Raw genomic sequence first — 72089 nt, forward strand, 5'->3', positions numbered from 1 at the left:
CTAGGTTTAAAAGCATGATATTAAATTTTATGCACACTATGATTAAAATAATATAAATATTCAAATACAACAAATGTGAATGATAAATATGAAACAGCAGTAGATTAGTGGGTGGTTTATTTTCCTTTTTTTTTTTTTTTTGCGTTACGTGGGCCTCTCACTGCTGTGGCCTCTCCCATTGCGGAGCACAGGCTCCAGACGCGTAGGCCCAGTGGCCATGGCTCATGGGCCTGGCCGTTCTGCGGCATGTGGGATCTTCCCGGACCGGGGCACGAACCCGTGTCCCCTGCATCGGCAGGCGGACTCTCAACCACTGCGCCACCAGGGAAGCCCTATTTTCCTATTTTTTAACTTTAATGTTCTCATATTACTTTTATATTAAAAAATTTAAAACAGTTCATGATAAACTGCTTTACAGTAAGTGGGATATAAATGCCAACATTCTTTGAAAAATGTTTATGGCTGAGTAGCCATATAAACATTAGAGCTTTTGGTGTACAAGCTGAACATTTGGGGGTTAATTTTCTGGCACTCACTTTCTTCCTGAGTACACTTATTTCTAAAGGCCCTCTAAATCTCAGATTTTATGTTTCTCAGTGCTCCATCAATATTAATTAAGTTAAGCTTGGTTTCCACTGATTTTCTTTGTCTATTTGTGGACCACAAAATGCTAAACCAATCAGTTTATACAAACCGATCAATTCAATGAAAAAGTCAAGGTGCTAATTATGCATTATATTGTCTCAAAGAAAGCTAAATGGATTTTGGTTCTTTAAGGCATTCTTTCACACTTTGGTTAAACCTTGAGGTGATGTATAGGCACCGATGAGGATCCGGCTATCCCTAAAAGGGTAAAAAAGAACCTTTTAGAGCTCTCTGGGCCACTCTGTATTGCAAACCACACTAATTTCTGATCTTATTATAACTCTGGATGGCTCAAATGGAAAGAATTATTAGATCTCTGCTAAGTGTACTTCTTATTAACCCTAAGAGTAGCTTCTTTGACCATTCTTTCCAAAATAGCCAACCCCCTGCTCTAATGCCACATCCCATAATCTTATTTTTGTATAGCACTTATTGCTATCTGAAATTATTTTATCAACTTGTTCACTTTTAATCATCTTTAATCACATGATCTTATCTGTCTTACTGACTGCAGTATCCACTGGATCTAGAATACTGTATAGTAAACAGAAGGTGTTCAATTAAAAACTGCTAAATGAATGAGTGAATGAATTTGACACCAGTAATGCTAAGGAATTAGCCATAACAGGACTGAAACCTATCATCCAGGACAAGATGAAGGTTAGGGAAGGCACCCAAATCCAGAGTTTGGACCAAAGACTATAGCGCAATGGGATGAAACAATCTCAATCCTCATTGTGGAAAATGGTTGGCACCAGGGTATTCAACAAGATGGTCTTATACCCTGAGAAAACCATAATTCAAAAAGAATCATGTACCAAAATGTTCATTGCAGCTCTATTTACAATAGTCTGGAGATGGAAACAACCTAAGTGTCCATCATCGGATGAATGGATAAAGAAGATGTGGCACATATATACAATGGAATATTACTCAGCCATAAAAAGAAATGAAATTGAGCTATTTGTAATGAGGTGGATAGACCTAGAATCTGTCATACAGAGTGAAGTCAGAAAGAGAAAGACAAATACCGTATGTTAACACATATATATGGAATTTAAGAAAAAAAAATTTCATGAAGAACCTAGTGGTAAGACAGGAAGAAAGACACAGACCTACTAGAGAACGGACTTGAGGATATGGGGAGGGGGAAGGGTAAGCTGTGACAAAGTGAGAGAGTGGCATGGACATATATACACTACCAAACATAAAATAGATAGCTGGTGGGAAGCAGCTGCATAGCACAGAGAGATCAGCTAGGTGGTTTGTGACCACCTAGAGGGGTGGGATAGGGAGGGTGGGAGGGAGGGAGATGCAAGAGGGAAGAGATATGGGAACACATAACTGATTCACTTTGTTATAAAGCAGAAACTAACACACCATTGTAAAGCAATCATACTCCAATAAAGATGTAAAAAAAAAAAAGATGATCTTGCACATAATGGGAAATCTATACTATTCTGTGATTAAGGAGTAGAGTAAAGAGGTAAGGCAGTTTCATCATCACAATTCTTAGGCTCATTTTGGAAACTCTCAGAAATCACCAAATCTCAGAGGTAGGTGAGGGTTGGCAGCTATTCTACAACTTGGTAATAAAAGAAAGTCCTGGGACTTCCCTGGTGGCACAGTGGTTAAGAATCCGCCTGCCAATGCAGGGGACACGGGTTCGAGCCCTGGTCTGGGAAGATCCCACATGCCGCGGAGCAACGAAGCCCGTGCGCCACAACTACTGAGCCTGCGCTCTAGACCCCGTGAGCCACAACCACTGAGCCCACGTACCACAACTACTGAAGCCCACACACCTAGAGCCCGTGCTCCGCAACAAGAGAAGCCCGCACACCGCAACTAGAGAAAGCCCGCGTGCAGCAATGAAGACCCAATGCAGCCAAAAAAAAAAAAGTCTCAGACCAAATCCTGCTACACACATAGACATTTATTAACAAGCAGGCAAGAAGAGCCATATAATCCCAAACTAAAGAATCTTCGATTCTGTCCTTTCTGGTGGTCCATAAGTAACATGCATAAAATATTCACCTGAGACAAATACAGTATTATTGTAGTGGTGGGGGTAACCACCCACTATAAAAAGATGATCGGGAATATTCCGGAACAACAACTGGGTTCTGGGTTTAGGGTTAAACATGTGCCAAAACTAACGATAAATGTTAAGGACTTGCTAGATTCTTATACCTTGCTTACTCAAAGATGGGTGGTGTCTTTAAAGTACTTTAGCCACCATCTTGAATACCACCAACTGTACTTATGACCACCCATTTCTAACATTTCTTAGCCAAGTTCGCAAACTATAAATTTCACTAATGAAAATCCATTTCTACCATTGATTATGCTAATTAGCAAAACTTCTAGTATTGATGGAAGATAAATGTAGTGAAGATACTTGTAGTAGTAGCCATCCCTGGAATGGCTTTTCTTAGTCATCGTTACCTCACCATTCCTGGGATGTGGATTCTTGATTAGGATCACTGATTGCTCCTAAGGGTAGATTAAAAGTGACACATTTGTATCAAGCAGTCTACACTGAAGTATTTTAAAGAAAATTACAGATGTTGTAAATGGTGTCTCTGTTCATAACCAAGAGGGCCTTAGCTAGGGAAGCTAGAGGTATAATGAGGAGGTATACTGGAAGAAATATTGAAAGATATGAAGCCACAAGGACAAAGTAGGGATTTAAGACAGGCAACAATCTCATGTCAGGGCAGAAAGCTGCTCAGGCAACTGAGTAATCCACAGAAATGGTACTAATATAAGTGGGTCCTACCTAGAAGAGGGAAAAAAGGCAGAGATGAGACATTTAATCAGGAGCAACATGGATAAGCAGAACTTCTCTCCTGGGGCACAAAGTCTTTAATCTTGGCACTGGTGAGCCTGAAGAGTCCTGAAAGTCAGCAATTATGTGAAATCATGTTTTAATAAGTCCCACAACTTTATGAGGGAAACGAAGAGAAATGATAAGTGTCGCAGTTCCTTGAGCTTATATGTACATAGGAATATACTCTTATCTGGAGTCCAGGTTACAAATCACATTTCATTGTAACTTTTTTTTATTTGTAATCCACTATATTTATGAATTTTAAAACATCCTGAGATGTGTCCACAGGATGCCAAGGATTTCATAGCATATAAAATGTTAAGAATCTGTGTGTATATGTTGGAAGACCTCCATGAGGACTCAGAAGTTGAGTGAAGATAAACCTAGGAGTAGGTTAGGGGTGGTTATCAGAAGATCCCTGAACCTGCAACAGGTGGAGACTAAGTGGATGCTGGTGTACAAGGCAGGAGCCAGTCCCACCATTTATATCCAAATGAAATCAAGGAACATTTAATCATAAGGGGAAAAGCTGCCACAAGAGGCTAATATGAAAGAGGTTGGACTGAATGAATATGAACCTCATCTAACAAAGCAGCTCATCTTCTGCTTTTAGTGTCCACATCCCAAAACTGTCTTTCAAGCCAACCTCTAGACACAAATTCCAGGGCAAGTAGTTTATTTAGGGTGTGATCTCAGGAGACACAGTAGAGGAGGGGGGAAGTGAAACAAAGAATGGCATCCAGGCAATAAAATGTTGTGTCATTATTACTGTGGGCAACTGGAACTTAATCTCACTGGGGGACCCTGGGACCCAGAGTATAACAACACCTCAGAGATAATGCCACCTGAGGGACAAGGGCACTGAGATGTTTATGCACCAACTTCAGTCAGTCACTGGTCAAAGGCTGTTCTTACAGGGAGGCATTTATGTCTTGGCATTTCTGGCCTCGTGTTTATATGGTAGAGTAGAAGTGCTGAGGAGGTGAAGTCCAGAGAAAGCCCAAGGGCAAAGGCAGGCAGATGCTAGCAGTTGGCAGGGCACTGAAATGTGAAGGGCTGAGGGAATATGGGTGTGGTGGTGGGGAGGAGATCTACCATACTTGGTAAGTAACAGTTGCAATGAACTTTATATAATGGAATGTCAGAAGTCAGATGAAGGGGAAATTCAGATCTTTGTGCACCCTCCCTCCATGTTTCAGCTTTCTTAACCACTGCTGTGGCCTTCCTCCTCTGTGGTGAAGAGAAAGAAGAGGTAGAGAGTCCACAATTTCTTCTCCAAAATGATTTTTATACTTCCTGGAGTCTGAGCAGCAGATCCTTGGCTGTAACCAGAAGTAAACATTGAGGCTGTACCCAAAGACTGCAGTGCTATTTGTCTTCATTACCAGTGGGGGTAGAGTGTGAGTGGAATGAACTGAAGGTTGAACATATAAGGCACTTAGAGGGCCGCTTCTTACCAGGCAGAGGAGGGAGAGTCTTCTGTTCAGCTCAAAGCTCACACTGTTCTCCATCCTCTTGGATGACTCAGGAGAATGGATCTTTTCAAAGGCATTAAAGGGACCTGCGGAAAGAAAAATGGTTTTAAAAGCATGATGAAATTTAAAGAAAAACAAAATAAAACTCCTGGCATCTGTGCCCTGAAACATCATCCAACTCCTATGATAAGTGCGTCAAGCACAGCCTTTCACTTGGGAGTGCTTGTGGTCCTGGCATTCTTCCCTCCTTGAAACTAGAGAGAACCATCCCTATGCCCAGGTCACTGAATGATAAAGTTTATGTTGCTACTACTGACACTGATTTTGCCCTGACCACAAAATGTGAGAAAGAGCTGGATTTCTGTGAGAAGCCACCAAGACTTGAATTTTAGAAGGTGGATTTTTTTTTGAACGATACATTATTATTATCACCCAAACCGCTCTTTTCTGGACAAGTGTATGAAGCCTAGAAAACATCTTAAAGCTGTAATCATAGGGGGCTAGTCTGTGCTAAATGGAATATCATAAGCTTCTTGCTGTAGCTGGGCCTCCAAAGTTTCAATCAGGTCAGAAGAGAAGGAATTAACCCTTTATAATCTGAAAAATGGGGTTTTGAAGATGATTTTTGCCCTTTAAAAAGAATTTTTTTTTGTCTTCAAGACTATCCAGAAAAGTCTTTAGAACATATATGGGCTCAGAAGCAAGGTTTCTTGTGACTGTATGTGTCTAAGTATTTCTATTGACCCTTTCCGGTCAAGGATCACTAAAGAGAAGAACATCTTAACCAGAAATGGCAGTGATGATTCACAAATACAAATGGAGGGTTTTTTTCTCACTAAGTAATTGAAAATAGTTTTTTATAGCCATTACTGAAACGCTTCTCTCAGTTCTAGAGGTCAGAGTTTACCTGCTATTATTCCCTAGGAAAGTACCTCGTATTTTTAGTAGGCTCTTTGGTTTGAAATGATAATAAGACAACCTGTCATTTTAAAGAAGAAAAGTCACTGATGATTTATTGGGGATTAGGTAGGCTTCATTTATCTGGGTGGTGATGCTGAAATGGGGAAAGAATATGAGATATATTCCATCCCAAATGGCCTCTGATAATGTTCAACAGAGTGTCCATCTGTCTTTCTGGTGGTCCAACTACGGGTTTCACAATGTTTTTATTTTTAAGTTTTTGTTGTGGCTTTGATTTGCGTCAGCTTCTAAGTACACGCACACATGGATTTGACTCCACTGAGGTGGCTCAACCTGGCCTTGAAGAAGTCACTTGGTAACAGAAAAAGTTTGCTTAGCTGTAAAATGATGGCTTCTCTGAGGTCCTTTCCTCAATTACAGCCAGTGTTCTGTTTATACTATTTACCTTTGCACCTATCTCCTGGTGAATAAGCTAGTCAGAGTGGAGAGGGAGGCTCTGAAACGGTGGAAGAAGGGAAAATAGAAGTGAGGAATATTTTACTGCTTTCTTCTGGAAAGAGTTATTTTTATTTTTCGCTCAATTCTGATTTACAGTATATAAAAAAAAGAAGTGGCTAATCTACTTCATTATTTCTTTTACACCTAAGAAGGCTATATGAACATTGTTTCTCAGGCTCATAAAGGAAAAAGAAGAAAAAGTGTATCTATTGCTATCTCATTTTCCTCAACAGCTGAAACATTTTCTCTAGGATTCCAGACCAGAATACGAATGTGAAGTTGAGAGGAAGATGTATTTGGAATGGGATATCAGCAACTTTACTACAGGACTAGACCTGCAGGGACATGCATCTCCTTTCCCTTATTTCCTCAAAAAGTAGAGTGTTGGACGTTGAAGACAGATTTCCAGTATACTCTATCAGTGTGGTAATGATTAAGCTGACTGGGCCAATATATATTTCTTCTAATAGACTAGGAAGGTACTTTTGGTTTCAGGACAACTAGTTAAATGGTTTTCTTTTTTTATTACCTCTATACAAGAAGGGTCTATGCAACAACTCTTAAGTTAGTTGCACATAAGCACACATAGCCCTTTAACATGGATTTCTTACTTATAAGTAAAATTTGGGTAGGTATAAGCCTACAGATTGTTTTGAAAAAGTTATAATTGCAATTTGGCACAGTTGAGAGTTGCTCACTACTTGAACAACAGAAAGACTATCAGTCATCTTTTTATCATATTTTCAGAACTCACAGAGAAATGTAATTTTAAATATTGGGCCCTTAATGAAGACCCAGTTTTTCAGTAGTAAAACAACACAGTTGAAAATAGTACCCCATTAAGGTTTTAAACTGTCAGTCTTGATCCTTTTTAATTTGAATTGTTCTTCTTTCAGTTTATAATATGCAAACAATGTTATCATTAATATTCACTCAATCTGAGGCCTTCAGTGTAGCCAGATGCTAGCAGAGCAGCATCTCTGTGGAACCAAATACTCTCTGCATTAAGAAAACTGTCCATAATGAGTCTAGCTAAATTGCAGATAAAATGTAACCCCATCTCACATGGACTTAGCATTTACAGGAAAATTCATTAAATTAGCTCCAGAAAGAAAAGCAAAAGGGCACATTTATCTACACTGATGGAAATCATAGATATTTTTTTTAATGGAGACTCTAAGAGCCAGGGATGGATGGGATCCCAGTTTCTAAATGTCTATACATTGGAGACAGGATTGATTAGTCTTATTAGTCTGTGCTTTGTGTACTTAAAACATCCCAAGTTTCTTGTGCTAAAAGATTTATACATCATTTTATATTTATAACTCATTTCTATTCATTACTCTTCAGGACAGATGCAAGCAGGTTGTTCTGCTACTGGCCCCAGGTTTCAGAGAAGATGACAGCTGCCACTGAGAGATTATGTGATGGGATAGAAGCTTGCAAGTGGCAGCAGTAGGATTTTAACTGAGTTTTTCATGTCTCTTAGAATATGTGGTCAAAAGTGAAAGAGAAACTTTGGAGGTTCAGAAGATTTTGCTCAGATTAGATAAATTCCCCCAAACCTTGGTAGCTAGAACTTTACCCAGTATTGCTAGATCCTTAGAAGTCTACACTTGCCCTCAGAGCCCCCTTGGGGCTATGTGTTGTGGCTACTAAATTAGGAGAGTAGGTATAGGAAATGGTTGCTCTCGATCAGCCCTGAACCTTCTCTCTATGTCATCATTCCCTGACACCCTATATTTAAAGATGGAGAGAAGAGGCCAACATAATAATATAATGTTAAGAGTTACCTATCAGGAAACAAAATGTAACTGTGATTTTCACCCACTCTCAAGTAAGAGGAAACAAGTGGGTGCTCCATTACATTGATTATCTTAAGACTCATTATGTTGGAAATTTCACAGCAAAGGAAAGTTAACCATCACCATTTCTTACTGTAAGAATGGCTTTGCTCCCATATATGTGCTTTGGGAGCAACACACCATGAAACTGTCTTGGCATTTTTTCTAAAAATATTTTTTTCTGAGAATACTGTTCTGTGAAGTTAAAAAAATTTAATTGTGGTAAAATACACATAACATAAAATTACTATCTTAGCCATTTTAAGCGTACAGTTCAGTAGTATCAGGTAAATTCACATTGTTGTGCAACCAATCTCCAGAACTCCTCATCTTGTAAAACTGAAACTCTATATCCATTAAACTACAACTGCCCATTCCTCCCTCCTCTCAGGCTCTGACAACCACCATTCTACTTTTTGTATCTATGAATTTGACTACTCCAGATACTTCATGTAGGTGGAATCATACAGTATTTGTTTTTTTGTGACTCGCCAGTTATTTCACTTAGCATAATGTCATCAAGGTTCATTCACGTTGTAACATATGTCAGAATTTCCTTCCTTTTTAAGGCTGAATAATAATCCATTGTATGTTTATAACACATTTTTTTAAATCCATTCATCCACAGATGGACAGTTGGGTTGCTTCTACTTTTTGGCTATTGTGAATAATACTGCTATGAACAGGGTTATACAAATATCTCTTTGAGACTCTGCTTTCAATTATTTTGGATATATACTCAGAAGTGGAATTGCTGGATCATAATTCTATTTTTAATTTTTTGAGAAACTGCACATCTGTTTTCCATAATGGCTGTACCATTTTACATTCCTACCAGTGGTGCGTAAAGGTTCCAATTTCTCTACATCCTCATCAATATTTGTTACTTACTGTTTTTTTTAATAGTAGCCATCCTAATGGGTGTGAGGTGGTATTTCATTGTGGTTTTGATTTGCATTTAACTAATGATTAGTGATGTTGAGCATCTTTTTATATGCTTGTTGTTTTTTTTATATCTTCTTTGGAGAAATGTCTATTCTAGTCCTTCGACTGTTTTTAAATCAGGGTTTCTGTTGTTGTTTTTGTTAAGTTGAGATCTGTGAAGTTTTGTGGTAAAAGGACCTCATGGTCAAAGAGTATGGGAAACGCTGATTGTTTTATCACCTTAAAGACTGCCGTATACCTGCATCATGTTAAAGGCTCTGAGAATTACTGTGGTAAAGAAAGTTGCTAACTCTGTGTAACACGGTATTTTCCATACATAACTACCGTGGAATCATTTTACACTGAACATTTATTCCCATCTTGAGCCAGTGGGGAGCCACTGAATGCAATCTGTGAAAAGCTCTTCTAAGGGTTTAAAACAATAGTTCATGAAGAAACATTTCCATTTGAGAAGTAATAACTGTTATAGCAGGCTTCAGCATGCCGTGTCTCCCACCCAGACAAGCTTTTCTCTTTCATCACCTTGCAGATCTTTATTGAGTACTGACTCAGTGCTGGGGATATGGAAAAAATAAGTTTTAGCCACTTACTTCAAGAATCTCGATGGGGAGGTAAATAATTACAGTAGAATTTGGTAAAGATGTGGTGATAATGGTAAGACACATTATCTTAGGTTGTTTGGTCACAAGTAACAGAAAGCAAGTCAAACTAGCTTTAGCAAAAGAGAGGGGTGTGTTACAAGGATACAGAGGGGTCTTGTGAAACTCAAGGGCAGGAATGCAGCCAGTTTAAGGAAATATCTGGAAAGCAGCTAGGACTCTCTACTTGTCCTTTCTTCTCTCTGAGGATCTGTATAAATTTTCTACTATGCACAATATTCTTTTTATACGACTGCCATAAAGCCTTTTACTTTACATATTATAGTTGTATGCACTTGCAGAGAATATTTTGTTTTTTTTTTTAAGTTCCAATTCTAAATTCCAAGGAAAGAGAATAACTAGCTCAGTGTGTATCAAGTATCTATACATGGTTCAGTCAACTGTGGCCAGGGGGATGGAGTCGCTTATCAAAACATGACTGCTATGGACCTAACATCCTCTCTTACTTCATCTCCTGTCACTTCTGACATCCAGTCCCTGCTCTGCTGATGCCATAATGATTGTCTATTGAGAAAACCAAATATAATTAACATAAAAATTTTAATACTGATAAGGTAATTCTGAATAAACATTCAAAGGCTTACCTACATACCAGCAATAAATAATTCAAAATGTAATGGAAAATTACAACCCATTTAAATAATAAAAATACAATTTAAATAAACATTATTCTTAACAAGAATATGCAAGACTAAAATTTTTTTAATTTAAATGACAAGCCATTGATCTTGGCCAAAATACCTAAATTGGGTTTTCCAGAAGTTGAATTTTGATACTCAGTTACTGCCATCCTTTATTCCTCTCTCTTTTATACCAACTTGGACAAAAAGTGAGAGTAGTCGTTGACATGAACCACCTAGCTTCAATGAGACAGACAGCGGATATTCATTTGCTGACTTAGGCTGTCACCTGCCTTTATGTATGTTAGCAACTTGAACTAATTGTTGAGGTAATGAATAAGTAAGAGAGGATTTAGGCAATTGCAGGAAAGATAGATTAGCTCCCAGAAGCCAGAGAACGATAAATCAAAGTGGAATCCAGGTCTAAGAAGTTTGCAGAGAGCAAATTCATCACATACATAAAATATTTTAGTTAAATACTACTCACCTGAGGTTCTGTCTTTTCCCGATTTGCAATTTGAGAGGAAATTTGTAGATACAGAGAGGGAAATGTTTGGGAATAACGTTTTACATATTTCACAGGGAAGCATCTTCATCTTATGGTTTTTTAGAAAATTTATTCTATGAATGATTTCCCCCAAATATTATATTTTTACTATAGACATTAGACTGTTTTAACTTAGGTAACAAAAATGCTAAATTTGTTATCCCATTCTTTAAACCTGTTATATTACTCTGGTCTGCTACAATTTATGCTTTTCATTCACATAACTCTTCCTCTTCAAATAGTTTAAATTCATGAGGCTAGACAGTACTGCTTTTCTCTTATCCTGTGAAGCTTTTAACTCTAACACTGTGAAGGCCTCTTATTTTTTAAACATGCGAATTTCTTGAGGAATACAGTTTCTTTAATCCTAGGTGCTTTAGGTTTTATTACATTTCTTACTGCAGGCATTGGAAAATTATCATTTTTAAATGGCAATTAAGTGGAAGTATCACATTGTTTGCCATGTATTATTTAGACTCAAATATTATTCTTTGGCCAAGTAGAGAAAAAAAGTAATTTCAAGAGCAAACTAAGTGACTTTTTCCCCTTTTCATCTGAACTTGGGTATACATAGTAACTCCAATGATTAAGGTTGTAACAGCAGAAGTGCATAGGTTATTAAAACTCTCCTAATTGACAGTTTTAACAGAGAAGCATATGATTGGCATCATCAAATCTCTTGAAGACATTTTAACATGCAGACAGATTCATTCACTTATTGAATTCAACAAATTATATTGTCAACTGATTTCCAGCACTGAGGATTTTCCATCTATTCTTTAAAACAGGGGTGAGCAAACTATGGCCTGCAGGACAAATCCATCCAATTACTTGTTTTTTTGTAAATAAAATTTTAGTGGAATACCACTGACACCACCAAACTCATTCATTTACATTTTGTCTCTGGTTGCTTTGATGCTGCAACAACAGAGGTGATTAGTTACAAAAGAGACCATATTGACTGCAAAGCTGAAAACATTTAATATATGGCCCCTTAGAGAAAAACTTTGTAGAGAATTCCAGTTCTAGGCCCAAAATATAAAGATCTTGGAAGTTGTCATTCCTGTCCTTATAACTCCTGTCCTTTCAGCTGAGCAAACTGAAAGTTGATTACTTTTTAAGGACTCATCAGAGAACTAAGGCCACACAGCAAACTGCCATTCCCAAATCTGGGGGGACAGGTGCATGCAGAGTTACTGTCAAGATCTGTTTACCTGGATCAGAAGCCACTGGGTCATTACTAGTAGGAACACTCAAATAGTAATCTTCATTAATTACCAGAGCTTAAGTATGGGCTAGCATGAGCACAGGAAAATTCTGGAGTCTCTGGGCACACCCACACTTTCATAGAAATTACCTCCAAAAACATCACCAGTGTGAAATGCTGAGAAAAATGCCCTCAAGGCTCTGGCAAGGGGAGGAGAAGTGTAACCATTTTGAAATATGCCCAGAGTGTTCTCTATAACAAAGGTCTTGTCCCACAAGGGGGACAGACATTCTCTCATTCCAGCTACCTTTAGCCTTCCTGTCTCACCCAAGGAGGGAAAACTAAGGAACACTCATGAAGGTCACAACCTAGGGACACAGGTCCAATAAAAGACTGAGATTTAATCATAAGGTAATAGCATGCTTGCCCTCCCCTACCCCTTATCACTACATCAAACAGGAATCCAATAAACCAGCAGTGAATCAAGCCGAATGAGCTACAAGACAGACTCTCTCTGAGAAGGAGTATTTAGGGAAGGTTAAAGGCTATAGGTGAGAAAAAGACAAGGACACAAGAGGAATTTGAATCCTCTGGCCTCTAGTGCTGCAGCAAACATTAAACACAGCCCAACTCCTAACCAGATTAACATAAAACATCACACTAAAGGCCTGTTTCCCTCAGCTTCTATTACTTGATAAATCATATCCAGCTTTCAACAAAAATTAAAAAGGCATTCTAAAAGGCAAAAAAAAAGTTCTGAAGAGACTACACAAATATCACAACCACATTCAGAAATGACAGAAATGTTGGAATTATCAGACAGGGAATTTAAAATAATTATGATTAATATCTTAAAGGTTCTAATGAAAAAAGTAGATAACATGCAGGAATATGGGTAATGTAAGCAGACACATGGAAATTCTTAGAATGAATTAAAAAAATACTAGAAAAATTTAAAAAGCACTGAAATGGAAATGAATGTCTTTGACAAAGCTGAGGAGAGAATCAGTGAGCTTCAAAATAGGTCCATAGACACCTCCCTAATGGAAACAGAATATTCAAGAACTGTGGGACAACTTCAAAAAGTGTAACATACTTGTAATAAGAAAACCAAAAGGAGAAGAGAGAACAGAGCAGAAGAAATATTTGAAGTAAGAATACCAAGAATTATCAAAAATTAATGACAGAAACCAAACCACAGATCCAGGAAGCTCAGAGAACATCAAGCAGATGAATACCAAAAATGCCATACCTATTTATATTATATTTAAACTGCAGAAACCAAAGACAAAGAAAATCTGAAAGAAACCAGAGGGGGAAAAACATTTTATCTATAGAGGAACAAGGATAAGAATTACAGTATACATCTTGTCAGAAACCATGCAAGCAAGAATGAAATATTTCAAGTGCTGAAAGAGTAAAACGCCAGCTCAGAATTCTATATCCAGCAAAGTTATCCTTCAAAAGTGAAAGAGAACTACTTTCTCATACAGACAATAACTGAGAGAATTCATTTCCAGCAGACCTACCTTGCAAGAAATATTTTAAAAAGTTCTTCAGGGAGAAGTGAGATGATATAGATTAGAAACTTGAATCAAAATAAGGAAAGGAAGAGTGTTAAAGAAGCAATAAGTGAAGGAAAATAAAATAGTTTAATTTTTAATTCTTTATTGAACTAAAATATGACTCTTTGTATAAAGTACTACTAGTAACAATGGATAGGTGAACTGAATGACAGCAATATCATAAGGGATGATGTGAGGGAGGAATTGGGAATACTCAGTTATAGTGCACCTACACTACAACTGAAGCCTTATAGTGTTATTTGAAGGTGGATTTATACTAGTTAAAAATATGTATTGCAAACGCTAGAAAAAACTGCTAAAATTTATAGAAGTAAGCATAATTGATATGTTAAGACTGGAGATAAAATGGAATCATATGAAATAACCAATTTAAACCAGAGAAGGCAGGAAAAAAGAGGAGAAAAAAAGAAACAAAATAAGTAAATCAATAAAAAGCAATTACATGATAGATTTTAACCAGCTACATCAATAATCACTTTAAATGTGAATGGTAAAGTGAGAGAGTGGCATGGGCATATATACACTACCAAACATAAAATAGATAGCTAGTGGGAAGCAGCCGCATAGCACAGGGAGATCAGCTCGGTGCTTTGTGACCACCTAGAGGGGTGGGATAGGGAGGGTGGGAGGGAGGGAGACACAAGAGGGAAGAGATATGGGAACATACATATATGTATAACTGATTCTCTTTGTTATAAAGCAGAAACTATCACACCATTGTAAAACAATTATACTCCAATAAAGATGTTAAAAAAATGTGAATGGTATAAATACAACAATTAAAAGACAGAGATTTTCAGAGTGGACTACAAAAAAAGACTCAACACTATGCTGTCTATAAGAAACCCACTTTAAAAATAAAGATTCAGATAAGTTAAAAGTAAAGGGATGGAGAAAGATGTACTATAAGAACACTAACAGGAAAAGATGGAGTAGCTACATTATTTTTAGATAAAGCAGACTTCAGAATAAGAAAATTATCAAGGATAAAGAAGGACACTACCTAATGATAAGGGAATAAGTTCTCTAAGAAGAGAATAATGTCTGTTCACCTAACAAGAGAGGGTCAAATATATGAGGCAAAAACTGGCAGAACTGAAAGAAGAAACAGAAATCCAATACTGTATTTGGAGACTAGACATCTGCCTACAACAGTAATTGATAGCTCAAGCAGTCAGAAAATAGGTAAGGAAAGGTTGATCAACTTGATCTAACTGACATTTATGAAATACTTCCAACAACAACAGAAAACACATTCTTCTCAAGCTCACATGGAACTCAACAAAACAGAACAGGTTTGGGGCCATAAAACACATATTAACAAATTTAAAAGAATTGATATCATACTCTGAGTTATATTACTCAGACTACAATGGAACTGAATTAGAAAACAATAACAAAAAGATAGCTGGAAAATCCCCCAATATTAGGAAATTAAACAACATACTTCTCAACACCACAAAGGTCAAAGAAGACTCAAGAGAAAAGAAAAACTCTTTTGAACTAAATGAAAATACAACTTATCAAAATTTGTGGGATACAGCAAAAGCAATAGTTAGAGGGAAATTTATAGCACTAAAAACACATATTAAAAAGAAGAAAGTGTTAAAATCAATAACCTAAGTAAGCATCTACTTTAGGAAATTGAGAAAGAAAAAAATTAACCCTAAAGCAAGAAGAAAAGAAATAATATAGATTAGAGTAGAAATCAGTGAAATTAAAGACAGGAAAACAGGGCTTCCCTGGGGGCGCAGTGGTTGAGAGTCCGCCTGCCGATGCAGGGGACGCGGGTCTGTGCCCCGGTCTGGGAAGATTCCACATGCTGCAGAGCAGCTGGGCCCGTGAGCCATGGCCGCTGAGCCTGCGCGTCCAGAGCCTGTGCTCCGCAATGGGGAGGCCACAACAGTGAGAGGCCCGCGTAACGCAAAAAAAAAAAAAAAAAAAGCAGTTATACTCCAACAAAGATGTTAAAAAAAAGACTTATTATAAAGCTACAGTAATCAAAACAGCATGGTATTGGCAAAATAATAAAGAGATAGATAAATGGAACAGAATTGAGACCCCAGAAATACACCCGTAAAAATATAGTCAACTGTTCTTTGACAAAGCATTAAAGGCAATTCAATGAAGAAAGGATAGTCTTTTTAACAAACAGTGATGGAATAACTGGGTATCCATATGCGTAATGAAAATATGCATTTTGATGCATAATGATGATCATAGTAATAATAATATAATGAGTCATCTAATCACAGACCCAACAACTTTCACAAAAATTAAATCAAATTGGATCACAGAGTTGAATATAAAACAGAAAACTATATAACATCTAGAAGGAAATATAGGAGAAAATCTAAGTGATCTTGGGTTTGTTGATGCTTTTTTAGCTACAACATAAAACACAATCTATGAAAGAAAAGTTGATAATTACAAAATTAATTTGAAAGCTTATGTCTACACAAAAATGGGCATCTGGACGTTTATAGCAGCCTTATTCATATCTGTCAAAAAAAAACTGGAAATAATCAGGATGTGTTTCAACAGGTGAATGGTTAAACAGACCTTGAGACCTCCAGATAATAAAATATTATCCAATGACAGAAATATATGAGCTATCAAACCATGAAAAGACGAATCTTAAATGCATACTGGAATCTAAAAGGAGCCAAGTTTATTCCAATCCTATATAATTCCCAAGTCTGAAATGGGCAAAACTATGGAGATATTAAACTTTCCAATGCTTTTCGGGGTTGAATAGATAAATCACAGGGGATTTTTTTTTTTTTAGGGAAGTGAAACTATTCTGTATGATATTATAATAGTGGATATGTGACACACGATTCATCAAAATCCATAGAAATTTGCAGCACAGAGTCAACCTTAATGTATCCAAATTAAAAACAAAATCATTTAGGAGGTCAAAGAATCCCAGGAGAGAATGCATAATGTGACAAGATAATCTAACAGCATTACAAATGTGTGAAACAACTTCACTGAAGGTGGGTGGAGGGGACTGTAGTGACCTGAGTAACTCTGGAAATGAGTAGAATCTATAAGATTAAAGGCATGGGAACATATGTATATATATAACTGATTCACTTTGTTATAAAGCAGAAACTAACACACCATTGTAAAGCAGTTATACTCCAATAAAGATGTAAAAATAAATAAATAAATAAAATAAAAAAAGATTAAAGGCAAAAGAAACCATACATACTCACTCCACTTTATCAATGTTTTGATAAAGATTTTTTACTATGGAGGTATAGGTTAAGAGTTCTGATACCACTATACATCTATACTGGAATTGAACAATGAAGTAAATAGACAGCAGATGGTGGGAGCCAGGTTTCTCAATGTTGGAGTGGGAGTTTACAGTTAAGCAAGGGGAGGAGGTTAGAATGATTTTTCTTCTGGTATTTGATTAGAGCTGGGGACATCAGTATAGACTTTCGTGCAGGTTAATATAGAGACAGATGGTTACGCATAGAAATAACTATAGATATGTGTGTATGCCCAGATTAGGGATACACATATATTCCCTTACTCTATCAGTTGAGAGAACATAGGAGCAATGATACCTCAGTAGCAAAGAGCACACCTAGCACCCAGCTCTTGGTTTCTAATACCATTCTCCAATAAATGGAACCAGGGCTCCTTAGAGAAAGGACTTGGGCAGGCAAAATAGAAGATGAGGCTGGAGCATCTTACAGTTCCAGAAAGTAAGCAAGTACTCAAAGAAAAAGGTACCCATAATGATTTGGATATTTGGATATGTCAAAGGGACATAGGAGCCAAAGCATCCTTTTCAAAAGGACATTTGAAACAGCTTCAAATGGCCAAAGCTGAAACAATTTGAGCAAATATATAAATCAATAAATATGTAAATATTGGATTAGAATCCAAAATATAATATAGATACCCACAAGTTCAATATATATATTGAATAGTTAACTAACTAAATGGAGGAGAAAAGACAAATCTCCCATGCAGAAGAATTCCAAATAATTTATGAAAATATTCCATCCTCAATTAATGGAGCATTACTCCCCACTCCTTAAGTGTGGGCTGCACATGATGACTTCCTCCCAAAAATCATAGTACAGGAAACAGAGAAAGCAAATACTACCTCAGTCAAGGGATCAAGGTCAGCATCAACAACGATGTCATATTGATAGTATATTGTAGCCATGATACTATGTGATGAAAATAACGGTTTACCTTCGTGATCCTCCTTCCAAAAACCTGTAACCCCAGACTAATCTTAAGAAAACATCAGAAAAATCCCAGTTGAGGAACATTATATATATCTAATATCTAATCAGTAGTTCTCAAAATTTTCAAGGTCATCAGAAAGAAGGGCATCTGAGGAACTGTCACATCTTAGAGGAATCCAAAGAGACATGATGACTAAATGTAATGTGGTATCCTAGATGGGATCCTGGAGCTGAAAAAGGACCTTAGATACAAAGTAAAGGAGTCTGAATGAAGTATGGACTTTAGCTAATAATAATGGGTCAATATTGGTTAATTAATTGTAACAAATGTACCATATAATGTAATATATTAATAATAGGGGAAACTGGGTGTAGTGTATACAGGGACTCTCTGTACTCCCTTCGTAATTTTTCTGTAAATCTATAATTTTTCTAAAATAACAAGTAAAAAAAAAAAAGAAAAAATAAAATAAAATAAAATAACAAGTTAAAAAAAATCCTTTGCTGACCCAAGTTTAAGTGAAAGAAAAATGAAAGGGATTGGTTTGCACATTGTTTTACAGGAGGATAAAAAAAAATGAATTTGTTAAAGGAGGATAACAAGATGGTTTCAGATTGTCCCCATCAACTGGAGAGTCTGTTTAAACCCTGATTCCCCTCCATGCAAAATTAACTATCTTTCGGCGTGGGAAGACAGCATATTGCATGGCATAGGAAATTGGAAAGAAATATATAAAGTATTGTGATGTTCAATGTAAAACAGTTACTTGCGAATATTTCACAGGGATTCATTACATATGTCCTTTACTTTAAAACCTGCAATTTAAATTCCCAGTTTTGTTATATTTAAAGAAGAGAAGTATTTGTTTATATAAGTGAATTCTTATCAAGAAATGGATGCAGGGGAAGCGGGTTCTTGTCCCGGTCCGGGAGGATCCCGCGTGCTGTGGAGCGGCTGGGCCCGTGAGCCATGGCTGCTGAGCCTGTGCGTCCGGAGCCTGTGCTCCGCGATGGGAGACGCCACAGCGGTGAGAGGCCCGCGTACCGCAAAAAAAAAAAAAAAGAAAAAAAAAAAAGAAATGGAATTAAATGTGAATAAGGGACCCTTTTGATAGCAGGCTAAAATTGGAAAAAAAATTATTGCATAAGGTAAAAGCAATGGAAAATTCAATGCTTTGTTTGAAGCAGCCCCACAGAGTTAATTCCTTCATGGTGCTGAAGGCTTTTGCTTTGAAATTCATTTTATTGACCTAAAGCTTAAACTGCAGTGTGACTCAAGGATAATTGACAGGAGGGAGAGAACATCATGCTAGCATTGTCACGTATGCCCTCACTCATTCCCTTGTTAAAAGATGCATTATGTAAATGCATCCTCCGCTGAAATTTGCTAGCATTTTTTTGGTCCCTGGTAAAGTATTACCCATGTTTGTCAAGGAGGAGGGGTAAAACCCACCCTTTCAAATGGTTCAGTGATTATGTCCCTACACTTTAACTTCTGCCTGAGATTCAAACCCACATAAAAGGTTTCAAAACCTAAAGGTAGTTGTACTCTGTACCTGACTTCTGTGTATAATGTAGGTTTAGAAAAAACAATAAGGCATATTTAGAATCAGGAAATAGATGTAATTAGACTCTGAGACATGTTTCTTTAGCGAAGTACTTTTCTAAAGTTACCTTGTAGCTGCAAAATCAATCTCTATCACACCAGCCAAAAAAATGATCAATTATCTATCCAGTTATGTATACGTCAATCAAAGCATATAAAAATCACAGACAGAGATAGGTGAAGAGTTGAAAGTAGCAACAGCATGATAGGCTATTCATTAATCAGAATCCAGATTATTCTTATTCTTCAATTAAACACTGTGGAAATTACAGGTGAAGGCATGGTTTTCTATCTTTGATGGAGTGGTTAAAGTATTTCTCAATGAAACAGATTATTCCTGTGAATGGTTCTTACAAAGCAGGTAAGAAAGTATCACTGCTGGAAGGAATAAAAAGAGTAGTGGGCTTTTATGAAAAATAGATACAAATGATGAATAAATTATAAATGTCTTTAGTTTATCTTTGCGTTGATGTTATCCATGCTTTAATATCAGCCTTTACTAATAGGAGCCCCTGAGAATTTGATTCTCTCTTTTAAGGCCATAGAGAGAACCCAATTAATACAGAGGGACACATAAAAACTGATCTGAAAAAATACACTATGTCCTTGGGTTTTGGAGATAAAAAACTAGCCTTTAGTTCTTTATTTGTAGTGTGTTTTCCTAGCATTAATGGAAAAAATAGAATCTTGTTTTGAAGTCTTAAAATCTCTCATATTTGCTCTTTTAGTATCGATGTGTTTGAAGAGAAAGTAACTTGAGCAAAATAAATTATGGCCCTGATGTCGATTGACTTTTAACCTGTGTTTCCCAGAACCCAGAGCTATTCCGCAAGCCTGGTTTCTTTTAAACCTGAGCATGGGCCACATAAAACAGCTCGTTATAAGTGAATCAGAACGGTATCATTCTACGACATACACATTTTGGGGAGGGACTTAAAAATGAAAATCCTGAATAAAACTTTTGTCAGTTTCATTTCTGTTTGAGCAGCCATTTGAAGAGGTTTCTGATAGCGAAAGAGTAATTAAACCTCTTTATCTTCCCTTTAAAAAAATGGGGATTGACTCAATGTAGGTACATGTTCAGTGTCAAAACTTAGTCATGCAAGGAGGGTAGGGCTTATTAACCAGAGGTAATCGATACAGGCATTAGTGTCACATAGCTGTGGAGTCAAGCGATCGCGCCTTTCTTGAGCACGCTTCTCCCCTCACCATGCAGTTCATTAGTATGCAGCTGGAAAATACCAGCACAGAGCACGCCAAAGCAGACACAGAAACGACTCAAGGGAGATTTCAACTCCATGACTATACATATTCCCATACAGTTTAAAGAACATAACTACTCACAGCAGGGCAAAACCCCACAGTTTTCTTTCGGTGAAACAATCCCCATTACCCCTATGGCTAGAATGATGAGAAAATGAATTTGAAAGTATCTGTAGAATGGTGCTGATGTCTTTGGTCAAGAAATGAGAGTGGGAATCCCTTTCGTCTTCTGAGACCTACAGCTTGTTCCTGATACTGGTGGGCTAGTGAGGATGTGACTGTAACATCAGACTGGAGAGGCCTGAGTTGTAGCCTTATATCCACATTTCTTAATCACAACAGTTTCTCTGCACTGGAGCTAAAGCAGAAGACGGTGGCCATTATCAGAATATTTAAATTTGTAGCACCAATCTTGCTTTATCTGGATATCTTGAGAAAAAGTATTATCTTTGTTTCTAACCATTAGCAATAACAGTTATCAAGTACTACATGCTGATATGTGCCAGGGTGTGAGCTTTAGGTACATAATTCATTTAATCCTCACAAAAGTGTAAGAGGAAGATATTATGATAGACATTTTACAGATGAGGAAGCAGAGGCTCACAGGGGTTAACTTTCTCTATCAAATGTTTTACAGTTAGAAAGGGCAGGATCTTACCAAATCCCAGGGGTGGGTGGGTGGGTGTGTGTGTGTGTGTGTGTGTGTGTGTGTGTGTGTGTGTGTGTGTGTGTGCATCCAACATTCAGTTTACAGGTTTACCTAGTTGCCTAAATTCTTCATATTTTACCAACCATATGCACATCTGTACAACAGTGGAAAATGCATTTGTTCTAACTTGGTCAGGTTAAAATATTCAGGTCTGTACAACAGCTTGATGGTAGCAACATGATTGATATCCAGAAATACTGATTGGAATGACTGCAAATAACCTCTGGCAAAGTCATTCAGTTGACTTTTGTGATACCATGATCTCATTTTTGAAGATCATTTTGCATTAACCTCTTACTCACTGACTACATCCAGAATGTAGCCACACTGCTTCACCTAAACAATGAGCACAACCCTGACTTGTCTTTTCCTATTTCATTTCCTTGGAATGACTCTAGATTTGTTTATTTCCCTGGATTACAAAGGGAAAGGGACAAGGCATTTTTATTGGAGGCCAAGTCAATTACATTTAGAAATAAATAATACAAATATGAATCAATAAGGGCTGAGGGCCTTATTGGAGCAATAAGCAAATAATTTCCAATTTAATAGGGAAAAAATACTTGGCTTTAGTTATCCAAGTTCGTGACTAGGTTATTTTAATCAAATTCACTACACAATGACTTGCTTGTCCTCTATTTTTCTGGCAGCATTATTAGAGCAGCTATCAATAGAAAACTTGGGAAAGCTACAGAATTAGCACTGAGATATTACAAGTTCATGTGGAGAAACTCATTCATTCATTATACAGATACACTTGAGTGCTTTCTGTATAGTGGGCATTGTTTTACGTGCTGAGGATACACTAATAGACAAAACAAGATAACCCCTATCCTCATGGAGCTTACATTCTGGTAAGGGAGGGCATATATATAATATGTTAGATAATATTAATGCTTTATAAAAAAATAAGTCAGAGAAGAGAGATAAGGAATGTCGAGGGTGAGAGTAATTTTAGATAGTCTGGTAGTTTTAAAACATGTCTACAAATTCTTTGACACATTTCCCAAGGAGAGAAGGAACTATATATCCCATTCTCTTGAATCTGGACTAGTCTCTGTGACTTGCTTGTAACCAAGAGAGTTCAGTGAAAGTGAAGTTGCATGATTTTTGAGGTGAGGCCACACATAGAATGCGATGTGGCTTACCATGGAGTTGCAAGGGTTTTCCCAAGTGTACCCTAAGAGGTGGCAGAGGCTACCCCAACTTCGAGAATCACTGGTCAAGAACTTCTATTAGCTTGAATACATTGTAGGTGATTTCTTCTCGACTTCAGTGAGGATGCTTGGTTTTCACCCACTTAAAGTAAGAGTATGATGACTACATGTTCCTATCTACCCATTTTTATGTAGCTGGCAATCCTGGGAGAGGAGGATAAGGAAAACTTAGGAAGAGCTGGCTGTGGTTAGTTCTTGGGGGAAACTTGTGCTCTATATTCTCTTAATTATCCTTTGCTACATATTCAGGGCTTCCTCCATCTGCCCAGTGGTCTTCTCCACTTCCATGGAGTTTGGCTTATGCTCCAGACGGAGATGTGCACCTTGAAAGATGTCAAGTCCCAATGGTAGTTTCTTCTTTCCTCTTACAGCCAAGAAAATGGAAGTTGCTCTGTGTATCTCAAGTATGAAAGGTTTTAATAGAGGAAATGAAAAACTTATATAAACTTTGGAAGATCTGGGGGGAGCAAAGTGCAGGGAAGTGGTCAGCAAAAATCTTGGTATGAAGCACCCAAGCAGGTGGTTCTTAAGGACTAACATGGAAACTGCTGCAAATTGAAGAATCCCTGGAAGATGCCAACAACCACCTTAATCTGCATCAGCTAGGTGAATGATTCTCAAGGGATCCCCCCCAGAAGCTCTGTGAACTTCATGTGTGTTCACACATCTCCCCAAATCTCCTCAATCTCCCTCTTTTTGGCAGACTCAACCCTGGAACCAACTACAAAGAGGGCATTCTGGAAAATGTAGCTCCCATTTTCTCCTCTGCAGTGCACTAGGAGAAGTTAGAAGGGGGTGGTGATGGACAAGTTGACAGCAGACAATCCAGCCCTCTTGTTTCATAGAGACTTTGCAGTGATTAAATGAAATGATGCATATAAAATGATGGAAGAGCATGCAACTGGAATAAATGTTATCTATTATTAGTATATTATTATTGGCATGTGTATGCCTGAGGAAGAAGATGATATGATTGATCCTGTTATGTTCTGATATCTTTACTTGGAAGTAGAAATTTTGGCCAAAAACTCAGATTCCTTCTCTGTTAGAATTATACCTTTCCCTTTAGCCCAGATTGAGGTTCCTTTCCAGAAGGGGATTATGAGGTACATGTATACATGAATTAAATGTAACTCTCACAGGAAATTAAAATACTGTCATCCAAAACTCTAAGCTGATATAGCTTAGGACTCTGCATACTAATTCAGAGATATGGAAACCTTTCAAGTGTCTACAAAAATAGAGAGGCAGTTGGAAAGTTATAATTGGAAAATTATAGTATCACTTTTACTGACACAGAAAATATTTTCTATCATCTCTTTCAAACTAATAAATATGTATTTGATATAAAGTGTTTAAGCTATTAAGATATTTTATTTTTTTTTGAGTTGGGGAAATAAAATTAAAGAAACAAATAAATCTTACTTTTCAGTTATAAAAGACAAGATAATGAATGAATAATTTGTTTACCTGAAACTGGACACTTTTTATGATTGAGAGTATATTTCATATTTCTCCATGCACATGAGGTAAGCATTAACTGTGGATTTAACTGGAGCTTTCAGAATGCTTCAGTGAACACTTCGTACATTATTTAAAGGTATTTACGTAATCAAGCTTAGAACCAGAATTGTTCCCTCTTAGTACTAACAAGGGCATGATCTGACATTTAGTTTGGAGAATATGACCAGAATGGTCAATACAGTTGCTGTTACCTCTGCTCTTTTGAATCACTTTGTTACCTTTTTAGAATATTCAAAGTAACTATAAAATAAAATAAATGAAGACAGTTTGGGAGTTACAGGAAACTCTTCTACTTTGGTAACTGAAAGGAAAATGATGTTTTTCCTTAAGGCAGTCTCCTGCAGACATCTTCTATGTCTTTAATGGATGAAAAACATGGACTAGATTTCATCAGTCTTCTGGGATTAAAAAACATTCCTACCATTACAACTGTATCAAGAAAGACAGCCTTAAAGATTATTCTGTAGGCTGGCCAAAGAGTCCCTTTGTTGTTACTTTTCCACCTTAAAAAAATATCTTTATTTGATACATAAAATAAAAGGTGACACAAAATGCTGCATTTATTTAAAAAACTCTTTAAAAAATATTGGAACTTAATGTTCTTCATTCAAGTACAGAAACATTGCTTTAAAGGAACTATATTCTAAAGCTGCTTATATTTAGTTCAACTTTTTTCACAAATAATACCTCTTTGAAGTTGGTGATTACTTCTAGAGCTAAAGGAAGACGATGTCTGTGAAAAGGAATAAACGTGCAGGGAGCTTCACTTGTTTGGTAATATTCAACTTATTAGGCTGGGTCATGGGTGCATGGATTTTTAAATTATATTTTTACTATATGTATAGGCATGTAATTTTCTATGTTGAAATACATTTATGATAAAGTTTCTGCACTGTTGGTTACAGACATCTCTCAATTTAATACTGTTTCCTAAAGCAGTAATACTAATTAATATTAATATTTATGTATTGATACATATTAGTTTACTAAATTATATTTATATTAATTTATACTTCCATGAGCAGTGTATAAATGTTCCAATTGTTTCACAATTTCACCAAAACTGGGCATAATCAAACTTTAATTTCTTTTGGTGCCAGCTTGGAGAGTGGAAAATTATATTTCCAGATGTCCCAGTAAAATGGCAGATTGAATACATGCCTTTACATCTACTTTTCCCCAAAGTCAACTTAAACAGCAGTAAAGGATTTTTAAAGGCATAAACCCACAAAGAAAAAGGAATGAAAAGAAGACAACAGAAACAAAATTTTGAACTGTGAAACCAGATAGATGAGTAGAATCTTTCCCAGCAGACCCAGGAAAGCTGAATCATAGGCTGGTAGTGGGAAAAGCTAAGAAGCAACAGATTAACGTTGAGTAATCAGCAATGCTGGTATTTTTGGAACCAGAAGTGTAGGTGAGGCTGAAAAAAGAAGAATATGTGAAATATAAAGCACTTATATCCCTAGATATCTTCCCAATCATTAGAGCGAGTCAGGAATTCCTTTGGCATTCTGGGAGAAAATTAAAGGGATAATCATCTAGGATTTGAAGAAGACAAAAGAGAGAATCTGGACGACACGAGGCACAGCCAGGGGCAAAGAGAGAATATAAAACAATGAGGACAACACAGGTGGATTAAGTGAATTCCTACTAGCTGAAAATGGAGCTCCCAGTCATTTCCCCAGAATTTGGCATCAAGGCCCATATCCTCAGTACAACAGATTAAAGAATTATTTTCTGACATTTTGGACCAGGAAAAGAAGAAAGAACATAAAATCATGACATCAAGGTTTCTCCACCTAAGTGGTTCAACTTAGACTTGCCTACACTGAGGCCCACAGTCAGTAAGTATCACCCTACCCCACCAGAACTTGTACTTAGTTCAGATGATTGAGAAACACAAAGATTACAAGATATTTGAGAAAAGCCTCTATCATGAAACAGAGAGAAAAAATGAATAAACCAAAAAATGACTTGTAGGAAATTAAGAATATGCAAGCAGAAGGAAAGTTAAATAGATACTGTATTTTGTACATGTGAAACAAAAACAGGATGATACTTAAAAATGTAAAGAACATTCACAAAACAAAAATGAACTTTTGGAACTAAAAATATGATAGCAGAAAGAAAAAAACAATTGAACAGTTGATAGTTCAGGCAAAGAAAATCCACCATTAAAGTTGAACAAAAAGACAAAGAAATGAAAAACAGGTGAAGAGAACCAACACTGGAATAATTTGAATTTAAGAGAAAAAGAAAATAGAAGGAAGGAAATGCTCAAAAGTGATCAAGATATTTTTTCAGAACAGAAGAACATGAGTTTCCAGATTGAAAGGACCAACTGAAGCCCCAGCAGAGTGGGTGAATACTGACCTACACAATCAGGAAATTTCACAACAGTAACATAGGGAAGATCTCAGCACCTTTGAAATAGAGAAGAACTGGGGATCAGAATGGCATTTGGCTTTTTACGTGTAAGGCTGGAAGCTTGAGAATAGGTGAAAATGACTTCAATTTGTTTTAATTAAACTTTTTATTTTTAGATGATTGATGACATACATGCAGTTGTGAGAAATAATGCAGAGAGATCCTATGTATCAATTACCCAGTTGCCCCAATGATACCAACTTGCAACACTATAGTGCAATATCACGACGACATTGATAGGATTTACCAGTCTTGTTCAAATTTCTCTTGTTTTACTTATACTCATTTGTGTGAGTTTGTGTGTGTGCCTGTATTTACTTCTATTCAAGTTTATCATGTGTGGGTTTGTGTATCCTCCACCATGGTCAAGATACAGAACACTTCCTTCAGCACAAGTTTCTGTTGTTGTGCCTTTTTATAACCACATTCACCTTTCTCTTATCCTCTCCTCAGTCCCTTAAATGGATCCCTTAATAGTGATTCAGTAAATTCACTAACCTGTTCTCCACTTATTTAATTTTATCATTTTAAGATTGCTATATAAACAGGATATTATAGCATACAATATTTTTGGGCTGCCTTTTCCCTTTGCATGATTCACTGAAGATCTATCTAAGTTATTGTATGTAATAATAGTCTGCTTTTAAAAATTGCTGAGTAGAACTCCATGGTATGGATGTACCACAGTTTGTTTGCCCATTCACTTGTCAAAGGACATCTGGGTTATACACAGTTTTGGTTATTATGAATGAAGCTTCTATGAATATTTGTGCACACAGATTTTTGTGTGAGCATAGATTTCCATTTCTCTGAAGTAAATGAGAGTGTGCAATTGCTGAGTCATACAGTAATTGCATTAGTTTTCTTTTTTTTTTACATCTTTATTGGAGCATAATTACTTTACATTATTGTGTTAGTTTCTGCTGTATAACAAAGTGAATCAGCTATACGTATACATATATCTCCATATCCCCTCCCTCTTGCGTCTCTCTCCCACTCTCCCTATCCCACCCCTCTAGGTGGTCACAAAGCACCGAGCTGATCTCCCTGTACTATGCAGCTGTTTCCCACTAGCTATCTATTTTACATTTGGTAGTGTACATATGTCAATGCTACTTTCTCCCTTCATCCCAGCTTCCCCTTTCCCCCAGCTCCCATGTCCTCAAATCCATTCTCTACATCTGTGTCTTTATTCCTGTCCTGCCCCTAGGTTCAGCAGAACCATTTTTTTTAGATTCCATATATATGTGTTAGCATACGGTATTTATTTTTCTCTTTCTGACTTACTTCACTCTGTATGACAGATTCTAGGTCCATCCACCTCACTACAAATAACTTCATTTTGTTTCTTTTTATGGCTGAATAATATTCCACTGTATATATGTGCCACATCTTCTCTACCCATTCATCTGTCAATGGACACTTTGGTTGCTGCTTCCATGTCCTGGCTATTGTAAATAGTGCTGCAATGAACATTGTGGTACATGTCTCTTTTTGAATTATGGTTTTCTCAGGGTATATGCCCGGTAGTGGGATTGCTGGGTCATATGGTAGTTCTATTTTTAGTTTTTTAAGGAACCTCCATACTGTTCTCCATAGTCGAGATTTACATTTACATTTACATTTACATTCCCACCAACAGTGCAGGAGGGTTCCCTTTTCTCCACACCCTCTCCAGCATTTATTGTTTGTAGATCTTTTGATAATGGCCATTCTGACCAGTGTAAGATGATATCTCATTGTAGTTTTGATTTGCATTTCTCTAATGATTAATGATGTTGAGAATTCTTTCATGTGTTTGTTGGCAATCTGTATATCTTCTTTGGAGAAATGTCTATTTAGGTCAAGAGTCATGTACCAAAATGTTCATTGCAGCTCTATTTACAATAGCCAGGACATGGAAGCAACCTAAGTGTCCATCAACAGATGAATGGATAAAGAAGATGTGGCACATATATACAATGGAATATTACTCAGCCATAAAAAGAAACGAAACGGAGGTATTTGTAGTGAGGTGGATGGACCTAGAGACTGTCATACAGAGTGAAGTAAGTCAGAAAGAGAAAAACAAATACCGTATGCTAACACATATATATGGAATCTAAAAAAAAAAAGAAAATAGTCAGAAGAACCTAGGGGTAAGACAGGAATAAAGTTGCAGACCTACTAGAGAATGGACCTGAGGATACGGGGAGGGGGAAGGGTAAGCTGTGACAAAGTGAGAGAGTGGCATGGACATATATACACTACCAAACGTAAGGTAGATAGCTAGTGGGAAGCAGCCGCATGGCACAGGGATATCGGCTCGGGGCTTTGTGACCACCTAGAGGGGTGGGATAGGGAGGGTGGGAGGGAGGGAGACGCAAGAGGGAAGAGATATGGGGACATATGTATATGTATAACTGATTCACTTTGTTATAAAGCAGAAACTGACACACCATTGTAAAGCAATTATAGTCTAATAAAGATGTTAAAAAATATATCAGTGAAAAATATCCTTGAGCTTCTGGCAGGGGGAGGGGAAAAGGGACAATTTTGAAATATAGCATTCTGAAAGATGCCTAAGGAATCATTTTGAACTATATTCTGTTCTTTTTAACAAGTTCTGTCGTCAGGACAAACTACTTCAGCAAAGCCTAAACTGCTGGGGTTTTATTGTAGCCTAACTGACTTGGAGGAAGGGAAATAACCAACTCAGCCTAGTCTAACCATCCTATCCCACCTAAGTGGGGGGAAAACCTGAGAAGCACTGGTGAAATTTATGGCCCATAGGCATAGGCTTACTAAGAGAGACATAACCAAAGAACTATAAAACACTACCCTGCCCCCTACCTTACCACAACATTACTAAAGGTCTACATACAACAGTTCCTTTTACCAAGTACGTCATGTTTGGCTATCAAGAAAAAATTATAAGACATACAAAAAGGCATAGAAACACACTTTGAAGAGACAGAACAAGTATCAAAGCCATACATGACAGGGATGTTGGAATTATCAGATCAGGAGTTAAAAACAACTACGTTTAACATGAGAAGTTCTCTAATGGATAAAGTAGACACCAAGCAAGAACAGATAGGCAATGTAAGCAGAAGGTTGAGAATACTAAGAAATACTTTTTAAAGTGCTAAAAATTAAAAAACATTGTAACAGAAATGAACAATGCTTTTGATGGGCTTATTAGTAGACTGGTAAGAATCTCTGAGCTTGAGGATATGTCAATAAAAATCTCCAAAACTGAAAAGCAAACAGAAGAAGAAGACTGAAAAAAACAGAATACCCAAGAACTGTGACGCAGCTACGAAAAGTGTAATATATGTGTAATGAGAATGCCAGAAGAAGAAAGGAACAGAAGAAATATTTGCTACAATATTTAATACTGATACATTATGTATCAATATTTGATACAGTACATAACAAAACAATAATGACTGAGAATTACCCTAAATTAATGCCAGGCACCAAGCCACAGATCAAAGAAGCCCACAGGACACCAAGCATGATAAATGCCAAGAAAAATTATACCTAGGCATACTATAGTCAAACTAGGATATCAAAAATTAAGAAAAAATCCTGAAAAAAGCCATATGGGAAAAAAATCTTAACTATATAGGAACAAAGATAAGAATTACAACTAATTTCTCCTCAGAAACCATGTGAGCAAGAAGAGAGTGGAATGAAATATATATAGTGTTGACAGTGAAAAAACACCAACCTAGAAATCTGTACTTGTGAAATGATCCTTCAAAAGTGGAGAAGAAATAAAGACTTTCTCAGACAAGCAAAAACTGAGGGAATTTGTTGCCAGTAGACATGCCTTGCAAGAAATGTGAAAAGAAGGTTTTTAGAGAGAAGGAAAATAATATAGGCCAGAAACTCAGATCTACAAAAAGAAAGCAGGAGCACTGAAGAAGGAATAAGTGAAAATAAAATTAAAACTTTCATTTTACTTATTCTTAATTGATATAACAGATAACAGTTTTGGTCAAAATAATAATAGCAATAATGTATTCAATTATATATTTGTATATATATCTTAAGTGTGTATATGTATACATACATATACATATATATGTATTCTTATATATAAGCAAAATGAATGACAGCAATGATACAAGGGACTGGAGGGAGAAATTAGGATTTTTATAAGGTACTGAAACCACCCATGAAGTGCTAAAGTGTTATTTAAAAGTGGACTTGGATTAATTGTAAATGTATACCAAAAACTCTAGGGCAACCAATGAAAAAGGTAAAGTAGAAGTATAATTGATATGCTAAGAAAGGAACAAAAATGGAATCATATAAATGTCCAATTAAAATCACACTGTCAGAAAAAGAGTAGAAGACAAAAATAAGAATAAAGAACAGGGCAACAAACAGAAGATATTAACAAATATGGTTGATTTTATCCAAGTACATTAATAATCACTTTGAATGCCATGGTCTAAATGCCCCAATTCACAGATCAATGGAACAAAATAGAAAGTGCAGAAATAAACCCAGTGCATATATGGTCAATTAATTTACCACAAAGGAGCCAAGAATACACAATGGGGAAAGGATAGTCTTTTCAATAAATGGTGCTGGGAAATGGTGTTGGGAAAACTGGACAGCCATAGGCAAAAGAATGAAATTGGACCACTAACTTACACCATACACAAAAATCAATCCAAAAGAGATTAAAGACTTGAAGGTAAGACCCAAAACCATAAAAGTCCTAGAAGAAAATATATGATTAGCAATGACTTTTTGAATCTGACACCAAAAGCAAAAGCAACAAAAGCAAAAATAAACAAGTGGAATTAGATCAAACTAAAAAGCTTCTGCATAGCAAAGGAAACCATCAATAAAATGAAAAGGCAACCTAGAGAATGGGAGAAAATATTTGCAATTCCTATATCTGGATAAGGGGTTAATATCCAAAATATATAAAGAACTCATACAACTCAATAGCAAAAAACCTAACAATCCAGTTAAAAAATGGCAAAGGAGCTGAATAGACATCTTTTCAAACAAGACATACAAATGGCCAATAGGTACATGAAAAGGTGCTCTATGTCGCTAATCATCAGGGAAATGCAAATCAAAACCACAATGAAATATCACGTCACACCTGTTAGAATGGCTATCATCAAAAATACAAGAGATGACAGGTGTTGGTAAGGATGTGAAGAAAAGGGAACCCTCAGCACTGTTGGTGGGAACAGCCAAATTCACATAGCCACTATGAAAAACAAGGAAATTCCTCAAAAAATTAAAAACAGAATTACCATATGATCCAGCAATTCCACTCCTGGGTATATATATCTAAAGAAAACAAAAAAAGTATTTCTTTTCTTTAAAATAAATTTATTTATTTAATTTATTTATTTTTGGCTGCATGGGGTCTTCGTTGCTGCACGTGGGCTTTCTCTAGCTGTGGCGAGTGGGGGCTACTCTTCGTTGTGGTGCATGGGCTTCTCGTTGCGGTGGCTTCTCTTGTTGAGGAGCACGGGCTCTAGGCATGCAGGCTTCAGTAATTGTGGCTCGTGGGCTCTAGAGCGCAGGCTCAGCTGTTGTGGTGCATGGGCTTAGTTGCTCCGTGGCATGTGGGATCTTCCCGGACCAGGGCTCGAACCCGTGTCACCTGCATTGGCAGGTGGATTCTTAACCACTGTGCCACCAGTGAAGTCCCAAAAACAGGATTTCAAGGCAATATCTGCACTCCCACCCTCATCACAACACTATACAAAACAGCCAAGATATGGAAACAAACTAATTGTCCATCAATAAATGAATGGATAAATAAGATGTGGCATATAAATAATGGAATATTATTCAGTTATGATAAAGAAGGAAATCCTGCCATTTGCAACAGCTTGAGTGGGCCTTAAGGGTATTATGCTAAGTAAAATAGCCAGACAGAGAAAGGAAAATATTGCATGGTTTTACTTACATGTGGAATATAAAAGAAAAACAATTAAAAGTCAAACTGAAAGAAACAGAGAATAGAAAAGTGATTGCCATTGCCTGTGAGGTAGGGGAAATAGAGGTTGGTAAAAGGGTATAAACTTTCAACTATAGTATGAATAAAGTCTGAGGATCTAATGTAAAACATGTTAACTATAGTTGATAACGCTCTACTATATAATGGAAATTTGCTATCAGAGTAGAAATTTAATATTCCCAGAGAGACATTAATTAACTAGATGGAGGAAAATCATTCACATGTATATGCATATTAAATTAGCATGATTTAAATATCCTACAGTTTTGTGTGTCAATTATGCCTCAGTAAAACTGAAAGTTAAAAAATTAAGTTCCTATACTGACTTAAAAAAAAGAGAAGAGTAACAAATACGGTATGTATTAATCCAATTATATTAATAATCATTTTGAATGTCAATGTTCTAAATGCTCATATCAAAAGGCAAAGATTTTTAGAGTGGATCAAAAAACAGAACCCAACTATTCTTTGTCTATAAAAAAACACTTTAAATATAGAGATATATATAGATTAAAAGCAAAGGGATGAAGAAAACATACGACTCTAACACTACACAAAAGACAGCTGGAGTAGCTGTATTAATTTCAGACAGAGCAGACTTCAAAGCAAAGGAAAGACATCAGAGATAAAGAAGGGCATAATAATAAAGGGATAAAAAAATAATAAAGGTCAATTCTCCATGAAGACATAACAATCTTTAATTTGTATACACCTAACAACAAAGCATCAAAATATGTGAGGCAAAAACTGAGAGCTGGAAGGAAAACAGATAAATCCGTTCTTATAGTTGGAGACTTCAACACCCTTCTATCAGAAAGGAACAAACCCAGCAGGCAGAAAATCAGTAAGGAAATAGTTGATGTTAACAGCGCAGTCAATCAACTAGATCTAATTGACAACTATAGATGACTTCATTCAATAAGGGCAGAATACACAATCCTCTGAAGCTCATATGGAACATTCACCAAGATGGACCACATTCTGGGCCATAAAAACACAACTTAACAAATCTAAAAGAATAGAAATCTTAAATGTACGCATTCAGGCCACAACAGAATTAAACTAGAAATCAATAACACATGGGCCAAAGGAGAAATTTCAAGAGAAATTTCAAAATATTTGAACTAGGGATTCCTTGGTTGTCCAGTGGTTAGGATTCCATGCTTCCACTGCAGGAGACATGGGTTTGATCGCTGGTCAGGGAACTAAGATCCTGCATGCTGCAAGGCATGGCCAAAAAAAAAAAATATATATATATATATATATTTGATTATATGAAATATATAATGCATTCTCAGACTGCATATATATATTTGATTAAATGAAAATATTTGTGAGATGCAGTGCTTAGTAGGAAATTTTTAGCATTGAATGTATATATTAGAAAAGAAGAAAAATCTAAAATCAGCCATCTAAGTTTCCCTCTTAGGAAACTAGAAAAAGATGAGCAAATTAAATTCAAAGCAATAATAAAATAAATAAGAAGAATTAGAACAGAAATCATGAAACTGAAAACAGGAAATCAGGAGAGAAAACCAACAAAACCAAAAGTTGGTTCTTTGAAAAGATCAATAAAATTGATAGGCCTTTAGCCAGGCTAAGAAAAATAAAAGAGAGGAAATTAATTACTAATACCAGAAATGAAATAGGACATGATTAAAGATCCCATGGACATTAAAAGGATAATAAAGTAATACTATCAACAACTCTGTGCCCACAAATTTCATAAGCTAGATGGACCAATTCCTTGAAAGACATAACCTGTCAAAACTCACACAAGAAGAAATAGACAATATAAACAGGCCTATACCTATTAAAGAAATAGAATCAATAATTAATAACCTTCCCAAACAGAAAGCACCAGGCCCAGACAGATTCACTGGTGAATTCTACAAAATTAATAAACAAATTATACCAATTCTCTTTCAGAAGGTGGAAGCAGAGGGAATACTTCCTATTTTACTCTATGAGGCCCGTGTTACCCTAATACCAAAACTAGACAAAGACATTTCAGGAAAACTAAAGACAAATATCTCTCATGAACATAGATGTAAAAGTCCTCAACATATTACCAAATTGAATCCAACAATGTATATAAAGAATTATACACCATAACCAAATGGGATTTATTCCAGGTATGCAAAGCTGTTTCAACAACTGAAAATCAATTAATGTAATCCATCACATCAACAGGCTAAAGAGGAAAAATCACATGATCATATCAATAGATTCAGAAAAATTATTTTTAAAAAATCCAACACCCATTCATGATAAACACAGTAAAATGGTAATCGAGGAGAACATCCTCTATTTGATAAAGAATGTCTACAAGCAACTTACAGCTAATATCATAACTAATGGTGAGAAATGAGAATTTTCTCATTAAGATCAGGAACAAGGCAGGGATATTCCCTCTCACCACTCCTTTTTAATATAATAATGAAAATTCTAGCTAATGCAGTAAGATAAGAAAGGTAAATAAAAGGTATAATGACTGGGAAGGAGGACATAAAATTATCTTTGTTCACAGATAAATTATTGTCTATGTAGAAAATCTAGAAAAAAATCAATTAAAAAACTCCTAGAACTAATAAGCAATTATAGTGAGGTTGCAGAACACAAAGTTAATATACAAAAGTCAATCTCTTTCCTATATATCACTGAATAAGTAGAATTTGAAATGAAAAACCCAATACCATTTTTATTAGCACTCAAAAAAAATGCAGTACTTAGGTTTAAATGTAACAAAGCATGTTAAAGATCTATATAAGAAAAAGTATAAAACTTTGATGAAAGAAGTCAAAGAAAAACTGAATAAGTAGAGATATTCCCTGTTCATGGATAGGAGGACAATATTGTCAAGATGTCAGTTTTTTACCAGTTTGATCTATACATTCAATGCAATTCCAATCACAATCCCAGCAAGTTATTTTACATATATTGACATACTAATTCTACATTTTATATGAAGAAGTAAAAATCCACTTTACTGAAAGAGATTACTGAAAAAGAACAAAGTTGGAGGATTAACACTACTCAACTTCAAGACATACTATATAGCTACAGTAATCAAGATTGTATGGTATTGGTGAAAGAATAGACATATCAATGGAAGAGAATAAGAGCCCAGAAATAGACATAGGACAAATGAGCCAAGGCAATAAAATGGAGCAAAGATAATCTTTTTGACAAATGGTGCTGGAACAACTGGACATCTGCATGCAAAAAAAAAATCTAGACACAAATCTTACACCCTTCACAAAAAGTAACTCAAAATGAATCACAGACCTAAATAAAAATGCAAAACTATAAAACTCCTAGACGATAACACAGGAGAAATTCTAGATGACCTTGGGTTGGGTGATGACTTTTTAGATAAAACACCAAAGGCATGAAAAACAGAATTGATAAACCGGATTTCATTAAAGTTAAAATTTTCTGCTCTGTGTAAGACATTGGCAAGAGAATAAAAAAGACGAGCCACAGACTGGGAGAAAATATTTGCAAAACAAATATATGTGGGAAAAAAACTGTTATCCAAAATATACAAAGAATTTTAAAAATTCAACAATAAAAAAACAAACAACCCGATAACAAAGTGGGCCAAAGACCTTAACAGACACCTCACCAAAGAAGATATACAGATGGAAAATGAGTATATGAAAAAATGCTTTACATCGTATGTCATCAGGGAAATGCAAATTAAAACAACAATGAGAGTCCACCACACACCCGTTAGAATTGCCAAAATCCAGAACACTGACAACACCAAATGCTGGCAAGGATGTAGAGCAACAGGAACTCTTATTCACTGCTGGCAGGAAGGCAAAATAGTACAGCTACTTTGGAAGACAACTTGGTGGTTTCTTAATATGATGTAGAAATCACACTTCTTGGTACACTTCCCAAAGGAGTTGTAAACTTACGTCCACACAAAAACTTACGCATGGATGTTGATAGCAGCTTTACTTGTAATTGCAAAAATGTGGTATGAATGGATAAATAAACTGTGGTACATTCAGACAATGAAATATTATTCAATACTAAAAAGAAATGGGCTATCAAGTCACAAAAAGCCACGGAGGAAACAAATATATATTACTAAGTGAAAGAAGCCAATTTGAAAAGGCTACATAATGTATGGTTCCAACTACATGACATTCTGGAAAAGGCAAAACTATGGAGACAGTAAAATGATCAGTGGTTTCCAAGGGTTAGCGGGGAGGGAGGGATGAGTAGGCAGAACACAGTGGATTTTTAGGGCAGAAAAGCTACTCCATATGATACTAAAATGGTTGATACGTGTAATTATACATTTAGACCTTTGTCTAAACCACCAAGAATGTACACCACCAAGAATGAACTCTAATGTAAACTGTGGACTTGAGGCAATAATGATGTGTCGATGTATCAACTGCAACAAGTGCACCACTCTGGTGGGGCATTTTGATAATGGGGAAAGCTATGCATGTGTTGGGGAAGGGGTATATAGGAAATCTCTGTACCTTCTCTATTTTGCTGTGAACCTAAAACTGCTCTAAAAATGTCTTAAAACACAGCAAGAAAGAACACTTTTATGACATGAACAGTCTCAAGAAAATTTACCTTCTATGCACTGTTTATCAGAAAACTGTTATAGGATATGGGTCAACAAAATGAGGGTAAAGAAGAAATGGTACCAGAAGATGGGTACTCCAACACAGAAAGAAGTGAAGAGAAGCCCAGGATAATACTAAAGGTATATCCCAGGATAATAACTCTACCCCAAGAGTAGAGGGCAACCATTCTTGCTTGGAGGAGGTCAGAGGCTCCAGGAGCGATTTGTTTAAAATGATTAATATCACAGAATGTCTGTAAATCATCTGACTGTACTGAAGTGTAATTTACATAATTGATAGTTTTAGGTTGAATTCATAATAATATAGAAAAAACAGATTATTATCATCAAGGAAAACAAAAAATGTGCAAGAAAAGTATGCTACATTATCTTTTCATAATCATGTAGTGGAAAAGCTTCTCATAACCATGATAATACAAACACTGAATAGCGATCTAAAGAAAACTGAAACATTTTATATTGGAAAGTAGGGGAGAGAATAAAAAGTATTCATCAGTGCAGTGGATACTGGGGATGAAAGAGTGACATATCTTAAAATGGAAGAAATAAGTAAGTAAAAATACTTTTTACAAGTTTACAAATATGGAGGTAAATACTGAAAGAATCATCTAAAAAGAGTTCAGTGTTGTTTCTGGGAGGGGAAAATGGGATAGTGGTAAGAGCACAGGGTTTCCTTGATTACTAACAGAGTTGAGCTTTTTTAGGAGTACCTATTCACAACGACTCCAGGCTGGGCCTTGTCACTTGTTTAGCCAGTGGGACAGTAGTAAACTTGACAAAGCATTTGTGTATTTCCACTTACTTCTGCTTTTGGGTCCCTGCTGTTGGTTATTGCTCCTGATTTTTCTTCATGTCTTATTTTCTTTGGGGTTTTGCGGTGTCTTTTTGTAAGTGCATATCTGTATGAACTTTTTCTATGGGAATACTTTGAGAATTGAGTAGAAATTGTGTCCTTCTGAGGAGGATTCTTCCTTATTTTTTTCTGCCAGACACCTGTAAGCATTATCATCCAAGACAACACTAATAAATTCTTTGGCTTAAGAAGTTTTGGACAACTAAGAAAATATAAACTAGGGCCCCAAATCTCAAGGGATATTCTTTTCTTCTCCCTCTATCCATATCCAAGGTTTAGAGACAGGAAAATTTCCTTGCTGTCTCCTTTTGTGAGATATAATTTAAGTATCTTTTTGCTGAGGTTATAACCCTTGGGGCCCTAGATATATTCAACAACATCCAATCTGATTCCACACATTTCATGACCCTCAGCTTTACCTCCTGCTCCACATATGGCTGAAGTTCTAGAGCAAGCACTGGTTTGCGAGCTTGCTTACATCTCTAGAGTCATTATTTTATTTTATTTTTGACCTCTGATGATCTCCCTTACTTCCTTGCTGACTCATTCACACGTTTACAAATATTAAAAAATATTATATCCATCTTTGTTGCTATTTTATTGCTAGAGATTTTTTTCTGGGTATTTAGTGGCCCCCTGCCTTGTATTTCAGAAAAATAATCCCAAGGACAGCATTTGATCTGGATCAGTACCTTAAGAAAGATTGAATAACATTATCCCCCTCCCTTTAAACTTCTACCTCCTGGGGTAATAATTTCAGAAATCCATTGAAAAATTCCAAAGTCCATTTTTTCCAGTGACACAAATAAAACCACTCTGCTCTCACTAGATTGCTGCACAAGCACCTTGCCTTAATGAGGGTGGAAGCTTTTTTGAGTGAAAAAAAATATGTTGGTGCATATTAACTATCCACCTTTGAACAATAACAATGATAAAACTGATGTAATCTGGGGGATTATGTTGGACTCAAGAACTTGTACAATGAATTCTACAAAATATTGCTGAATGAAAAATGCCAACTGTGTACACTGTAAGACAGTATTAGCTTAATTCTTAAATGCCTACCAAGAATATTGGATCAGGGCCCTGAAACAAGATGGCGGAGTTGAAGGACATGCTCTCACTCCCTCTTGTGAGAACACCAGAATCACAACTAGATGCTGGACAATCATCAACAGGAAGACCCTGGAACTCACCAAGAAAGATACCCAACATCCAAAGACAAAGGAGAAGCCACAGTGAGACGGCAGGAGGGGCGCGATCACAGTAAAATCAAATCCCATAACTGCTGGGTGGGTGACTCACACACTGGAGAACACTTATACCACAGAAGTCCACTCACTGGAGTGAAGGTTCTGAGCCCCACGTCAGGCTTCCCAACCTGCAGGTCCGGCAACGGGAGGAGGAATTCCTAGAGAATCAGACTTTGAAGGCTAGTGGGATTTGATTTCAGGACTTGGACAGGACTGGGGGAAAGAGAGATGCCACCCTTGGAGGGCACACACAAAGTAGTGTGCGCACCAGGAACCAGGGGGAGGAGCAGTGACCCCAGGGGAGACTGAGCCAAGATTACTCTACCAGGCAAGGATCTCATTCAGATTCGATGGAGAAATCAAAAGCTTTACAGATAAGCAAAAGCTAAGAGAATTCAGCACCGCCAAACCAGCTCTACAACAAATGCTAAAGGAACTTCTCTAAGTGGGAAACACAAGAGAAGAAAAGGACCTACAAAAATAAACCCAAAACAAGAAAACGGTCAAAGGAACATAAGTAATGATAATTACCTTAAAAGTGACAGGATTAAATGCTCAAACCAAAAGACACAGGCTTGCTGAATGGATACAAAAACAAGACCCATATACATGCGGCCTACAAGAGACCAACTTCAGACCTAGGAACACATACAGACTGAAAGTGAGGTGATGGAAAAAGATATTCCATGCAAATGGAAATCAAAAGAAAGCAGGAGTAGCAATACTCATATCAGATAAAATAGACTTTAAAATAAAGAACATTACAAGAGACAAGGAAGGACACTACATAATGATCAAGGGAACAATCCAAGAAGAAGATATAACAATTATAAATATATATGCACCCAACATAGGAGCACCGCAATACATAAGGCAACTGCTAACAGCTATAAAAGAGGAAATCGACAGTAACACAATAATACCGGGGGACTTTAACACCTCACTTACACTGATGGACAGATCATCCAAAATGAAAATAAATAAGGAAAGAGAAGCTTTAAATGACACAACAGACCAGATAGATTTAATTGATATTTATAAGACATTCCATCCAAAAACAGCAGATTACACTTTCTTCTCCAGTGCGCACAGAACATTCTCTAGGCTAGATCACATCTTGGGTCACAAATCAAGCCTCAGTAAATTTAAGAAAATTGAAATCAAATCAAGCATCTTTTCTGACCACAACGCTATGAGATTACAAATGAATTACAGGGAAAAAAAACGTAAAAAACACAAATACATGGAGGCTAAACAATACGTTACTAAATAACCAAGAGATCACTGAAGAAATCAAAGAGGAAATCAAAAAATACCTAGAGACAAATGACAATGAAAACACGACGATCCAAAACCTATGGGATGCAGCAAAAGCAGTTCTAAGAGGGAAGTTTATAGCTATACAAGCCTATCTCAAGAAACAAGAAAAATTTCAAATAAACAATCGAACCTTACACCTAAAGCAACTAGAGAAAGAGAACAAAAAAAACCCCAAAGTTAGCAGGAGGAAAGAAAGAAATCATAAAGATCAGAGCAGAATTAAATGAAATAGAAACAAAGAAAACAATAGCAAAGATCAATAAAACTAAAAGCTGGTTCTTTGAGAAGATACACTACATTGATAAACCATTAGCCAGACTCATGAAGAAAAAGAGGGAGAGGACTCAAATGAATAAAATTAGAAATGAAAAAGGAGAAGCTACAACAGACACCACAGAAATACAAAGCATCCTAAGAGGCTACTACAAGCAACTCTATGCCAATAAAATGGACAACCTGGAAGAAATGGACAAATTCTTAGAAAGGTATAACCTTCCAAGACTGAACCAGGAAGAACTAAAAATACGAACAGACCAATCACAAGTATCGAAATTGAAACTGTGATTAAAAATCTTCCAAAAAACAAAAGTCCAGGACCAGATGGCTTCACAGGTGAATTCTATGAAACATTTAGAGAAGAGCTAGCACCCATCCTTCTCAAACTCTTCCAAAAAATTGCAGAGGAAGGAACACTCCCAAACTCATTCTATGAGGCCACCATCACCCTGATACCAAAACCAGACAAAGATACTACAAAAAAAGACAATTACAGACCAATATCACTCATGAATATAGATGCAAAAATCCTCAACAAAATGCTAGCAAACAGAATCCAACAACACATTAAAAGGATCATACACCATGATCAAGTGGGATTTATCCCAGGGATGCAAGGATTCTTCAATATATGCCAATCAATCAATTTGATATACCATAATAACAAATTGAAGAATAAAAACCATATGATCATCTCAAAAGATGCAGAAAAAGCTTTTGACAAAATTCAATACCCATTTATGATAAAAACTCTCCAGAAAGTGGGCATAGAGGGAACTTACCTCAACATAATAAAGGCCATATATGACAAACCCACAGCAAACATCATTCTCAATGGTGAAAAACTGAAAGCATTTCCTCTAAGATCAGGAACAACACAAGGACGTCCACTCTCACCACTATTATTCAACATAGTTTTGGAAGTCCTAGTCATGGCAATCAGAGAAGAAAAAGAAATAAAAGGAATACAAATTGGAAAAGAAGAAGTAAAGCCGTCGCTGTTTTCAGATGACATGATACTATACATAGAGAATCCTAAAGATGCCACCAGAAAACTACTAGAGCTCATCAATGAATTTGGTAAAGTTGCAGGATACAAAATTAATGCACAGAAATCTCTGGCATTCCTATACACTAATGATGAAAAATCTGAAAGAGAAATTAAGGAAACACTCCCATTTACCACTGCAACAAAAAGAATAAAACACCTAGGAATAAACCTACCTAGGGAGACAAAAGATCTGTATGCAGAAAACTATAAGACACTGCTGAAAGAAATTAAATATGATACCAACAGATAGAGAGATATGCTATGTTTTTGTTGGAAGAATCAATATTGTGAAAATGACTATAGTACCTATAGCAATCTACAGATTCAATGTAATCCCTATCAAACTACCAATGGCATTTTTTACAGAACTAGAACAAAAAATCTTAAAATTTGTATGGAGGCACAAAAGACCCCAAATAACCAAAGCAGTCTTGAAGGAAAGAAATGGAGCTGGAGGAATCAGGCTCCCTGACTTCAGACTATACTACAAAGCTACAGTAATCAAGACAATATGGTACTGGCACAAAAAGAGAAACATAGATCAATGAAACAAGATGGAAAGCCCAGAGATAAACCCACACACATATGGTCAACTAATCTATGACAAAGGAGGCAAGGATACACAATGGAGAAAAGACAGTCTCTTCAATAAGTGGTGCTGGGAAAACTGGACAGCTACATGTAAAAGAATGAAATTAGAACATTCCCCAACACCATACACAAAAATAAACTCAAAATGGATTAGAGAGTTAAATGTAAGATGGGACACTATAAAACTCTTAGAGGAAAACATAGGAAGAACACTCTTTGACATAAATCACAGAAAGATCTTTTTTGATCCACCTCCTAGAGTAATGGAAATAAATAAAAAAATAAACAAATGGGACCTAATGAAACTTGAAAGCTTTTGTACAGCAAAGGAAACCATAAACAAGACGAAAAGACAACCCTCAGAATGGGAGAAAATATTTGCAAATAATCAACGGATAAAGGATTAACCTCCAAAATATATAAACAGCTCATGCAGGTCAATATTAAAAAAACAAACAACCCAATTCCAAAATGGGCAGAAGACCTAAATAGACATTTCTCCAAAGAAGACATACAGATGGCCAAGAAGCACATGAAAAGCTGCTCAACATCACTAATTACTAGAGAAATGCAAATCAAAACTACAATGAGGTATCACCTCACACCAGTTAGAATGGGCATCATCAGAAAATCTACAAATAAAAAATGCTGGAGAGGGTGTGGAGAAAAGGGAACCCTCTTTCACTGTTGGGGGGAATGTAAATTGATACAGCCACTATGGAGAACAGTATGGAGGTTGCTTAAAAACTAAAAATAGAATTACCATGTGATCCAGCAATCCCACTACTGGGCATATACTCAGAGAAAACCATAATTCAAAAAGACACATGCACCCCAATGTTCACTGCAGCACTATTTACAATAGCCAGGTAATGGAAGCAACCTAAATGCCCATCGACAGACGAATGGATAAAGAAGATGTGGTACATATATACAATGGAATATTACTCAGCCATAAAAAGGAATGAAATTGGTTCATCTGTGGAGATGTGGATGGATCTAGAGACTGTCATACAGAGTGATGTAAGTCAGAAAGAGAAAAACAAATATCGTATATTAACGCGTGTATGTGGAACCTAGAAAAATGGTACAGATGAACTGGTTTGCAGGGCAGAAATTGAGACACAGACGCAGAGAACAAACGTATGGACACCAAGGGGGGAAAGCGGTGGGGTGGGGTGGGGATGGTGGTGTGATGAATTGGGCTATTGGGATTGACATGTATACACTGATGTGTGTAATACTGATGACTAATAAGAACCTGCTGTATAAAAAAATAAATCAAAAAGGAGAAAAAAAGGATATTGGAATACTCTCCAGATCTGAGTGAGAATGGCTGCTTCTCCACACCCTTGCAAACTTGTATCCTCTATTGGATAAAACTAATGGGCCTTTTATTTAAAATGACAATCTGTGAAATTTAAAGCTCTGAAAAAATCACTCTGGGGTTGTATGAAGTTTTCCTTTAGAAAGTGAATAATTTCATAAATATCTGGCCTTATGTAGAGTGAGGAGACATCTTATTATCATCAGTATTTGTACCCTTCCTGATAACTTGTTTTCTTTTTATTGAAATAATATTTAAGTCCTGTCAATATGTGAAACGAAATGACAGGGTACCTGAGAGGCAGTTTAAAAGCTTGAGTTCTACACTACATTGACTTGATTATGAACTCCAGATTTGCCACTACTAGCTACATAAACAAGGGAAAATCTCTTTGAGCCTCAGAGATCTAAAATGTTTACAAATTTCTTATACCATCAACTTTAAAATAAAATGTAATTTAGGAATAAGTCCTAAGTTTTCTTGAATCTAGTATATTGACAGATTATTCTACCTTGGTAGTTTTCTTCATACAGAGAAAATAAAGTTGGCAGAAAGAGGAACAATTTTTACCTCTGTTTCTAAAGTTTAATTATCAAAACACAAGATAGACAAGTATATCTGTATTGTTTCAAAGGCCCTTTGTATATTAATTATAAGAATAAGAAATTTTTTGTTTGTCAAATAATAATTTCTACTCAGATTTTTTCCCTCAAAGAGTCATTCATGAGGTATTTGTATACCTTCTAAAAATGATTCACAGCTCAAGTGGTGTGATTTCCAACACCATATGCTTCGGCAACAATGCTATACAAATCTAAATAATGAGGTTCCTTTCCCAATGAGACTCTTTCACTAGCCCAACAGCCAGCATTTTCTAAGTTTGCAAACTTTTTGTAACTAAACACAGGTTGTGTGACAGCTTCTATTATTTGCCCAATAACAGTTCTTGTGTGCCCCTCCTTCTTAGGAGCCTTGCCAATGTTTGATCACAGCTGTGAGCAATTTGAGGGAAAAAAGAAGATGATTAATTGGGGGAACCAAGTCATGGGGCATTGGGTGCCTGCCAGAGAATTGATGAAGGACTCAGATTAATACCTGTGAATCATAGCTTATTCTAACGCTTATAAAACCCAAGGCATAAAATATGCAAAATACGACATGTGCCATGATTGCAGTGATCCCTCCCAGCCAAAAAAGGGTATTAAGACCTCTTTAAGTAGGCTACACTCAGCATGGCTGGCTCTTAATGTAGCAGGTGTGATGTCCCTCTGTGAGTTAACTCCAGTGAAAACTGGATTTGGACCTTACTTGATGATACATACTAATTAACTCTTTATTTTTTAATGAGATAAACTTTAAAAAGCTTACTGAAGCTACCCTCATCCAATATCAGAACAGGGTGAACACTATTAAAAATTCACAGAATTGTTGAGTCACTTGGCAGATGAAGCCCTTGTTTTACAACTGTGGAGGCTAGGCCAAATCTCAATTTGTTCCCTAACAGTGCTCTCACGTAACATCACCAAGTTAAAAATGGTGTCAGCACTTCTCGATTCCCCATTTGAATTACACTCTGCACGTACTGGATAAATTAACTGCAATCCAGATGTCAGCCATAGCATAGAGAAGTTTGTTTACCTCCCAATTTCATGTCTTGTAGAAAGTTTAATGTCATTTTCTGAATTTCTGCATATTTTCAGAGAGGTCATGATCACCTCTGGCTTTGCTCTCCTGTTTATTTTGCAATAGTCATTGTATAGTGTTTTACTATCCAGTGTATTCTGCACAGCATCAATTATTCACTTACCAAATATTTATTGAGGGCGTATTATTTGTTAGGCCATGTTACATGTGAGACACTGGGCTGGTTTTAGGGGAAACAGTAGGCTAGTGTGGGGTGGAGACATTTATTAACTAACGATACAAATAACTAGAAGATTATGAATGGTAAGTGCAAAGATGGAGAAGAGAATGTTTACAAAAACACTTATTTTGTCTAGCCTAGGAAGTTAGAGACAGCTTTCCTTAAAAAAAAAAAAAAAACTGCCATTAATATGTGACCCAAAAGAATTGCAAGAGTTAACTAAACTAAAGGAGAGGGTAAGAAAACTCCATGTTTCATTTAATGACTTAATGACTTGAACCCTAATGTAAAGGATTCAGTTCCACGAGAGAGTTTGGAATATGAGAGCGCTAAAGGGTAACAGAAAATGTACGGTTCATGAGGTGGAAGCATTTACCTTATATAGGAGGAGAGGCAGCCCTCTCTTTTCACAGAAGGAAAAGAGGATGCCCCAAAGTTAGAGGTTTCCTGATTGGTATGTTGGGGGGCAGGGAGATAAGGGAGTTACCATCTGATGCAGATGGAGAGTTCCATATGGAAAGGCCCCATGCTGGGAAGGAAAACATAAGGGAAGGTCACTGGGGCTGAAGTACAGAAACCAGGAGGAATTGTGGTGCGAAATGACATTGGAAAAATAGCAATGTCATGCAAGAAATTGTAGGCCATGTAATGGATTGTGGTCACTGTCCAAACAATAATGAAAAGCCACTGATGTAATGGAGATATGGTCTAATCAGGTTTGCATTTCAAATTAGCATCTCTGTTATCCAAATTTGGAGTAGGAGCGAGTGGAGAGGCCAAGAATTAAAGTAGGCTATTGCAGTAGTCCACTTGACGATTGGACATAGCTTACTTAGGCTACGGTGGTGGCAGTAGATATGGAAAGACATGGGAAATTTGACATACATTTAGGAGGTAAAATTGACACCTTTGTGATTAATTGGATATGAGGATTAGAAGTTTAAGGAAGAGTCATGGATTATTCCTAATTTTCTTCCTTATATAAGTAGTTGGATGGTGATGCCATTCACTCTTCAATAAGAGGACCAAGTAAGGAGACCATAAATTTGATTTTTGACGTGGATTTGAAGACATCTAAAAAGAAATGTCAAATAAGCATTTGAAATTATGGTCTAGAGTTCCAAGGAGAGTTTTGTTTGTAGAAATAAAAACTTGAATCACCAGCTTATGGGTGCTAATTGAAATGGTGAATGACAATAATATCACTTAATAAGAGAACATAGAGTAAGACGAAAAGAACTTAAGTTTTAGTTTCGAACTTCAATACTGGGTGTCCTGGGAGCAGAAGAATATGAAACTGCAAATAAGATGGTCAGTGAGAAGTTAGAGCAGAGAGAAAATCATAAGGGACAGTAATGACTTCCAAGCCAAAGGACTAAAGTTTATCAAGAAGGGAGTGGTCAACAATGTCAAGAGCTGTGGAATCTTGGATAAGGTAAGAGTTTAAATTTTCCATTGGATGTAGTGAGATGACAGTGCTGGGAAAAGTCCAGATTAGAGGGGTTTGAGAAGTGAGGGGGGCATAAGGAAATGAGGACAATTTTGCCAGTGACTCTTTCAAGAAGCTAAGTGGTTAAGGAGAGAAGAAAGAAAGGGCAGTAGATGGTAGTGGCAGAGGAAGTTTTTTTTTCCTTTTTTTCCTTTAATGATAACGACTTAAGCACTGATGTGAAGGATTTAGTTCCACAGAGAGTTTGAAGTATGAGAGTGATAAGGGATAACAAACAGTGTACAGGTAATAAGGCAGAAGTTTCTACTTTATATAGGAGGAGGGGCAGCCTTTCCTCTCTTTTCACAGAAGGGAAGGAGGATACTCCAAAGTTGGAGGTTCCTTGATTAGTATGTTAGGTGGGAGGAAGATAAGGGAGTTACCACCTGATGCTTTCTCTTTTCATCGAAAATGGTTATCATATGATAGGTGGGGAGGAGCAGGGGGAGACTTGATGTTTTGAGTAGAGTGGGTAAAGTTTGAAATAACTGTTGCAAAGAGACTGTGGGCACTGTTGAGGGCCCCTTTGAGGATGGAGTTTTAAAAAATTTGTAACTGGACCAATATGCCCTGTTAAGAGGGACTTCCCTGGTAGTGTTTAACTATAGGAATAGAGAAAAAAGATGGTTGAGCTATCAAAGGTTGGGATTTGAGTAAATGCCACACACACACAAAGAAGTGGCTCAGACAAAACTCAGCTTCCTGACTTAATCCTCCTACTCCCATGCACACATCTTCAAAAGCCCATTCATAAAAGGTCTCTGAATTGTGCATCAGTGTTTTCTTAATTTTTGAGGACAATAGAGGGTTTATGTTGCAACAACACAGCCGATTAAAAATTGATTAGACGTATTTTTCTTAAAATGCCTTCTTCTACCACGGTGTTCTCTAGACTGGCTCTTCCCTCTTTCCCTTTCTCTAACTCCGCCTTTCCACAGAGCCACTGAGCCATCCATTTGATTTCACTGCTTCCTGCTAATTTCAGCCCTTAGCCTGTCACCTTCTACCAGAAGTAGCTTACCAATATGTTTTCCTAAACAAAGACAGTTCCTTCCCTAAAAGAAATTCAGGTGCCAGCAGTTAAGTGGATAGCTTTTTCACCCATGACATATTATTATTTAACTCTGTCTCTTATCTGTGACAATCTGCTCTAAAGGTGTCTTTGGTGTTTTCAAAGACAGCAGAAACATGCTCGTCCTCTCTGCTGTCATCAACCAGCAAATGTGTGACCCTGGGAAAGTCATTTTATTGTTCTAGATTAGGGATGGGCAAACTGCAGATGGAAAGACAAATCTTACCCATTGCCTGTTTTTGTAAATAAAGTTTTATTAGAACATGCTCTCTGTTTACTTACTATTTATGGCTGTCTTTGTGCTACAACACTATAGTTGAGTAGTTATGACACAGATTGTCTAGTGAACAAAATAAAAAATATTTATTATTGGGCTCTTTAAAGAAAAATGTTTGCCAATGCCTATTTTAGATCCCAGTTTATCCTTCTGTAAAACGAAGGAATCTGAGAATATGCTCTCTCATTATCTTTTCAGTTTTAATATTTGAAGATGTTAAAGCTATAACTATTAGGTCTTTCCATAAAAGTCAGCTCATCTGAGAGGATTTATTTGACTACTATAGAAAAGCAGAAATTCTGGCCCCCATGATTCTCTATACTTTTAATCTGCTTTATTTTTATTAATATATTACTCTGGCATAATATATGATATATACCTATTAAAACATAAATTTCGTGAAGGAAAGAAATTTTTGTTCAATGCTGCTCCTCAGTGCTTAGAATAATATGGCACATTAATAGATGCTTAATAAATATGTGTTAAATAAGTGAATAAATGAATGAATGAAATACTTCTCATTGGAATTTCTTTCCAGTCTCATATACAGAGACATGAAACACTTGGAAATAAATGGAAGTGAGTACTTATTATTAAAGCTTTCTTAAATTGTTCAGGGCTCCTAGGAGATTGCTATGGGTCAAATGTTTGTGTCTCTCCAAAATTCATATGCCGAAGCCCTAACCCCCAATGTGTCTGTATTTGGAGACAGGGCTTCTGAGGAGGTGATAAAGGCTAAATGAGGGCAAAATGGTGGGGCCCTAATCTGATAGGGTAAATGCTATCCTAAGAAGAGAAAGAGACATGCACTCTCTTTCTCTGCTATGTGAGGACACAACGATAAGGTAGCTGTCTACAAGCCAGGAAGAGAGTTCTTACCAGGAACTAAATGGGCTGGCACCTTGACCTTGGACTTCCCAGCCTCCAGAATTGTGAGAAAAAAACCCCAAAAACCTCAGTCTGTGGTATTTTGTTATGGCAGCTCGACATGACTAACAGAGGGATGTCTGCAAATGATCTCTGGAGATATGCTTTGATGACCACACTCTTTTCTTCTCTGAGGACAACACCATTCAGGCATATCCTATTAGATTAATAAGCAGTGGGCTTTTTGCATGTGAAAATGATTTGTAAATATGAAAAATATGTCAAGGTTAAATGAATTAAAAGTGATAATCACATCTCTATGCTTAGAAATTAAGTACAGGGCTCCGCATCATGTTAGTGGACATTCCTCTTCACAATAAGTGTATTACTCACAGTTATATATAAAATGGTGGCTAAGCATGTGAGCAATGGAGTCAGATTGCTTGGTTTGACTCAAGTTCTATTTAACTTGTGGTGTCATTATGGACAAATAACTTTTCCTTATTTTCCTTCTTCGTAAATTGAAGAAGATAGTAAAAATAACTACCTATGTCACTCAGAATGGACCAGGCTATGTTGCAGTAACAACCTGCAAAATCTCAATGGTTTAATACACAGTTTATCTCTCACTCCCTGTACATTTATACATTGCAAGGCAGCTAGGAACTGTGCCCCAGTGGTTCTCACTCTAAGATGCAGGCTAAGAGAGAGCACCACTCTTTGAAACATTGCTAAATTGTAATGGCAGAGGAGAGATCCTGACGAATTGCACATTGGCTCTTAAAGCTTCCATAGACATGGCACTCATCACTCCTGCTTACATTTCATTGGCTAAAAGCAAGACATATGATCATTCCTAACTCCAAGAGGGGAGAGAAGAGCAATCCTATCACTGCCTAGAAGAACAAGAAATATGTGTGATTAGTTCTAACGAATATCACATTATCTCATAGGGTTTTTGTGAATGTCAATTAAGAAAAAGCATTCAAAACAGGTGCAGTTCCTGATACAAAAAAAAAAAGCACACTAAATGCTAGCAATTGTTATTATCCAATGTTGAATTACACAGAAAACACTCTTACTGGGAAAAATGACAAACTATTTTTAGCCTTGCAAGGAAACTGTGACCCCAGCAAATATAAGAGATTACAGATGGGGTTAACAGAAAACCTCCCTTCTTTCTCTAACTACCTTTACAATTCCCCAGAAGAGAACTCAATCCCCTGGCTGCAACAAATATTTTCATTGTCCTCCCCTCAAATTGATTTCTTGGAGAACATAATATAAAAGGAATACAATGGAGAGGCATTTTTCTGTTATCTGATTTTGATAAGATGCCTTACTTTTTGTCTAAGTCCAAGATTTTGTTTGTTTCTAGCTACGTGGATTACTGCTTCTTTGATGGGCTACATTAATATGTATATGAAAACCCCTTAATCCCATATCTCTCATACATTAACATTATTTACAAATCTTGGCTTGCCCATAAATTTTATTCCTATCAGTTTTCCGAAGAAGCAAGTAAAGTAGCAAGTAAAATAGTTATGTGACCAATATTTTTAAAGAAAAATATAAAACTAGTGGATTGCATATTGACACAAGAGTTAAGCCAATTTGGTTCCAGCTCTTGATTTAACTAACTACTTAAACTATTTTGATCAAGTAACTTAATCTCTTCTAAACTAAGACTCTTTACCTGCAGAATTAAGGGAGTTAATTTAAACTTCACTTACTTCCACCTTACCATCTGGGATGACTGGAGATAATCTCTAAACTCTTCTTTAATTTCAAATATTAGTTAATGATGCTAAATCCTTGGCCCACAGTTATATTAGCATACTATATGTAGAAATTCATTTAGATTCCTCAATGCCATTTCAAGCCAATTTTCTAGAAGCTCAGTTGATTGGAATGAATTTAATTGCTCAATTGTTTGATGTTTCTTATCCAAGTGAAACCAAATTTCACAATCCTGTGCAATTCACTCATCAATAATTATTAGCAACATAATTTGAAATATATTCAGTCTGCAATTAAAAAAGAAAATGCTCTGTAAGTAACAAAGTCAAAGAATGAGAATGATTCATCCAAACCATCGAAGCTTGATTGTTTGTTTGAAGCATCTTCGTTAGAAATCTAATGATTATAGAGATTCCAATAACATCCATTTAATTTCTCAAATCTCTATTTACCATATTATTTTTCAAACAATGACATTAGTCTTTTTTTAACTTGAAAATTTTGGTCAAGAGCTTATGCAGCTGATTTTTAAGTTAAAAAGAGAACCAATTCCAATAATTTTCTCAAAATCTCTTTTTAGGATTTAAATTATTTTTTACTTTTAATAGAATGACATTTTTAATAAGTCACTTTTAATTCACAGTAATTTTTTCCCTATTAACCAACCCAAGGACTTATATACAGGAAGAACAGTTTACCACAATAAAGCACTGCAGGAAGTTTTCTCCCACAATGCCGATTTTCATGAATTTATCTTCTAGAGTCACAAGATGGTACATGAGGCAAGGATTCATAAAACCCAATTAATTTAGTTTGTGTAGCAGATACTCTTGGTTATCTTGCCTAATAGCCATCCAAATCCTCCATGCCTTTCTTTTTTCTCACTATAAAGGATAAAAATACCAGAGAATCGGTTTATCAACCTTCACGAAGCTAGAAGTGACCATATGACCTGCGTTCAAGCAGTGAGTTGTAAGGCGTTATATGCCAGTGTCCTTCTATTATGCTTTTCTGATAAAAGGGATATGTGTGGCCATACGAGCTACTTCCCTTCTTCCTGTATTGATCACAGACTTCACTATGGAGCTGTGGAAACTCCATTGCCATCATGATGTCAAAGAATGAAGACCAAAGGCTAACACACCCAAGATGGTGGAACACAAAAAGAGAAACAATTTGGGTCCTTAATGACATTGAGAGGCAGCTGCACCAACAATACCTACCATTATCAACTCTGTAACATCTTCTTGGGTGAAATTTTTGTTTCTTTCAGCCAGAAGTATCTCTTACCAATAGAGTTGGCATGTTAGTTTGTTTTGATTTCCCTGCTTAAAAAAATTTATGACCTTCCACTCACTAAATTTATCATTCTTTCTATTCCAACATTTTAATTAAAAATTTTGTATAATCATTGGAACAAAAGGTCCTTAGAGATTACTTAGATCTTTGTACCCTCACATAAAAGCTAAAAAGTCCCTCAGACATGATTAATTCCCTCAAGGTTTAAAAGGAAAAATATTCTGCATCCTTTATCATTAATCCCTTCCAATGACTTTTGGGAACATTAAGAATATGGAAGAGAAGGTGGAGAATACCCTGGAAAAACCTCAGTTGGCTCTGGCAGTTGCTGTAAATCCTAAGAGAATGTTATAAAGTCGGGCAGCGTGAATGTAATAGCACCTCTGGGCATCCTGGGAATCTCCCATAGTGCCTCAATATGGCAAGCAGTTACTTGTTGCTAGTGCCCTTTATGCTTCCACTTATTTTAACTCAGGACATTCCCTTTATTTTTTCCTCTAAAGTTGTTTCTCTCACCCTTTATGAGACATATTCTATATTGGGTTATTAAATCAATAAAATTCGATGGGTGAGATATGAAAAATATCACAGTGAATGAAAGTAAGAAGAAAGGAAATGGGCAACACTCAATGTCCCATCAGCCATGTTTAACGTTCAACTTCACAGATAATCTAGTCAGACATGCATATATCTGATATGATCAATTGTATGGAAAAGCAAAACCTTCTGGTTTCAAATATATGAATGAGAAAACCTATAGGAGAACCTTACATTATTCTGATTTAACTTCCCCTAGGATCTTCTATAATTTTTTCCCCTCAGAATCAACAGAGCAATCTGATAATGAAATCTGAGACTATATTGAAGAGAGTTACTTGGGTTGGGGATAAGGAGACAACTGTTGGAAAAGTGGACTTAGAGTTCCCAAGACAACCATCTACCTACAGTTACATTTTGTAAATGTGGAAAAGAACAATACATGTGTGTTCACAACATTTCACTGATGTGGCAGATTTAAAAAGAGCATGAATTACATTTTTTCTGATAACTTTCTTTCCCAAGTTTGTTATTTTGTGGAACAGTGCTACTTACACCATCAAGGAAATTATATTTTAATATTTTCCCTCAGAGTCAGCAATAGTGATTTTGTCCTATATTCATTTTTCTTCAACAAGACCTGCCACACTAAAGAAAATAAAAAAATATATTTATGTAATCTGAATATGCTATGCAAAGATAAGTTGGTACGAATAGAAAAGATCCATCAGATATACAGATGGGAGTAGATGAGGAAGCTATAGATGAATATGTGTATATAATATGCTCACATTCATAAATATGTTAGGGCAGCATTACAAGAAGTTGAAAACAGTCTGGAAAGCAGGAACGAGGGTTAGAGTGACATATACTTCACATTTTGTTGACTTTTGTCATGTTCATATTGTTTTCATTGAGATATTAATTTCATAATACAAAGTACCACAATAAACATTATCAGTGACTCACCACCAGAATTATTGTTCTAGTTTTCTATTCACTTAAAAAAAATGTTACGTCCCTATTGTTCTCAGAACTCTTTCTTTAAAATTGGGGATCATAGATGGTAGGCATTTTGCAACAGGCAGGGCAGTCTACAGAACAAGCAGTTGTTACCCAAAATGCCCACAGCATCTTCACTGAGGAAAACTGGTTTCAGCTTAAGGATGGATTTTGTTGGTTTCTTTGCTCACACTATTTCTTGTATCTGATGTCTTACTCTTTTTTTTTTTTTTTTTTTTTTGCGGTATGCGGGCCTCTCACTGCTGTGGCCTCTCCCGTTGCAGAGCACAGGCTCCAGATGCGCAGGCTCAGTGGCCATGGCTCATGGGCCCAGCCGCTCCGCGGCATGTGGGATCTTCCCGGACCGGGGCACGAACCCGTGTCCCCTGCATCAGCAGGCGGACTCTCAACCACTGCGCCACCAGGGAAGCCCCTTACTCTTTTTTTGAATTATTTTTTAGTTTTGCTGGACCATATCTTTCAGTCATATTATTTTTCAGGAAAAAAAACATGCATCTAGTATATTTTTCAAATCCTTTTCATGTTTAAGAACCTCTATTTTCCCCATGATTAAATGGGTCTAGAATTCAAGGTTCAGAATCCTTTGCCTTCATACTTTTGAAGACATTTCATCATTGCCAACTAGCATCCCCTGTTGAAAAAAAAAAGTAAAATTCTCCTTCTTTACTTTATAACTACTTTCCCCCCTCTTTTTCTAGGAAGTTATCTTTTAGGTTCAGAAACATCTCTAGCATGTGTCTTAATGTAGTTCTTATTTTGTTATTTCTTCTGTATTTAGAATCTATATCCCTGAACTTTTATGTTGCTATTAGAACAAGTAAAATCACAGAAACAGGAAAATGTCTTGATCTTGCCAATGCTAGAATCTTAGGGAAAGGAGCAATCAGGAAAGTAGATAGATAAGATTAATACGCAGTTATTTTTAAAATTTCTTTTAAACCAGTGATACCTAGTCTCTTAAGGGTAAGAATTTCACTCCTCTCAGAACAGGAGTTTCCAAAAGCAATGGACTATTGCCTTGCAATTTATTTAATTGCTTAGAGATGTAATTGAGAAAATTATCTGACAGAACCAGCAATGCCTTGGTTGCACACAGGAATGGGCAAATCTGCAAATTAATCTCCCTGCACAAAAGAATTAACGGACATTTGAAGACTTCCGTAATAAGACTTTTAATTCAGTTCAGCTATCTTTACCAAAGCAATTTGGAGATAACTTCTGAAATCTTATTCAAATAAATGAAGGTTCAAATGATTATCATTTGTGTGATAAATCCCATCACCAGTATGCCACCCACTTCTACTTGCTTCCTAATAAGTATATATCACCTTATTAATATTCATCCATTCACTTGTCATATTCTGGGGAGAATGAAACAGATCTTTTCCTCCCCATTTTTTAGAAAATGGGATTGAAATCCAAAGGAAGTAAATGATAATCTGGTTTTCATTAATTTTCTATTCATTCAGACATTTCTTGAGCTCATACTAATCCAGGAACTACCATAGATACTGATGATACAAAGATGACCAAAGGCGTTTTTAGTGTACGGTGTAAGACAGGCATATAAGGAAATTATCACAATACAATGTCTACAGAGTATTCCCAAATTAAACAGAATTTTCCCTTGTATCAAAATCTGTGGTATCCCACTCTTTTAGTCTCTCTCTTTTTCTTTTAGTCTCTCTCTTTTTCTTCTAGGGTATCCACCCTTTCTATTTGTCACCACATTCTTCCTTCCTTCCAACCATCTTCCACAGTGATACTTCTAAAGCTCAAGTCTAGTAATGTTCTTGATTGATAGAAACACTCAAATTACTCTCTCAACCCCAGGAAAAAAGCATGTTAAATCACACGTAAGGCCCAATCTCACTATTTGTTCAATCATATCCTTTTAATATCTTCACTTCGTTCAACACTTAAGCCATACCAAAAGTCTACCAATCCCCTACAACTCCCCAAACATTTGATTTCTGTGGTTTTAACACACTTCTAATTGCCTAGAATTGGCCACCTGTACCGCCTCCAAAGGATCCTTTTAATTGTTACCTCCACTTAATAAAGCCTGATGTAATCTCTAAGGGAAAGAAGTAACCACCACCTCTTTGTCTTCTGGCTGCATCTTGTTTTACCACTGTCATAGGCCTTATTATACTGTAATGCGTTTATTCATTTACATACGTGTCTCCTATCAAGCCGCGAATTTCTTGAAATCATGCGTAAAGCCTTCTTTATCTTTTTATACACACTACCTATAAATGTGCTGAGATATGGTAGACAGTTTTAATAAGTTGTCAAACTGACTGAGTTCTCAACAAGAGTACTATGAGATGTGAATATGGTAGATGGGTCTTCTTTTCTACTCAGCCTAAGGCAGTGGTTTTCAAAGTGTGGTCTCTGGACCTCTAATACAAACATCACCTGGGAATGTGTTAGAAGAGCAAAGGCTCAGAACTTGATCTATCCCTGTCCCAAGACCGGTGAAATCAGAAACTCTGGGGGTGGGGCTCAACATTCTGTGTTTTTACCAGTCCTCCAGGTGATTCTTATACAGGTGAAAGTTTGAGAACTGTCCTAAGGAAATAGTCCTCCTGTGGGCACTGTGCCTGGTGGCTACTGTAGATGAAAATAAGTAAATCCTTAACTTTTTAGAAGGTTACTTATGGATAGGTTCTAAGAATTGGCCCATAGAAGAGAAGGCAAATTCTCATGGGCATGAATATCACAGGACAATTGCATGAAACATAATGTCAAAAAACAGAGAATGCGCCAAGCATCAAGTGATACAAATGGAGCATGGCGTATCAGGGAGCTACAACAGTAATGACTGGAAGATGAAGATAAGTCATCAGGAGACAGAAACTCCAGAATAGCAGAGCATGTGAGCAGGAGCTGGGAGCAAAGGGAGTTGGCAGCAAAGTCCAAATAACTGGAAACAGAACAACTAGAGATTAGGTTACTGCAGAAGGAATGTTTAAGTCTTCACCACACTCAGAAGGAGACTGCAGAACATAAAAGAGGGAAAATGGCAACACATAAAGATAAAAGATAAAAGATAACTGAAAGAGAGACCTAAGAATTTCTGGTTAGAGGTAATTTACTAACTTCCTATGTGAAGGAGGATTGGGACTCAATGGTAGACTCATATCTACCATAATATTTACACATTCTAATTGTGTAATATAGCCAAGTTGTCAGGTAATGAATGGGCTTTAGCACTCTATACAATGGCATTCTAATCCTAGCTTCCCTGATTATCAGCTGTGTGTTCTGAGTATTTTTATTTTAAAATGGGAAAACAACCCTCAGAATGGGAGAAAACACTTGCAAACGAAGCAACCACCACCAAGGGATTAATCTCCAAAATATACAAGCAGCTCATGCAGCTCAGTATCAAAAAAACAAACAACCCAATCCAAAAATGGGCAGAAGATCTAAATAGACATTTCTCCAAAGAAGACATACAGATGGCCAAAAAGCAAGTGAAAAGATGCTCAACCTTACTAATTATTAGAGAAATGCAAATCAAAACTACTATGAGATATCATCTCACATTGATCAGAATGGCCATCATCAAAAAGTCTACAAAAAATAAATTCTGGACAGGGTGCGGAGAAAAGGGAACCCTCCTACCCTGTTGGTGGGAATGTAAATTGGTGCAGCCACTATGGAGAACAGTTTGGAGGTTCCTTAAAAAACTAGAAGTAGAACTACCATATGACCCACTCCTGGGCATATATCCGGAGAAAACCATAATTCAAAAAGATACATGCACCCCAATGTTCATTGCAATGCTATTTACAATAGCCAGGATGTGGAAGCAACCTAAATGTCCATCAACAGAGGAATGAATAAAGAAGATGTGGTACATATATATATAGTGGAATATTACTCAGCCATAAAAAAGAGCAAAATAATGCCATCTGCAACAACATGGATGGACCTAGAGATCGTCATACTGAGTGCAGTAGGTCAGACACAGAAAGACAAATACCATATGATATTGCTTTTAGCTGGAATCTAAAAAAAGGGGGGGTACAAATGAACTTATTTACAAAACTGAAGTAGAGTCATGGATGTAGAAAACAAACTTATGGTTACCAGGGGATAAGGGGGGGAGGGGACAGATAAATTGTGAGATTGGGACTGACAATATATACACCACTATACATAAAATAGGTAACTAACAATAACCTGCTGTATAGCATAGGGAACTCTACTTAATACTCTGTAATGGCCTATATCAGCAGTCCCCAACCTTTCTGGCACCAGGGACCGATTTTGTGGAAGACAATTTTTCCATGGACTGGGGCAGGGGATGGTTTCAGGATGATTCAAGCACATTACATTTACTGTGCACTTTATTTCTATTATTACATTGTAATATATAATGAAATTATATGACTCACCATAATGAAGAATGAGTGGCAGCCCTGAGCCTGTTTTCACTTGCCACTCACTGATAGGGTTTTGATATAAGTCTGCAAGCAATTGATTTATTATGGTCTCTGTGCAGTCAAACCTCTCTGCTACTGATAATATGCATTTGCAGCCGCTCCCCAGCACTAGCATCACTATCTCAACTCCACCTCAGATCATCAGGCATTAGATTCTCATAAGAGGTGTGCCACCTAGATCCCTCACATGTGCAGTTCACAGTAGGGTTCATGCTCCTATGAGAATCTAATGCCGCCACTGATCAGACAGGAGGCAGAGCTCAGGCGGCAATGTGAGCGACGGGGAGTGGCTATAAATACAGATGAAGCTTCACTTGCTTGCCTGCTGCTCACCTCCTGCTGTGCAGCCCGGTTCCTAACAGGCCACAGACCAGTATCAGTCCATGGCCTGGGGGTTGAGGACCCCTGGCCTATATGGGAAAAGAATGCTCAAAACAAAAACAAAAACAAAACAAAGGAGAAGTAGTAGAGTCGCAGATGTGGAAAACAAATGTATGGTTACCAGGGGATAAGGGGGAGGGGAGGGGTAAATTGGGAGATTGGGATTGACATATACACACTACTATATATAAAATAGATAGCAATAAGAACCTACTGTATAGCATAGGGAACTCTACTCAATACTCTGTAATGACCTACATGGGAAAAGAACCTAAAAATAGAGTGGATATATGTGTATGTAAAACTGATTCACTTTGCTGTACACCTGAAACTAACACAACATTGTAAATCAACTATACTCCAAAAAAAGTTTAAAAATTAAAAAATAAGAATAAATATGTACATCACAATAGATTAGTTTTAATAATTAATGATAAAATGGCAATAAAGTATTGAGTGTTCTAGTTGACACATATAAGATACTCAATACATGATAGTGATTATTATATTTACTTTAAGAAATTGGTTCTAAGTCCTGCATGCAATAGCCATACTATCTGCATAAAATTTTCCATAATATGATAAAGTGATTCTCACTTAGACCTCATTGTGTCATAAGTGCCAGTTAGTAACCTTTGTCTAGGGTGGTAGTGGGGGGTGTGTAGGCAAACTCCCCAACTCCTGACGCCCCATTAGTTCTTTCCTACTTACTGTTGGGTTTATATTTATCCCTATTCACATGATAGATGAGGTTACTTGATCGCTACAGTGAAACAGTTGATTACATAACATTGGAGGCAAAATAATTCTGTGGTATGATGCTATTAATTTGGCCAAAATACATTTCACACATTATATTGCTGTCTACTCAGAAACAGAAAACATTTTTTTTTAACTAGAACAACAGAATAAAGGGCCCCACATTGCATCTTCCATCTTTTATCAAGAGCCTTCAAGGAATAAAGTGGGAATGGATTTCTTTTCCTTTGCCATCTGCTCATATTGATTTGATTAAGCCCAGAGAGATTCTAGCAAAAATCTAATTTGTAGGACTTTAATCATGGTGTGGTGTAAAGAGTAGTAAGCAGGATTTGAGTATCAACTACTAGTTTATTAGCTGTGAGATCTTAGGCAAGTCACTTCATCTCTTTGAACCTCAATATTCCTCACCTGTAAAATGAGGATGAGGTGATACACCCACTCTCCTTCACAGGGTTCTTTTGAGATGCAACTGCATGTGAATACACTGTTTAAAATGTGCAAAAATTAGCTATTCCCTATTCTTAGTTGCTCTGTTAGGAAGTATTTCTTCATACTTCACCAAAGGTTTCATATAACTCTGCCTGGATCCTGACTGTTCTAACTTGCTAGGACATAGATGTAGATGTATCCTGGTTTTGATCTGTAATCAATTCATGCACAGAATAAACACCATAACCATAACCTTGCTTTGCTCTATAATCAGACATTTTAGTTCTGCTCTTTTAGAGAAATAAAAATTCCCTATTCTCTCAAATTGTCTACTGATGAGTAAGCTGCATTTTATCCCCAAATTTTATGGTCTTTAAAAAATGAAGACACCGAGTATAGTGTTTATTACAAGAGGCATTAATAACAGCCTGCTGAATAAAGGCTGTCTGTTATATGTCAAGTGGTTCTAGAGTACTGTGCTTCACAGTTCAGAAAATAATGCTAACCTAAAAAGCAGGTGGTGAATCCTAATTCAAGGAAAGATGTTTGTCGTAACAGGTTGTTCTTAGAGCTAAGGAAAGTCTTTATCATCTGTCTGAGCATAAGGTGTTCTGGTGTTTGGGAAATGGGTAAATAAAGCGTTATTATGTAAGGTGTAGAGGGATGGCCAATTACAAAAATAGAATATAGGATGTGAATTAGCATTAAAACTGTAGAGAGGCAGCTTTAAAACTGTACAGAGGAAGATGGGTTTAAAATGTGATCTAGAAAGGTTCAATTTCTAGTTCTCTGCCTTCCTGTGGAGGGTGGAGCAGGTCATTGAAATCCTGAACCTCTACTTTCTTATCTATTAAGTGAAGATCATCAACTCTACCCTGAGAAATGGTTGCAGATATATAATGAGAAGTTACATGTGAAAATATCTTGGTGCCCGACACAGAAAAGGTACTAAAAAAAAAATCTGTTTCTATGATTTTTCTTATTTGTTTTTTTTTCTTTCTTTTCCTTTTCTTGCTCTCCTTTTTATCACTTTTTCTTTTATCTTCCTAGGGCCCAAGTCATCCTCTTGGTGGGATTTAGAAGGCATTTTAGGAACTTATAGAGTGACTTCAAGCTAGGTTAGCCAGTTTTAATTTTCAATGTAGTAGTTGTGAAGATGGCTGCTTAATAGAGATTTCTAGATATTAAACTACTTGTGTTATTCATCTGCATATATGCATAAAAATAAGACCTGGTGAATGGCCAGAAAGAGAAGTTAAGAACAAGAGGCTACCTCAGAAAAATGGATGATTCCATGGCTGGGGCAGGGAAAGTATAAGGATGGATCTGGAATATTTTGTGGTGCCAGAAAGTAAATGCTCAAAGAGTGATCAAGATCTATTCATAGAACACAGGAACAAGCATGAAGGGGATACCTGGGACTAAATCTGGGAAAACTGGAGTGGCAAAGTAAATTATGATAGTAACAAATAACTGGCTGATAATTGTATGACCCCATGCAAATGTAAATAATAAAATAAATATAAAAATGAATATGGGAGAAGGGAAAGCTCTTCATTAGACTAGAATGCCAACTAATGAACATAGACAAAATGATGGAATTAGAAAATTACCATTTGGTAACCATAATAGTAATAATTAACTTGGGCAAGAATCATCATGCTAAAACTAGTGGGCGAATATTTATTGAGGAACAAAATATTTATATATTCCTATAAAATACTTATTAATTATAAAAGGAGAAGTAGTAATTTTATAGTAGAGAAACCTGGTGGATACCACCTTCACCAAGTAATCAAAGTTAACATCACTAGGAATAAAACCATCTGACATCATGGCCCCCTGATACAATGCACTGAGAAGGAACCAACATCCCTTCTGTGGTATTGCAGCCCCAAGTGCACAACCTGAATCTAATCATGAGGAAATAGCAGAAAAAGTCAAACTGAAAGACAGTCCTCAAAATAACTGGCCTGTGTTCTTCAAAAATGTCAGTCATGAAAGACAAAGAAAGGCTGAGAGGAACTATTCCAGATTCAAGGAGACCAGAGACATGACAACTAAATGAAACACATGATTCTGGATTGGCCCTTAGAACAGAAGAAAAAAATATATTTTTAGTGTGAAGCACATTATTGGGACAATTAGCATAATTTTAATAAGGTCTATTAATTAGATGGTAGTATTGTATCAATGTTAGTTTCCTGATTTTGGTGGTCATAATGTGATTATACAGGAGAGTGTCTTTGTCATTTTGGAAATAGACCCTAAAGTATTTAGAAATTATCTTAGTAAGTTCAGGCTACTATAACAAAAATATTATAACCAAAGAGATTTATTTCTCACAGTTCTGGAGGCTGGGAAGTCCAAGATCAAGGCATCAGCCAATTTGGTGTCTGGTGAGAATCAGCTTCCTGGTTTATAGACAGTTATCTTCTTGCTGTATCATCATCTGGAAGAAGGGGGCACAGAGCTCTTTGGGATCTTTTCCATAAAGGCACTAATCTCATTAATGAGGACCTAATCCTCATGACCTAATCACCTCCCAAAGCCCCACCTCCTAATACCATCACACTGGGGCTTAACATTTAACATATGAATTTTGGGGGGACACAAACATTCAGTCTATAGCACAGATAATGGGGCATCATGCCTGAAACTTACTCTCAATTGATGCAGAGGAAAAATTATCAATCAATTTATCTGTTGAGAGGGGGAAGAGAATGATAAAGAAAATATGATAAAATATTACCAAATGGGGAACCTAGATAAGTATATATGGGAATTCTTTGTACTACTCTTCTGATGTTTCTTTAAGAGTGAAATGATTTCAAAACAAATTTTAAAAGTTAAAAAACTTAAGAAAAAAACAACACCTCGACAATGGACAGATTTCTTGACCCAAGCCTTGGCTTCACTGATTAGCTGTGTGACAGTGAGAACCTTACCTAAATTCTCCATGCTCAAGTTTTCTCATATGTAAATGGAGGAAATGATAATATCTGTCTCTTGTGTCGTTAAAATAATTAAACAAATCATATTAAGTGCTTAGCACTGTGTTTGAAATGTATTAAGTACTCGATGAATTGCAGCTATTGTTATTGTTATATTACAGGCATGAAACAAATTAAGCACATCATTTCTCTTTTAGACCTTTCTTTAGTACTCTTCCATGTGCTCATAGGACCTTATATCTAACTTCATTTTACTACCAGTTAATACTTTGTTATAATTGTTTGTTTGCATGTCTGTCTTTCTCACTGTACAGGTAGCTCCTTGAGGATGGCAAACCTGTTTTCTCATCTTTCTGGCTCTAGTGCCTAGCATACAACAAGGTGCATTTACTCTGAGGAATGTTACAAAAGACAACACACTAGCATATAGGTGCTTTATGACTATGTTTGACTGAATGACGGTAAGGGGGGTTACAACGGCAGAGCACAGAAGGAAGTCCTAAACATATAACCAAAACATATAAGATGTTGATTTATTTGCACCAAGCAAATGTTTCTTATACTCTATAAGACTACATACATCACCTGTAATTGTGAGCGAATTTGAGACTCTCAGTTCATTAGGATAACCAACCACAGGTGATTAACTTTGGTTTGCAAAAGAGGAAAGAAAGGATGATAGAAATGATAGAAACAATGCATAAATCTTTAAGACACAAGAAATCTTGTAGCATTTGTTTGGCTGGATATTAGAGAGACATGCAAATAGCCCATTACTAATTTAGAATCTTTAAGTCACTAGACTAATCAGCATTTCATCTCCAGGGATTAAAATAATCGATACTTTGGCTGTATCCTCGTAGGGAGTCTGAAATGTACTCTGAGGAATCTTACAAAAGATAAGTAAATAACATTAAACACAAGTTTGTCTCAGGGCATTTTCCGCTATCACGTGTCTGCTATCTTTTAAATGAATATTTTGAATAAAAGGAGAAAATACAAAGCCCTAAATAATTTCCCTGTTGGGTATGAGTAACTACCCATATGCCTTCTAAGAAAAATCAGTAAATGGAGTGACCATTAAGAAACAGAGAGTTCAGGAGTTAAAGTGTCTGAACAACATGGTTTTATTCACAATTCAGTTGTGTTTCCAAGATCACAGTATGACCTCAAAAGGCATCACACTCCCTGAAATGTCTTACACCTAGATGTAAGATGAAAGCATAGATTCTCCATCAGAGTGGACTTAAGGGTTTTGGGGTGGGGGAGCTCCAGCTGGCTCTCTACCCCTGGAGTATTTTATCATCGTGTAGTTGGTTAAGATCTGATAGGGGAATCAAAACAACATTCTTCTGCAAAGTAATTACTACTTACACTATATGACCTTTTCAGGTTGGACAAAAGTCTAAATTTCTTGCTAGTTGAATGCAGACCTTAGTATATTTGAAAGTTGAAAAGTGAATTGAGGAAGTAATGAGTAACTCTACACAAAGACCATTCTGTAATCCTTTGAAGCCCAAGATCATCCCCAAATCACTGTTATTTTGAGAAATTTATGGGAACTGAAGCAGGAGCTATGTAAAGGGTCAGCTTGTTAAGATTAAAGAATATATAAATAAACCCAAAGAGCTTCTGAGAATCAACACATCCTCCCTGAGTGGTCTCTCCTTCATTTTGCATAGTAGATTATTTTCCTGGGCCATATGCTTAGCAGACTCTCTATTATGTTTTCTCCCCACAAGTGAATTCCTTAGCTCAGAATTCAGCCTGAACATCATAATATACAAACACACACAGGATTAGGACAGAGAAATGCAAAGTTACGTTAAGGCACAGAGCATAGTTTCTTGATCAGAAAAAGACTGTTTCAAAGGAAAGAAGAAATATATTTGAAAAGAGGGTATCAATTGAAGAGGTCATTCATGAATTCATTTTAAGCATTATTGAGATTGTCTCTGAGCCTCAGGGTATGCTAGGCAGGCGCTGGGAATGCAAGGAGAAAAAGGAGGGCTTGAGAAGCTAGTGCTATTCAACCTTTTCCAAACACTGAACAACAGAGAGTGCCTAGGCAAGCAAATGCTACAGTCTTGCCCATCTGGCAGGTATATCCCTGTTATGGGCCATCTGAGACTGATGTAGGAAATTTTTGAATCACTTCTTCTCTCCTTGCTCTGATTCCTTACAAAGAAGCCTGATAAAAGTAATTTGCTTTCCTATGTAATATGGCCATAAGGAGAAAATGCATTTGCTCTATGATCACAGCCAATTATCTACTGAGGAAGGACTGGGAAGTGATAGTTCACACTGCAATCTAATAGAGTGCAATTTCAGTTTCTAGACCCCAGCCTTATTGTATTATCACTGTGAGCAAGTCTCACCAAATGTTCTACTTGAAGGCCTTTAGGTAATGTAGTTTCTGCATCTTTAAGGCTAAGGACCACAACCTAAAGGTGGCCTTGTTTCATTGATATCTTGCTTCATGCATTCTTCTGCGCACAACACGAGCTCTCTTCTAGGTTTCTTGACCACCTTTATCCTTGTTTCTTCTTGGTGAAACATAATGGAAGACCATGGGTTTTCTGCCATCTTTTTTTTCCTGTCTGCTATTGTAACTAAACAAGTTTATTTCTGCCTTGGAGTCGTAGTATTTATTACTTTTGCTGGAATGTTCTTGGTGCCTTCTCCTCATTCAGGTTTCAGCCCAAGTGCTACTTCTTAGAAAGGCCTTTCAAGACCATCCAATCTCAGGTAGTTACACCTCTGTCATTACTGTTTATTGTATTAATCTTATTTATTTTTTATGAGCTTATTTTATGTCTCCTGCCACTAAAATGTAAGCTCCCTGGGGGCAGGGGCCTTGTTTGTTTTGACCACCATTCACTCCTCAAGACTTAGAATAACACAGGAACTTAGTAAACATTTGTTTCTATGAATGAATGAGTGAGTGAATGAATGAATGAATAAACATAGCTCATAGATTTGGGTTGGGATTCTATCTGACGTCCTGAAGCAAGTTACTTGAGGGTAACTTAACTTTTCTGAACTTGTTTCCCCATCTGTAAAATGGGGATAATATCTCCTTTCAAAGAGGATTAACTAAGATGATCTGTGTTTGCAATAAGATACTTGTCAATACATATTTTTGTTTTCCTTCCTATTCCCTTTTAATACATTTTTGTAATGCAAAGAAAGTTGTTTTTAAACTCATCTAGTTAGTAACTAACCACATTATTTTGTGCTTTTCTCCTGCACGCTTTAAATGTTTGGGTTCTAGTCTCACACGTCTTGATTTATAATTCCTTTTTTTGTTCAAATTCAACATTCTCACTTCAATTGAAGTGAGCCTAGAACAGTGGCTTTCTTTTTATCACTGGTTCATATTTTTTACCTCTTCATCCTGAGGAAGATACAGTAGCACAACTTTCTTTCCTCAAATATTTACTATAGTAATAAAAATAGCTACAATTTACTAAGTACTACTATGTGCTTGGCAATGTGCTAAGCATTTTACATACACGATTTTATCTAATTCTATCTGGTAAATATTATGACAATCATAATATTTAGACGAGTATTATAACAATCATTGTAGATGATAAAATTGAAATTCAAAGGGACCTGCCGATCGTCACACAATTAGTGAGTAGAAGGGAAAGGATTTGAAGTCAACCCTCTGACTCCAGAATCTTTGCTCTTAGCTACTGTACTATATTACCTTCTCTGGCACCTACTGGGCCTTTGAGATCCAAAGATCAATAAGACAAAATCCTTGTCCTCGAGGAGCAAGAAGTCCACTGTTGGAGGCAGCAATGAACATAATACTCATCATTAGGTACGATTTGTTTATTTTTGTTTTTATTTCCATTTCTCTAGGAGGTGGGTCAAAAAGGATTTTGATGTGATGTATGTCATAGAGTGTTCTGCCTATGTTTTCCTCTAAGCGTTTTATAGTGTCTGGCCTTACATTTAGGTCTTTAATCCGTTTTGAGTTTATTTTTGTGTATGGTGTTAGGGAGTGTTCTAATTTCATTCTTTTACATGTAGCTGTCCAGCCTTCCCAGCACCACTTATTGAAGAGGCTGTCTTCTCTCCATTGTATATTCTTGCCTCCTTTATCAAAAATAAGGTGGCCATATGTGCGTGGGTTTATCTCTGGGCTTTCTATCCTGTTCCATTGATCTATATTTCTGTTTTTGTGCCAGTACCATACTGTCTGGATTACTGTAGCTTTGTAGTATAGTCTGAAGTCAGGGCACCTGATTCCTCCAGCGAGTGAATGAGTTTTTATATGGAAGTTTTGGCAAAGCTTTAAAGAGTAGTAGAAGCTTTCATATAGAAAATGGATGAGGGGAGGGGGGTTTCAAAATCACTGGAACATTGTGTGCAAAGCTTAGAGGCATGGGAGAGCACACTGTGCTGAGAAAAGACTGAACTTCTATGAAGCTGAAACCTAGAGTGAATTTGCAGGGTTTGGGGAGGGAAATGTGGCAAAATGCAGGAAAAGAGAGAGGGACCCGAGAATCAAGTTTTGAGGTAGATTTTCAAGGAGTTCGGACATTAGCCCATTTTATTTCAGAGACGAACATCATCAGATCTGCATTTCAGAAAGATCTTTCTAATTCTGACCTCTCTCATACTCATTTGAGTGGTAAGAGCAAAGCTTTATTTGTAATGTCATCACTACTCAAAAGGCAAATCCAGCCCCTTTCCAAAAGCATGTTTCATCACTGTTTTCAGACCCTACTGACCCAAACCAACCCATTTTCCTCTTTTTCTCCCTCTGGAACCCCCTTAAAAACAGATGATTATTCATTAGGAAAGAAAAAATAACCTGTCTCTAACATTCAAAAAACAGGAGTGTTTCTTTGAACAACTGTTCCATTTATATCTGTAATTGTACTTACATATACGTATTTGGGATTTTCCCTCCTTTATCCCTATGCCCTCCTACCTGAGCTACCTGTAGATAAATGTTGAGACTTTGGATTTCTTTAGCAATAACTTCTGAAAAGACTTTCTCCTTATTTAAAAATAACTACCCCCTCCTCATCCCCCTAAATTTACCCCCAATAATTAGTTTAAAATTTTTCTTAATCAGGTATATACAATAGATGGAAAACACCACGGCCTGAACCCTTCTGTTTTTCGGCATGACTTATATAGTCCTGGCAGGCACTCTGTGTCCTTGATTAGGTGGTTGCTAATCAGGAAAGGAGGACATTCCAACTGTGCTCTCTGGTGACACTGAGATTTGTGCTCAGCAAGAAGCTTATTTTTTTGCCTCACTCTGTCCATTCCGTGATCACCTCCAAGTTATTTTCCAATTCTTGTTGCTGTCTGCTACCTATACTAAATGAATACTAATAGTGTTTATAAAAACCTTTGTACCCATCTAAGCTGTTAGACTATTAAGGTCATTTTCTTTAGAAACATTTTCTTCTTTCAGGCTTATGTTTTGCCCTCGTTATTCTGCACTTGTCTCTTTTCAAAATGTAGCATCTTTTCCACTATGTTCAAAGGCAATGAAGTCTTTTTATTGGTTAGATGTGGTCATTATAGGTATGAATGGATCCACTGGCATTAAGGTGATCACCAAGGATCCTGAGAAACATCTTAAAAAAGAATAGCTTCTTTGCCTTGGAACAAAAACAAAGCAACACAAAACCCACCAGCTTAAGTGCCCTGAGAGAAGGCTAGACATGTTTTCCCTTGAGAAAACACCTGATCAGTCCCCAAGATGTCTAAGGCGATTAACTTAAAAGATTATCTATGTAAACTTTTATATGAATATTACAAGTCAGTGCATGACCTGAAATCAACCACCCGGTACGCCTCACAAATTTGAACCAATAATACTTTTTATGTACACATTCCTGCAAAAGTTCACATCTTACTGAAGGGTGCATCCTTGGGAATTACTGTCTCTGATGTAGAAAGGAAACTTGTTGCTATGTGCACTGTCATCATTGGGACTCAAGCCAAGTACATGCTAGAAAGCCTCAACTGTTGATCGATGGCAAGTACATCAGCCTGTTTAAAATACCATGGAGTTCTCCAGGCATTTCATTTCCTAATTGTGAACAATTATTTGCATTTGATTTAGATCTCATCCTGCTGCCTGGAAGTCAGATGGCAACACCACCAGAGACAGAGGAAGTAATTACATAATCTCCAATATCTTTCCATCAATTAATTTATTTGGATGAGTTTAAATGGTAACATAAGGAAGTGCTTGATAGCGTTAGCTACAGGCAGGCAAGAGGGGTGGTGATGGTAAAATGAGTCATCTACATTCTCCAGCTCAGCTGTGTTATGGCTAGCTCATGCTTATTAAAGCAACGCTGCAATCTTGAACTCGCTTTTCAGTAAAGATTAACGGAAGTTCTAGTAGGGTTTGGGAATGTATTAAACATTTTCCTGATAATTTACCAATGTTCTTATTCAGTTTATCTAATTATAATCTGAAAGTCATGAGTTAAGGATAATAATAACCCCTTTGAAAGTCGTTCTAAGTCTAAAATAAGATTATATCTGAAAAATTACTTCCGTTACTGGCCAATGGCTGTAATTTCTTAATGCATGAAAGTCACTGTTTTTGTTTTTGTTACGATTAATGTCAATTTATTTCGAGAAAATATATGGCAACAACTTTATGAGATAAAATATCTCAGTAACAAAATCCTTTTACTAGAAATGAGTTAGAAAAGAGAAGAGTTATTCCCTCTCATTCTTTCGAAGAGTAAGAGTAAGAAGAGAGGCTCAAATGACTAATGGTTTTGATAAGTTATTGCACATTTCACGGAATCATGGTTCTCAAACTTCTGGTGTCTGTAGCCTGCTTTGTTGAGACAAAAGACCATACAGACACCTAGTCAACCTACTCCCAGATGCCAACCCCAAATAAACCAACCTGGAAAACTGGAGATTAGAAGGGGTGATAAGAAAGGAAGACAACCAATATCTTGTGTACCAAGGATGTACTTGGAGCTGAGCCAGACACTTGACATAACTCCATGGGCAGATTTTTAGAATTCATCTCAACTGCTCTTAAGTACATCATCCCTTTTTCTCAGTCAGCTATACTAGTAACTCTTGCACTTGTGCACTAAGGGGGGTAAGGAGGATGGGGGAACTGTGTTGGGAATAAGGACAGAGGTAGTAAATGGTGGTAAAGGCAGACTATCAGCGGAGGTATTCTCGGAGGTTTCCTGCCTCTCTTTCCTTCTTCATTCACCCAGGCCTGCGGGTGGCCCTCCGACAGTTATCCTGAGATGATGGAAATAAACTGCATTGCTTATCAGCACCCTGTGAGCAGCAGTGCAGTAGCTGTCCAGACTTTCCAGGCTGTACTTGTGAATTTACAGTCACAAAGAAATTCAGATTAATGGGACTTCCTTTTTTTTAATCTCTTCTCCCTCTGCTGACAGGGACCATCATACTGATACCGTAGGAATATTATCTCATCTGCTTTTCAAAAAGAAAGTCTTTCTAGCTTATTGAGGATTATGAGGCAACCATATTAATTCCATCCTTCTTAAGTGGTTTATCTGTATTGTTATGGAATGTGAGTGGGGGTGGATTCCTCCACACACACCCACTCCCTTACAGTGGCCAAGAACTGAGAGGGAGCACAAAATAGATGTATCTCTGTGAGTATGTATAAGAGGCAGTATCTCTAAATGCATCCCCTAAAAAGTACAAAATGAATGTTTTGTTTCGAATTATTTTTTTTAATTTTTAATTGAAGTATAGTTGATTTACAATGTTGTGTTGTTTTGAATTATTAATCATTATCTTTCCCTCTAGTGAGAAAACCATTTACAGAGGGTTGTCCTTAAGCCCTCTTTAATGCAGAATGTTCTTAAGCCTAATGGAATTTCTGCATGGAAACTGTAAATAGTTGAGCATGCTTTTTAAAAAATATTCTTTCTTTACGCCTTCCTCCCATTCTAGATGTATTTTTCCCCTCTGCCTCTATTTCCGATTTTTCTGGTCTCTTTCCTACTCCATTTCACCTCTTTTTTTTTTTTGCAGTACACGGGCCTCTTACTGTTGCGGCCTCTCCCGTTGCGGAGCACAGGCTACGGACGCGCAGGCTCAGCAGCCATGGCTCACGGGCCCAGCCGCTCCGCGGCATGTGGGATCTTCCCAGACCGAGGCATGAACCCGTGTCCCCTGCATCCGCAGGCGGACTCTGAACCACTGTGCCACCAGGGAAGCCCTCACCTCTCTTCTTTATGCTTCTTCTTTTCACTGTATTGTATTGTCCTTAAACACTCCTTGTTTTCCATACAGACTATATAGCCTTCTCTTCCTTTGATTCATGAAAAGAAGTTTTTGTAAACAAAAATTTCTACACTCAGATGGAATCATGAAAGTAGTTTGGCTTTTAAACCAAAAAGGGAAACGCTTAACATGTTTAGAAGTGCAAATGATGAGCTTCAGAAGCTCAGGATGCATATCTGAACCTCTCCATCTTCTGAGGTTCATCAATGTCTAATAAATGTGTCATTAGCAAATTCTATTAAGTGACAATCACACATCAAGCCCTACATGCAATTTGGAATACCTAAATAGCCATGATGCCTTGGCACTTATTTTCAGGCATTTCAAATCCTCACCTGTAAAATGGTGGTGGGCTTTTAAATTCACACAGACCCGAGCAACTCAACATATCTTTGGGTTGCCGGCAACACTGATTGATTCCAAGAGCTATTTAATGTACGTCACAGAGCCTGTTCTCAGACTTTTCTCCCTCTTTTCTCTTTAGAGTTTGCTTTCCTGGCAGTGACAATGATGAGGCATCCACGGGCAAATAGCCATAGTGAGGGTATTTCCCATCACACACTGCCTCAGTAAGCCCACTCCCTGTGGCAGAGGAAGGTTTATAAAAATGTGGAGAACAAGGCAGGGAAGCACT

This window comes from Grampus griseus (assembly GCF_964374135.1).
Source record: "Grampus griseus genome assembly, chromosome: X".
In the NCBI taxonomy this organism is placed as follows: Eukaryota; Metazoa; Chordata; class Mammalia; order Artiodactyla; family Delphinidae; genus Grampus; species Grampus griseus.